This window comes from Triturus cristatus, chromosome 7 (assembly GCF_964204655.1).
Source record: "Triturus cristatus chromosome 7, aTriCri1.1, whole genome shotgun sequence".
Classification (NCBI taxonomy): Eukaryota; Metazoa; Chordata; class Amphibia; order Caudata; family Salamandridae; genus Triturus; species Triturus cristatus.
Window position 1 is genome coordinate 652,561,316 of NC_140590.1, and position 72,089 is coordinate 652,633,404.

The following is a 72,089-nucleotide window of genomic DNA, read 5'->3' on the forward strand; positions in this document are numbered from 1 at the left end:
AGCGCCTGGAAGTTTCCAGCTTTCCCCTTGACGTTGGTCCACCCCTGCTTTAGAGTCTGTTCGGTAAATGTGATAATCTTGTTCACACCTTGCCCGGCTTCTTTCGCTGTCACAGCAGAGCTGATTTCAGATAGAAGGGACGCGTCCCGAGCCGCAGATTAAAAGAAGCGATCCCCGAGCGCGCGGAATGTCACGGAAGGCGCCTTCCATGTTCCGCGTCGCATCTGATCTTTAACGCGGAGCTCTTTGAACCCGCGAGTCTAAAGACGGTTTTCAGCGCGCTGTACAGAAGCAGCCGAAAGACGACCATTCCGCGCTCATAAAATCGAAGGGTCACATGCCCATGCAGTCACAATGAGGGTTTATCTTTTAATGCTTTCATGCTATTCAAATGTTCAAATATATATGAAAAAGGTACCGGCGCATTAGAATACTGGAATATAAAGCCCCCACAGGCACAGATATCCAGGATATTGTCACCTCTTTTTTTGTACTAATCATGACAGGTTGTCTGAGGCTCCTTCAAACATCTGCCTTTATTCCTCTCTCGTGTCTCTGAAGTTGCTGATTGAAACATCTCTGCCTTTCTTATCGGAGTACATCCTTTTGCTTTTCTTCTTAGGGCAAACTCATGGACTGCTTTAACATTCATTGATATGAATGGAGTACGTCTTCCAGGCTGGGCTCCTTTCTTCCGGGGGCGTGGCTTGGCGCGAGGCAATTAGAGAGAAGCTGTGCCTGAGTGGAAAAGAGCCCTATTACCTTTCAGTGATACATATTCAAAGTAGGGCCCCGGGGACGCAAGTGGCCCTTCTGACCTCGAGATGCGGTCCCCTGGTCGACAGCAACACTCGGCTGCTGTTCACTCGAATCAGCTTTAACATTAAATAGAGGTTAAATGAACTGCAGGCGTTTATTTACAGTTTAACTGAAGTTAAAAAAGGAAGTATTAAAGGTGCCCTGCACCACTTAACTTAAGGAGCACCTTCAATTTTAAAGATCTCTTGCGACAAACGTGCACAAACATGATAAGGTCTCTACAAAATTCAAAAAGTGTATTTCATTAACATGCAGAGGCAGTTCACCGCAGTACCCCAGATTATACCAGTGCATTGAGAAGTATTTTTTTAGACTGATAGTTTGCAAACATGAATTTAGAAACATTCAAGCTTTCCTCTCCCCTGGCAACAATGCAAGTAGTGAACTGAGAGGCAAGTCAGTTGCTATGTTCACCCTCTGAGTGGCCTGGGTTGCTGTTATACTTGGGCAACATGATAGTTTATCAAATTAAACACAATAGAAGTTTATTTTCCCGCACATATCATGAAACCATGTATTTTGAAGTCTACTCATATGTGATAACAAATAAAAAGGAGGCAAAGTGATATAAAATAATTCCCTAGGATCACACAATTTGGTCAAGGGAGGAAGCCAGTATTAATCCCAGGTTTTCTGATTTGACAATGTGCAATTCATTCTTTATATGTACATGCTTCGCTTCCCCTATGCTCATCTAAGATTACCACTCCCACCCCCCACCTGCTACCCCGCTGGCATCAATGCTGCCTTCAGTCACAGAACAGGCCAAACTTTTTGGCCCCCTGGAAAATGTTTACCAATGTCCCACCTGATAGTCCTCACACTGAACACTTGTGTGCACAGAGCACCCACTGACCAGAGATAACCACACCTCTCACCGCAGACCATGAATCGATCTTCATTGAAAACTGTAACATCTAAAAGGAGACAAATAGGGCCTTATTGAGACCAGTTGGGCCTGCAAAGACCGTTGCCTACACCCCTTCGGAAGTCTACCTGCCATATTTACATCCCTCTGTCATTGACCACCGTATTTAGAGATCTCTGTCATTTCTGCAAAAATTCTCCTGCTGGTAAGGTTGAAGCACTTTTTTGTAGAAATTAAATACCGTCTGGCAGCGCATTATCCTTTGTTTCACAAAAATAAACAGCCAAGGCTTCTTTTTACAAAACGAAAAATCAATGGCTCTAATACATAGAGTTGTTTCCTCTCTGCACGAGTGGGCAATTGTTTTGTTGTGGACACAAAATAAGAGCTTCAGAAAACCTGTCCTACATATGGTGGGCCCTCCAATGCTCTGAAGCCTGCATCCCAAGGGTCAGCCATGCTTCCCGCAAAGGGCTCCGCACCTATATATGAGACGAGGAAGAACTGCTTCTTTCCCGCAAAGTCGAAAATGGCTGAGACCTTCTGTAGCATTAAACCACACCAGTTTTATAAATTGTATTAGAGTATTTTTTACAGACTGGACCTAGCAAAGAGGGTAGAGGAGAAGTTTACAGAGAGGAAGGATATGGCCTAATCTATACTGGTTAAAGATGTCCAGCCAAATGCAGCATGTAGATTTGTTTTAAGGATGCAGCCTTGCATGATATGAGGAGTACACACATTTGTAACTTAACTCGTGGGAAACAGGAGGCATTACTCATTGGAAGTTAACTTAGTACTTTTGAAGGAGAAGATGGTATGTTAGTGTTTCTATTTTATTCCATTTGAATTTATATTGTATTTATTCTACATCATACGTCTGAGTATGCCACTAACTCGTGTTTTATAATTCAACACAACTCTACGAACTTAACCATGTTTTTAAGCTTTACCTCACGTCAAGAACTGATCCAAGTATATAACCCCAGCTATGCTGCCAGCACCTTCTTGAACTAGAAAGTACTGCTACAAAAGACTATCTGTGGCAAAAGTATCAAAATACTACTTCATAGGAAACAAAACAGTTCCCTGCTTAATGTCAACATTGAGAACAGGATTGACCACTGAGAAAATAAGGTGGAAAATGGCTAACTACCTCCCTAGCAACTTTGGTTTGTGGCACTGCATTTTAAAATTCTCTTTATTCTGTCATTTTTTTTCATTTATGCATTTATTCAAAACAAAATACATTTTTATATTTTTCAGTAACATATGGCTCATGAACACAGAAAAATACAGATAGAAAGAACAGTGGGTTAAGCACCTGGTAAAAGAAGTGCACTTATTTTTTCTAAAGCCATGTAGGATCTGTCTCTACAAACAAAAATCACAAGCCTCAAACTCAACCTAGAAAATATTCCCAGGTTAAAAAAGAATCAATTAAACCCTTAACCCTTAACCAACCCACACATGCCTGTGTCAAGGATATGTGTACACAATTTAATTTATGTAACATTAATGGAAGCTGTCAACAAAATTACCTCATTGAGGCCAACCTCATGGCAGAATCATTGCCTGATCTGAAGATACCCTGACCATCTTACTCAACCATTCAACAACTACAAACAACCTTATAGACCACCAAAGAGAGTTTTAAGACCTTGGGCTAACGTCAATTACACTTTCTCATAGACTAGCATGCAACCCAATTAATTTCAACTTTCTTAAAGTCGTCTTTCACCTCTTCGCCAATAGCTCGGTTGCAAATTTCCAGCTAACCTTCTAGGGTCAACAAATTCCCAATTCCAGTCATCAAACATAAGCGAAATATCCACAGAGTGTAACTAATCAATTATACCTAGATACTAGGACCATCATTATATGCACTATTTGACCTAATAGCTTCTGTTGTCAACATCAACACCGAGGTGCTGATTCAAATCCTATCCATATAATTTAGGTGTATACCTAAACTGGTAGATCTCCTTTATAATGCCATTTGCAATGCCTTAAAATCTGTATTAACCCTATCCTTTTCAACCTGTGCAAGTGCCGTTTTTGGGGTAACCCACTTAGGGCGACTAAAGCCAAAAGAACAAATGATGGACGTAATGCTGAACAATACAAACATTCACTCCAGTCACAAAGATCTGGGGTTAATCCACTGGATACAAGCTAGCCTAGCTGATGAGGGGTGATACCCCGAAACCGGTCCCAGGATGCTTGTTCCCAGTCCAGGGAGGACCTGGCTTGGCAATACAGGCTGGACTGTTCCCATGAGGTGCAGGGTCAAAACTCATTTGCCTATGGCTGGGTTCAAACTGGTTGGAATGGTGAGCAAAAAAATGATGGATTAAACCCAGATCTTTGTGACTGGGGGTGAATGTTTGCATTGTTCAGCATTCTGTCCAGCATTTGTTCTTTTTGCTTTAGTCGCCCTAAGTGGGAGGTATGCTCAGATGTGGGTCCCGTGCTCACTGCACTACTGGATTCAAGTTAGCCTGGCTGAAGAGGGGTGATATCCCAAAATTGGTCTCAGAATTCTTGGTTCTGGTCTAGGGAGGACCTGTCTTGGCAGTTCGGTCTGGCCTACTCCCATAAGGAGCAGGGTCAAGACTGATTTGCAAAAGGCTGGGTCCAAACTGGGTAGGCGTGGTGAGCAAAAAATCAGTGTATTAAACCCAGATCTTTGTGACTGGGGGTGAATGTTTGCATTGTTCAGCATTCTGTCCATCATTCGTTCTTTTTGTTTTTGTCGCTCTAAGTGGGAAGGGTATGCCCAGATGTGGGTCCCGTGCTAATTGCAGCACTGGATTCTAGGTAGGCTGGCTGATGAGGGGTGATACCCCCAAACCGGTCCCAGGAGGCTTGTTTCCGGTCCAGGGAGGACCTGGCTTGGCAATTTGGGCTGCATGGTTCACATGAGGAGCAGGGTCAAGACTGGTTTGCAAATGGCTGGTTCCAAACTGGGGTTGCGTGGTGGGCAAAAAGTGATTGATTAAACCCAGATCTTTGTGACTGGTTGTGATTGTTTGCATTGTTCAGCATTCCGTCCATCATTTGTTCTCTGTGTTCTTTTTGCTTTCATATTCATAAAGCACAAATCTACCAGGAATTTATCTGTGCTTTTTACCTGAAACAACTGATAAGTTACAACATCTCTTTACAAAGAACCAATATAATGTAATAATATTCAAATAACAAAAAGCAATACATGTAATAAATATGAGGCATAGGAATGGTCAGTTCTTCGTATGCAAGATAAAAGAAAATAAGGTCAAATGAGGGAGAAAAAGGAAGATGATTTGAAGGAGAGACCAGACAGGGTAGAAAAGAGAGTGAGATAGAGAGAGAGAGTGAGAGAGAGACAATAGGCCATGCAGCAGAGAGGATGAATGTAGGAGAAAGTGGACAAGTTAGAACAGGAATTAAGGAAGTGGTGATACTAGGATGATTCTGCTTCACTTGAGATGAGTTAGATGTCTAGACCGAGAATTGATTTTTCAGTTTTTACAAAATAAAATATTTGCAGGATATTACATATCTTCCAAAATCATGGAAAACTATTTTTACCTTCCACTGGATATTCGCCATTGAGCACCCACCAGCACAGAAACATTGTGGGGAAATGCTTAAGGGAGATGACTACAAGAAAACATTGTCAAAAAAATGCAAAATATTGTGGATACAGATCCTAACCGAAGAAGAAAAATGGAATAACATCTGCACTTGATGGGGTATATGTCTGCTGCAAATAAAAACGCTTATGCTTGAGGAATGTTCTAGCCAAAAAGGACAACGTACACAAGGACTACAAACCAGAACTAAGACATCTGCACCTCTTGTGAATAATTGTGTAGTGCAAAAATTCCTACAATGAACAAGCATTTACAAAGTCAATTGGTGTCACTTTGTCAGTGCTTTTTTGTTTCCGCTATTAGCTTTGCAATTGCTGGAAGCATTTAAAATGCAACAGGCCACCTTTTAATTATATTTGTTTAATATCAAGATAGCTGTCACGTCGTGTGGAGCGATGTGGTGTGATGCAACGCCGTGGCAATCTTAAAAGAATAGAAAATAATGTCAATCTTTCAACATAGCCACCATGGTGGCATCATGTCCCGTTGCATCTCATAATATTGCATTATGTCATACTGCATCACATAGTGTAGTTTCCAGCTTGAAAGTACAATAAACACACTTTCAAGATAGCTAGTTTCTGCTGCTGGCTTTGGCCATGCCAGCCAATCTTAAAAGCACCAGGCATTGGCAAAACCAATGACGGCAGACAGAGTTGACTGGGAGATGGAAACCAGGAGAGAGTCAGGGGAGGGAGAGAAAGGCTGAGGAAGGGGAGAAAGAGGCAGAGGAGAGCAAAGAGGGAATGTGATTCAGAGTCACAGAGGTATTTTGAGAGAGCGTGGGAGACAAATGATGAGGTAGGGGAGGTTGGAGAAGTGAGATGAAGAGTGTGAGTGTTCTCTATGAACATTGATAACGAGAAAGAAGCAGAAAATGCAGTCTCATTGATTGATAAATGAGAAATACGCCAAAAAGAAAAGGAAAATAGTTCTGATACATCAGCACTGGAAGGATACAACTCTGTCAATCAAAAGTGAGAAGAAAGAAGAAATGCTCCAGGGATAGGACAAGAATTGTGAGGAAAGGCATCCATTAAAGCAGGGATATCAAAAAAGATATGAAATTCATGCAATCATGAGCAAGGGGTGACCCGAAGCCTACTCTATGAACTACTGTATGCAACACTGCCCACACCAGACGGCTGAATCTGTCAGGAGTGAGACCATAAAAAGTGGATATCCTGAGACAGTTCTGAGAAAGAAAATACTTCCTGTGAGGACTGATCTTTTTTAAATGTCATGATGAGCCACTACTGAAGGACTATGAGACTTCAGACCCAACAAATAGAAAATGCAGTGAAGAGGGAGTATGCCATGTATGGCAACACATTTGGAATGATACTTACATATACCGACAAGTCTACTGCACTGTTCTCATTTTAAGATGACCAAAAACTTTTTCACCATTAAGCTATTTATTTATTTATTTGAACTTATAACGCGCAACAGCTACCCACAATGGGTTTCCCGGCGCGAAGGGATAGACTCAAGAAGAAAAACAGACCTCTAGAAACAGCACCATGAGACAACTAGATCGACATACAAATCACTGGAAGAATAATGTTTTTAATTTTTTTCTGAAAGTGAGAAAATTCGTCTCCATTTTCAAGGTGGAGGGTAACGCATTCCAGTATTTAGGGGCTAGATGAGAAAAGGCCCGTCCTCCCATTCTTACAAGCTTAAATCGAGGAATAACAAAATCACAATTAGCAGAGGATCTAAGTGTGCGATTTGGCTTGTAAGGTTGGACAAGGTTTCGCAGGTACTTCGGGGCCGAGCCCTGCTTAATTTTAAAGAGATAGCATATGGCTTTAAAGTTGATACGACTGGAGATCCTGAGCCAATGTAGGTCACGTAAAGCCTGGAAGGCTGACTGTCTTCTAGGGATATTGTGAGCGTGCTGCGTTTAATCTTGTAATCTTACCGCCGCTTTCGCGCTAGTTGCGTGTTTTTAAACCTACCTGTTCTAATATTTAATTTCACTCCTGTTGTTTGCCCTGTTTTTATAGAAGCCCCTTACCTGCACATTAAATCGTTGAACTCACCGCACTTGGCGGGCCCTTGTCCTGACAATTCTGATTTTGGCGGCCATCTTGGGTGGGTGGGACGCCGGACGGCTTCACTGTTGCTTGATGGTCTAGACGTCATAAGGACGCTAGACCTCTACTTAAGGGGGACAAACTAGGCGCTCATTCACTTATGGACTACTCTATTACTTGCGTTGTGATGATCGCCAGTTTGTGAGCGTGCTGCGTTTAATCTTGTAATCTTACCGCCGCTTTCGCGCTAGTTGCGTGTTTTTAAACCTACCTGTTCTAATATTTAATTTCACTTCTGTTGTTTGCCCTGTTTTTATGGAAGCCCCTTACCTGCACATTAAATCGTTGAACTCACCGCACTTGGCGGGCCCTTGTCCTGACAATTCTGATTTTGGCGGCCATCTTGGGTGGGTGGGACGCCGGACGGCGCCACTGTTGCTTGATGGTCCAGACGTCATAAGGACGCTAGACCTCTACTTAAGAGGGCCTCGTTTTCGCGCAGCGGATACGCGCAGCGGATCGCCGAACTTCCGCCGGAGTTACGCCAGAGTTTAGCCCGTCTGTGCCCGTCCGTGCCTGACTGGGCCAGGGGCCATGCCTCCCTCTACGAGCTCCTGCGGTAGAGTCAATTATTCAGGTGAGGTCTTAAAATCCCTTTGTCCCACCCGTCACACAAACTGCACCGTATGCTCTCTCCCGATTTGTAAGTTTGTTTGTGCTGGCTGAGGCTATTCTCTTGGTAAAGTGTCCATGGGTAAAGTAACACATCAGTCCTATACTCGGGGTAGAAGGCGGAGATGGCACCCACATCTTATTAGCCCTACACTCCAGTTTTGGAGTATAAATTGTCGATCCCTCCCGAAACATAAGCATCATATCTACGACTTTATTGTCGAAGAGCAGCCTGATGCGTTGTTTCTTACCGAAACTTGGCTTCAGGATTGCTCAGGTCCTGATGTCGCCGTTGCTGTTCCCAACAACTATGTTACGGTAAGATTGGATAGAAAGTCCGGACAGGGGGGTGGGATAGCCATTATCTTTAAGGCAAAATATACATGCAAGCTTGAAGCCCTTCCCATATCTGGAAGTGAGACTGCATTTTTTAAATTAGTTATTAATCCTCAATTCACCTTATCCGGCCTTTTGATTTATCGCCCTCCTGGGAATGCCTCTTCTTGGATATCTTCACTAGTTGACATCATAGCTCCCCTACTTCTTAGGGCAGCCAATTTCACCATTCTTGGTGACCTCAATTTACATCTTGAAGATCCTCAGTGTGCAAATAGCAAACGCTTTCTGTCTGACTTGGAGGCTTTCAATTTGCCTCTGCTTAATATTGGCCCCACCCATTCTGCTGGACACCTATTGGATCCTATTCTTTCCAATGTCTCCTTTGATTGCTCTCAGACTGCCCGTCCTCTGGAGTGGTCAGATCACTTTGCTGTCCATTTTTCCCTATTGTATACTAAAAACCAGGAAACTAGAATTCTAGATAAGGGCGCCCCAACTTATTGTTGGGGGAAACTTGACATTAATAAGTTTAACCACCATCTCGCTAATACTTGTCCTGAGGAATGTAAGGCTTCAGCTGCGGAGATGAACACGGCTGTCTCCCATTGGCTTATAAACGCTGTTACTACTCTTCTTCCGCTCTCCTCTAAACACTTCAGGTCACATCGCTCCCCGGCGCCTTGGTTTTCCACTGACTTGAAAGCCCTGCGCACTAAATGTAAGGCTTTAGAACGGAAATGGAGGCACTCCTACTCAGTCTCGCAGAAGACTATTTATAAAGAGGCTTTAAAAGAATACCATCTAAAATGTAAAACCGCGAGAGCTGCTCACACTGTGGACACTGTTACACAAGCTCAGAATTGCCCTCGTACCCTTTTTTCTGTAGTTAAAAAACTGACAGGAGCTGACACTATTCCAACACCTCCAGCTCTAGATGAGGCCCAGTGTAATTCTATTGCGAAATTTTTCATCGCAAAGGTTGAACGTATATACGACTCCATGAGCCTTCCCTTGAATGCAGAGGAAGTGTGCTCTGGACAGACTGGAGGTACTGAACCGCTTTTTTCTATGGTAAAGACGACACATTGGCAACTGTTTGATGACATTTCGTTCTCCACCTGTCTAAGCAGTATAAGATCTGGTTCACCACGTGATCCTGTACCTGTAAAATTTCTCAAATTACTGGATCTTGCACCTCGGCGGGTTCTTATGAGACTTTTAAACGCCTCATTACTTGAATCCCAGGTGCTACAGTACTGGAAGCACGCAATAGTTGTCCCCCTTCTGAAAAAAGCTGGAGCTGACGTGTCCAATCTTGCCAATTTCAGACCGATATCCTTGCTACCCGTACTTTCTAAAGTGCTGGAAAGGCATGTCAACACCCAATTATACCATCTAGTGGAATCTTCGGGATTTTTGCATCCATCCCAGTCTGGCTTTCGTGCCCATTATTCCACTGAGACCGCCCTTCTCGGGGTAACAGAGAGTTTAAGACACGGTATCGACCGCGGCGAAACATCTGCGCTTATCCTTTTGGATCTAAGCACGGTGTTCGATACCGTGTCCCATTCCATTCTCTTGAACTCTCTCCGTTCCCTAGGATTGGACGGTCCGGCTTTGGCTTGGATTGCCTCCTTTTTAAGCGAGCGCACCTTCCAAGTCTTCTCCACGAAAGCCACTTCTTCCACTTGTACATCGGCATATGGTGTTCCTCAGGGGTCCCTACTCAGCCCTCTGTTGTTCAACATCTACGTGAGACCCCTGGCTTCTATTGCAGAAGATGCCGGGCTAACCATTTTTTCATATGCCGATGACACTCAAATTGTCTTTTCCCTTTCTAGCTGTGAAAGCAATGATATATCGGTTCTGAAAATCGGGTTGTCACGTATAGCTGAGTGGATGCAAAGGCATCTCCTCAAGCTAAACGGTGACAAAACCGAAATCCTTATTTTCGGGAAACAGAAAGATCTTTGGGGCACGCAACATTGGCCTAGCAAGATGGGACCTCTTCCCCAGCCATCTTCAGTGGCCCGCAACCTCGGTTTTCTCATCGACGACAAACTCTCCATGAGACAGCAGGCCACACAGGTGGCCGCCATCTGTTTTACTACTCTACGATGGCTCCAGAAAATTCTATGGATGCTGCCCCTATCCACCAGGAGAACCGTTGTCCAGGTGCTAGTAACCTCTCGCCTGGACTACGGAAATGTCCTGTACCTTGGTGCTGATGCGGCCACTGTAAATAAACTTCAGGTTGTTCAGAATTCAGCAGCCCGTCTTTTTTGCTAGACCCTGAATGAGTAACACAATAAATTCTCTTCTCCCCGCCTAGGCAGGATCTGCTCATGGACAAACCAGTCTTACGATTAACCTTAATCAAAACATACTTCCTTAAAAACCACTCTTTTAAAGAGTGCAGCTACCTGAGATTTGTCAGACCAACCAAGAAACAGATGCAACCAGAAGTGGCATGTGAAAACGTGAATTACAATCAGTAATAATATTTCTGATAAAAACTATATCCTCTTTCCACATAATCTCTACTTTATGAATGTCCTACAGGCACCAGATTGAATCCTCAAATGTTTTCTAATTAATAGCTCTCCAGCACCACTAAGTAATGCCAAGTGGCTCCAGCCCCCACTCCGTGAGGGCGCTATCACAGTATACATGCGTCAAGCAGAATGCTGGGTTAAGTCCTGTTTCTTCTTCCCCACCTCATTACAGTATTGGGAGAGTAACCAAGAGAGCATCAGTGACAGCAACAATACAGCATATAATACGTTTCCCATCTGGGGATCTTATTAATCATGGCCCTCACTCATCAGGGGAGAAAGTGTGGCAGTGATTAATATATATGAAGATATAGTATCCCCAAGAAATATAATTACCAAAGGAAAGCAACTTTTTCTTCTTCTTATGGCTGACACTAGGTCCTATAGACACCTCACAAAAACAATGCCATCCAGGAGACTGAATACTGTGGATTATTCAAGAATATCATGCAACATAGCCATGGCAAAATATTGGACACTGTATGCTTGAGCTGTGATGCAATGTTTGGCAAAAGTATGCAAAGATGACCATCATGTGGTCAGACAGCAGATATCACATGCTGGAATTCCTCTGGAGAGAGCTGGGGAAGAAGTCAAGGCCCTGGTGGAGTGTACGGGAATGCTAGTTTATCCAGGTAGAAAAATGTGAATCTCAGAATCAGATGTTGGACTGGGCAACTGTACATCCGCCTGAATAGGGACTCCATGAGTGATGTTGACTCAAGATTTAAATCTCACTGGGTGAGAAGAAACGGAGTGAGACATCATGCATTTATTGGTGACAACAAAGAAGGATGACCTGGGAGAGCGATATGGGTGGATACCTCAGCCAAATAACTCTTTGCAATTGCCACTAATAGGTTCTGTGTGGAAAGAGATAGAATGCAGCATAGGACATCCAAAAGATGTAACGGAAAGTCTTTCAGACTTTCCGACTCGCGCCTGTGAGCAAAGTTATGTCACTGACCCACATGAATGGCTTTTATGGTAGATTATCTGGCAGCCAAAAGGATGTCTTCAATCTCAAGTCAGAAGCAGACGGTCTCTAGTTGGCACCACTCAATCACCATGAGTGCAACCTCAGCATTTTGGAATTAGAAAAAAGAACCACGGGTAGTATCATCATCCTGTTCTCTGTGCTGCGCCCAGACAGAAGGGATCTATGTTTTCAGCACATACAGTAACTCAAACAATTTGTGAGTTTTTGCATTGCTGCAAGCAGCAGAGTTCGGAAAAACAGGGCAGTCTTTCTGCATTAAAACATTTTTTACTTAAGATTGCTCTAGGGTGTCATGTGAGCTGTCAGCACTTCTGTATTCTCTCACTAGCTGCATTAACTACATCTCTATGGCACACTCTACTATAATGATCTTGGGGCTATCTACCCCTAAAGTTATTGAGGCTATCTACCCCTATAGAAGGAGCTAAGGATGTGACACCCTAGTTGTTCCTGTCAGATATGAAAATTCTTGCAGACGTATTCATGTACACCGCGCCCTTATTCTGGAATGCAGAAGACATACACGCCCTGCAAAAACCATGCTGCATCTTTGGCAGGATACTTAAGGTCTACTGACCTACAGGGCAATCTGGCCATGCCAGAAAGGCTGGCCTGACAGGTCAGTGTGTGGGCCAATTATTGGTATGTGGGACCGTTTTTACTGTTGATTTCTCCGAAATTACCACAAACATTGGATGCACAAATGCATGCAGTCTCCCATACCTTGGGAAACACCTATACATCATCTGTTTACAAGTTCAAAACTGGCCAGATTTGCAAAATTGGGCCACTTTTTTGAGCAATCTGATTTGCGAATGGGTCCAATTAAATGTGGGCGCCTGGGCCTATTTTCTGTCGCTGTCCTACTCTGGGGATACTTGCTCAGGGCCGCTGATGAAGTGCATTTCCAAAAAGACAAATACTCTCTGCTGAAAACACATTTCCAACAAAACGTCTCTCATTCTTCACCAGAGTGTCACATTCCTGCATCAATGTTATCCCAGGAATTTCAGATATAATGAAATAGAAAGGACACAAAAGGGGCAGGGCACTCCCTTGCATTAGTTAAAGGGTTTCTGAGGAATGCAATATGTAGCTAGATAAAGGGGGCACTACCGGAGACTACCCCGGCGGGGGCCAGGGTGAACAGGGGGTATGAGTTGAATATTGAAGTACGTCACATATGGGAATGGACTGTCAGTCAGACACCTCACTACCTCTTAACTGCATGAAACACCGGGTTAGGCGTTTGTCATTTGAGAAGTTATTTCCAAAACTCGAGGCTTCATTTTACAATTACCGCCCTACTTTCAAAAAACTGTTCAGCCAAATGTTGGTGGGCAATAAAAAGCTAAAGTATCCCACTGGAAGAAGACAACTCACATGCTGTCATGAACGGGTGGAAATGTATTTTGAATGCTTCATAACAATCAACCGTTTTGCTATTGAGAAGCAAACAAATCCATTTTTATTTTTATTTTGCAGAGTTTTATATAGCGCGAACTTGACCCGAATCCAATCAGGTCTCAGAGCACTTTACATAGCACCAGTTACGTTACATTACATTAGAGTAATGTTGTTACAGTTGTTCATAGTACTGCACTTGCGCCTTCCCTCTTGCATTTCTGTCTTAGATTTCCATTCTCTCTCATTGCAGTTTTATGCTCGCTTATGATTCTTTCTTTTGCAGTTTTTGAAATTTTGTTTCCTTTTCGTGATCAATGTGTCACTGTTGTGCCTCAGTTTCCATTCGCAGTTTTGGCTGCTTGTAGTTTACCTTCTGCTTTCTGTCTCCTGAATGTGCTGTTATGGATTTGTCTGTAGCTGTGGCTATGTTCAGTTCTGTTAAATTTATTTTTGTTTCACTTTCTCATAGTTCCGCGTGATATTAGCACCAAACATGGAACTGTTCAGTTTTCCTCAGCATTTCAAGGGCTGCTTATACAATGGCGGCTCCTCTGCTAAGGCGGAGGAGCGTTGCCCCACTGCTTTTCAGCAGTGGAAGGAAAAATAAAATTATAATAACTGAACGTTATTATCATTTTATTTTTTCCTGTTGCAGGCGCTACAGCTTTGCCAGGTGGGGCGGGGCTTCTCTGCTGATAGAGCAGGGGAGGGGAGCAGAGGATTGGTTTGCATTCCCTAAAGTGCGCATGAACGTTTAGCCGGCCCGAGAGGGCTGGCCAAACATTCATGCGCACTTAGCCTGTTCTCCATCCAGGCTGCATTACAGCCTGGTTGGAGAACATGTCCAGGTTCCCTATCCCCATCTGAGCACCGTGGTTTTGCACTCAGACCAATCACAAAGCTGCAATGCAGCGTTGTGATTGGTTCAGGGGAGCTTCAGCCTGGGTGCTTCCGGTGCCCTGTTCCAAGCAGCAGAGGGAGGATGCGGCAAGAAGGTAAGTTGAATTACATTTTCTTTTTTTTTTTTAATTGACACCCCATCCTCATCCGTCCCCCCATCATCAACCCACTCGGCCTGCCTCCATGTCCTGCAACTGCCAGCTGCCACTGCTGCATTTGTCTATTTCTGATTAAGGTTTTCTGATGCAGCCTGGATGCATCTATTTGCACTTTATTAAGTGAATTTCATACAAGTTACCATGGCCAAAGGTCTCATGAAGATGTGGAAAGAAATGGAAAGTCTGCCAGAAATTGGTGGGATGTTTCCTGTCTACCTACTTCTCAGTTCCTATGTCTCAGTTGAAGGTTGTGCCACATGGTTTTCACAACAGCGAAGTTGCTATGACCCTAAGCAGGTGGAAAAAGGTGGTCCTTCAAAGACCATGTTAACCAGTGTCTGGTCCGTTGTGTTTTCTCCAGAAAGATAGAGGTGGCCACTGGGAAGAAAATGAGCCCCACAAAGTTTAACAACTAGCTAATACATACAAAGGTAGTGCCAGCAAAGCGTGAAGAAGAGCATAATTTGGGTGTGAAGTGCATCCCAATACCTCCATAGTTTGGGGAGGTGAAAAATAAGATATTTTTCTATATGAAAAATATAACTGTAAATCATGAGATTTCTATGGGAGGACAATATGTTGGTTTAGATGTGTAGTAAACCTTTATTTTTAAAACATTTTCTCGTGAAGCATTGGATTTTTGGAAATTTACCAATCAGAGTTAATTTAAGAATTTATCTTGGGCAACGTTATTGTTAGACCTGCCCCTTTTGAGAGGTTTATCCCCAAACTTTTTGCCATTTGCCTCCTATTTTTCTGACCCTGTTTTTGATGGCTAAAAACTACGTGAAAACAGTGATGCGTCACTTTTCACTGCGCCCTCCCTGCGACTCCAATGATGCGTCATATTTACAGTATGACGCATCATGTCGCAAGGAGTCACAGATACGTCAGTATTTCTGACGTATCTGTAGGCGCAAAAGTGACGCATTGCTGGAGTGTGTCACAAAAGTGACGCAACTCCAGCAATGTGTCCTTTCACATGGGGCAAGCCCCATGTGAAAGGGCCTGCGTCAGTCTTACGCCTGCTGTGTGGCAGGCGCAAGATATTGACGCATTTGCACCCTAGAAGTGGCGCAGTGAAATCTAGTAGATTTCCCTGCGCCACTTCTATGATGCTTACTCACATGGGAACGCCCACCCTGCATACATTATACCTGACGCAGGTATAATGTAGCGCAGGGGTTTACAAAGTGACGCATCTAGGTAGATGCGTCACTTTGTAAATATGGCGCATCATGGCGCATATTTTACGCCACTGGTGCGTCACAAAAAGTGACGCACCGGTGGCGCAAAAGTGACGCAGGGGCTCATAAATGAGCCCCTAGATTTTTTTTTTTTGTGAGACAGAAGCCCTCATTGGTCCAACTCAAGTTCTAGCCCTAGAAATGTATGGTAAGGTTTGGGCCGATGTACACTTTTTAAAATCTGTGTTTGCTAAACATCAGGGTGTCTAAAAGCACTGCCTGTACTTGCACTCTCCTGTGATTGATCTCGCACACTGTGCAATACTTTCGGGTGCTCAGCCATGCTTAGGCAAACAGGCAGAAGCAAAGTAGTTATTGACTGGATCTTAATCAATGCACCGTGTTATTTGTAGCTTCATTGGCAAAATGAAAAGCATTTGTTTCATAAGAATATTAAGACTATTGAATAAAACACTACCTTGACAGCCATCTTTGCTACAGTTAATGGCAACTACTTTATAGGGTGTTCTATCACTACATCACACTCAAAATATAGACCGTCAAAAATATTGACTAGCATAAAATCGCCAAGATAAGTGGAGGTAAAGTTAAGATTGGTAAATCTGAATTTACCTTGATGATATAGTGGTAGATGAAATAGTGAATGCTATATTTTTACAGGGCACTATGTCGATAGTAGTAGATAGTTGAAAAAAGTTGTTATATTCATTTTCAAATGTAGCTGAAAAGGGCATTTGTCAAACCTCTGTTTCAGCTCTTGTCCTCTTTTGGCCTTAACGGTAGTGATAACCGACCCAGCATGGAACAGTGTGAAACTGTGTACCCCACCCCTAGGACTCTCAGCCAAAAGGGCATGTCTCTGTGTATCATATGCGCACTTGAGTCTTGTCTCTGGATTCTTCAAGCAAGGTTCCATGTGATGGAGCATGATTTTTCTAAACAAAATCTACTAACTGAAATCCGCCCATAAGTAAGAATAACATAAAAACGAACGAGTTTGGGTGTCTATTAACATATAAGATCATAGTATGCAACGTGAAAATGTGTAAAGGAAACTCGACAAGTGTTTCCCTGAGTAATGATATTATCGTAAAGAAAACGATATAATGTTAGTTAAGAAATGTAGGTGATTAGTGCTTAATGAATACATTAAGATTATCCTGTCTGTCTAATTGAATATGATATATAAATATATATATATATAAATGCAGAGACGCGACATTCGTGAAAGTTTTCATAAATCCTTTAGAAATAATTCTCTCTTTTGTTAAAATAATGTAGAAATATGTTAGAGGGTGTGCTTTCGTGCTACTGTCATTCAAAAGTTTCAAATGTTTCCTTAGAATGCAGATATTAGACTATTTGTGAACTTTTCAGGTTTCTTCCTGTCTAGGCGACGGTTGAGGTAGTTAAAGTATAATTGCTTCAACATTTATATACTGTTGTGACAAGAACGACTTCCTTTTCCTTCTTTAGGCTTCCATAGAAGTTTGTAGACAAAAGATGTTTAGAAATATGTATGAAGTAGAACTCGGATGACTGTCACCTGATGCGACATACCTAAAGGCAGATGAGAGGAAGAAGAGAAAAAGAAACATTTATTGGAGATATGAATGTGAAGTACTATAAAAACTTTGGTGAGAAAGTGTTTGTCGGCTCGTTCACAAGATCGGTGACCTGTCCCTGCGTTCTTCGTGGTATGCTGAATGCCATGCTGATTCTGTTACTCTGGCTGGCGGGAGAAATCTGAAATCCTAAAGACTTTCCCGATTTGCCTATACATGATTGGCATATTTGATTTACTGGTAAGCCCCTAGTAAAGTGCATGGTGTGTGCCAGGGCCTTTAAAACAAAAGCTACTAGTGGGCTTGCAGCCCTGACTGTGCCACCCACAGGAGTAGCCCTGTAAATGTATCTCAGACCTACCACTGTACTGTCTGCGCACACAATTGCATACTGCCATGTTGTCCTGGCAAGCGCACCCACTTGCCAGGCCCAAACCTTCCCTTTCCTTACATGTAAGGTACCCCTGTGGTAGGCCCAATGCATCCCCATGGGCAGGGTGCAGTGTATATGAAAGGCTGGACATGTACTAGTGCATGTGACATGTCCTGATAATGAAATACTGCCAATTTAGTTTTCCGCTATTGAAAGGCTATCTGGCCCGTAGGAAAGCATGGGAGTTAATTTATGACATCTTATAAATATAACTTCCCATTGGGACCAGATGGGAAAATAAAGTTTAGTATGCCTGAACTCAGAATCTAAAGATGCTTCTTTTAGTAAAGATAATTTTTTACATTCTGTGTTTGAAAATACCACTTTTAGAAAGAAGGTATTTTCTTGCTTAGCCATATAGAGTGCCTCGGCTAGGATGTGTATTGACTGTCTGATTTTGGAGTGGCAAGGGCTGGGGATGTGCAGTGGCTCCAGAGAGTCTGATGAGTCAGGGCTCAGCTGAATAGACCGGGGCTGCATTTAAAGTAGGGGGAGGAGATTCCTTTGCACCTGAATGGGCCTGGTCTGCCAAAGACAATGCTGTCTCCACCTCCTGCCGGGCAGCTACACTGAGGGAACAGAACTGGTTCTGGCTGGGCACAGGGCTTCTCTGCCACCAGAGAACAAAGGATTTTGCTGTATAAAAAGTGGGGCCCAGACCCCTGAATTTTAGACTACTTCATGAATCAAGAGGAACATTTGCTAAGGAGAAGAGCAGGAGAAACTGGAGGAGGAGTACCGTCCCTTTTCTGTGTGCTGTCTGGGGTTGGCCTGCAGTAGCTGGCTCTGCCAAGGAAAGGACAAGGACCTTGTTGTGTGCTGTGCCCCCCCCTGCTTGAGAGGAGTCTCCAAGGGCCTGTGTGTGCAGGCCTCCTGTTGTGGAAGACTCAGGGACATCAAAGTCTTCAGGGCGCTACACATTACTTATTTGGAATATCCATGTGCTTTTACTTTTTGCAGAGCTGTGTGTGCTTTGCTCTGCCAGCGCTCTGTGTGCTTGACTTGAAAAGCGCTGTGGGCTTTGCTTCACTACAGCACTTTTACCTTTACCCCTTGATCTCCTACACAGGTGCCCGGGAGCGCTTCATCCCAAACCCAGCGCGGTGAGAGCCCTGGAGGAAGGGCCCTTTGTATGTGGAGAAGCAGGAGGGGAGAGCTTGTTGAGGAAGTGCTTTCTCCCACCACCCCTCCTGGCAGCTGGTGCGTGTGTTTTCCCTCAGCTCGCTTACTTCCAGTGGGGAGCTACCTGTGTTTTTGGTCGCGGAGCTCCCCTGTGCTTTAAATTCTGTAAAGAGACAACAGCCGCAAATTCCTCTGAAAAGCACCACCTGAATGTCTGGAGTCGCGAGCTGCCAGAGGTGAGGCCAACGCAGGTGCCTAAGCAGAACGGGAGGCAGGAGAAGTGGCTCTTTCACCGTTTCAATCTGAGTTCACTAACAACCCATACAGTGTTCCTCAGGGATCAGCCCAATATTATTTAACATATATTCGAGACCATTGCTGGCTGACATTAAAGCTCATAACGTTAGCCTTATTAATTGCGCAGATGACACGCAGCTCATCTTGTCATTGAAGGGGGACCATTTCACCTCACTGGAAGATTTCCACTCCTGCATGAAGGATGCCTCTGGCTGGCTGAGAGAAAACTCTCTTAAATTTAATGCAGACAAAAACAGAGATCTTGTGCTGTGCAGCAGGTAAAGTTCCTTGTCTACTACCAGAAGATTTCTGGCCTATACCGACCGATACTCCTTTAAGATCTTCAGAGACGGTGCATAATTTAGGAGTAATATTCAATGACAAACTGATCCTTGAAACCCAGATCAACAAAACTGTTGATTGCTGTTTTGCTCTCATCAGGGTGCTCCGAAAGATCCTACCGATGCTACCCTCACAGGCCAGAGAAGTGGTAGTTAGAAGCGTTATCTTGAGTAGACTAGACTACTGTAACGCACTGCTGCTAGAGTCTCCAAAGTACTTAATTGAGAGACTGCAGAGGGTTCAGATGATGGCGGCCAAAATGGCTTTAGCAAGACCAAGATATTCATCCGCATCACAAGCGCTGGCAGTGCTACATTGGCTCCCAGTGTCAGAAAGGATAAAGTTTAAATCCCTCTGCCTTGTGTTCAAAGCTCTGCATGGTATGTCCCCACCCAGAGTCTACGCTCATCTTCGGCCAGTTTGGCTAAGGTGCCCAAATTCAGAAAGATAACATCAGGTGGGAGAGCTTTCAGCATTGCGGCAGCAAAGCTTTGGAAAACACTCCTCACCAATATCAGTCAGAGGATTTGATGCCATTTAGGAAAAGAGTGGCTCTTTCCCAGAGAAGGAATTTTCTCATAATTGGCTCGCTTCGATCAGTCTGCTCATGGCCATCTGTCCATCCACGGCTGACTTGAGCACATGTTCAACAGTGCCAGGATACCCTTTGGGCGACAGTGCGCTTTACAAGTGCTTAATACAATACAATACAAGTGCCTCTGCTCCTCCGCACACCTAACAGTGAGACCTGGGCCCTGCAAGGACTCGTGGTAGGCTAAAGTCATCACCACCGGGGCAGCGAGCCGAGGAGGAACACTGGCGCAGTTTCACCCTCTACAGCCCCAGCCGCAACCAGATCCGCTTAGCCCCCCAGTGACTGGTGAGTGGGGGCTGAGGTTCCCCGCGTGGCAGTGGAATTGCACGTTTGCGGGCTGCTGCCCTGCAGAGTAGGGGTGGGGCATGCCTGATCAGATTTGGCATTTGGCCGCACAGTGACATTACGGGCAGCGGGCCCGGCTACCGTTTTGATATTTAGCATATCACCGGAGCGGCGCCAGCCACCCCAACATACGCCGGGGTGGCGCCCTCCTTACTTTGGGAGTACTTGTCTTCCTGAGGGGCATTGCAGGGTGAGACCTTGACGGGGGCCCCTGTTGGGAGACATACCTGATGATTCATGTGTTTCCCTCCTTATGTAACCGCTACATGTCAGGTCATGATGTTTGGAGGATAGGAGATGCACAACAATGGCGTTCTAAGTGAAAATGTTCTCATGACATGGGCACCCTGCAATGTTTTACTTTAGTGCACGGTGATGTTGTGCCAGTGGCAAAGGGATTTATAGTCTAAGTGCTATCATGACCAAGTAACCAAAGTCACCTCTGCCTAAGGCTGTTCTGATGTGTGTTTATAAAGTTATGCCTACCGCTTCCATAATATGTACAACCCACCAGTCATTATTCGATGAAACTACCCAACTGATGTTAAACTTATTGCCTAATGTTAAAGTGATTTTATAATCTGGCTGATGCCTTGACCAGTGCCTAGTGGCACAGTGTTTTACGTAACTATGGTCCTATGTGACTTATATGCACCTTTATGACAAGTGCCCAGTGGTGCAGTGATTTATGTTATGTGGTCTAAATGTACTTTTCATGCTACAAAGTGAGTTATGGTCTAATGTGTGTTATGTGTAAATAATACAAAGGATACTTTTTTCATATAACCTTGTGTGGAGTTTCTTTTGTGGTGTGCCTAGTGTGTCGCTGCTGTGTGAGTGTGTTGCTCAAATGCTTTACACATTAACTCTGGGATAAGCCTGACTGCTGTGCCAAGCTACCAAGGGGGTGAGCAGGGGTTATCTTCAGCGTGTAACTCTCTTGCCCTGACTAAAGTGGTTGTTTCTGCCTGGCTTAGGCGCATGCCCTAGCCAACCAGAAATCCCATTTCCAACAGTTATGAAATGTACAAGTTTTTTTCAGTTTTGTTCATAGGATTTTTTGACAGTAACCCTACACAACTGTGTCTGTCTAAAATGAGGATGAATTGTTCACCATTACCAAGCTGACTCAGAATCTATGTTCAGAAATGTACACATCAGGCAAGTATTGTGCAAACTAGTCCCTTAGTACTCGAAGACGCCATGGGATATCACCCTGTGGCACAAATAAAAGCAACTGGCAATATTTAGGCAACGTGTAATCCCTTTATATTGGTAGATCTAGGAAGTATGTCCTGCTGCCTGTAACAAAATCTGAAATCGAATGGAGATAGAAGATGTAATGATTGATGTAATATGTGGGGTAATTAGCAATTCATGGCAGGGGCACAAGTTATAGTTACCTCAGGGCAGGGACATATCCTCCGCTGTGGTGGAGCGTCGCTCCACTCGCAGTGTTAGTAGCAGAAACATAAAATGGAAAACTTTTAGTTATACTATTTTATGTTTGCGTTGCGGACGGGCATGCGGGTGGGCCGGGGTACTGCAGTACCTCCTGAGTGCGCATAGACTGTTTGGTCAGCTGTCTCAGGCTGCCCAAACCAGTCATGCACACTTTGCCCTTCTCCATGCAGGTTGCAGGCTAGCCTGCATGGAGAATAGGCCCACCTCAATAGCCCCTGGCTGGTGCACCGCCCCGACCAATCACAATGCTGCATGCAGCGTTGTGATTAACTTAGGGAAGGGAGCCTGGCTACCTGCTTCCTGTTCCTCCTGTCAGAGGCAGGAGAGCAGGAGCCAAGAAGCAGTGGGACCCGGCCTCAAGATATGTTAAAACATTTTTTTTTAAATTAAACCCCCCCGCGCCCGCCCCCACCCGTGAGCCATGCCATCCACGACTGCCTTAGGGTAGGAGTTATTGCTATTTGAGATAAATATAACTGTTGAATTTCTGTGTTTTTTTTTGTTTTAAAAGTTACATTGTTACTGAACATTTCACCTAACCTGAACATTACTTTAACCTTCATTTTTTTCAGTGAATTTCTAGTTTTTTTTAACGTAAAGTAATAATTTGTTATCATATGTAAAGCCAAGCCCCCCATGCACGGCCTACATCTATGTGCAGCGGGGGTTGGCTGCAGGACCTGGCCTGTGGCCAGGCCCTGCTTCAAACCCTCTATAGGCGGCCAACCCCATGCTATGCACAGCCTTTGGCCGTGCCCAGCAGGGGTTGGCCACCCCGGATACAGCCAACTCCATGGTGTGTATGACCTTTCGTCGTGCACGGTCGGGGGTTGACTGCAGGCACTGCATCTGACTCCCCACAGGCAGGAACCTAGAGGCAGCAAACCTCACTCTACACACAGCCTTTGGTCGTGCATGGGGTTTGGCCACAGGGCCTAGCTTGCAGCCTGGCCATGCATCCAACTCCCTGCAGGCAGTCGACCCAACTCTGCACATGGCCTTTGGCTGTCTGAAGCGGAGGGTTAGCCATAGGCTCTGGGCCAACCCCTCAGCAGGCTGCTCACTCCACTCCACACACACAGCCTTTGGAGTGCACGGCGTAGGGTTAGGCTGCGGGCTCCGGTGACGCTATCTCCAGGGTCCAAAACATATATATTAAGGGAAGGAGGCATACAGCTCCCTCCCAGAGCCTATTGGGCCCCCCTCACCTGGGGCCAAATACAATGAGGCAGGGGAGGGAGCGGGCAGCCCTCCTCCCTGAGCTTTCTTAGGCCTCTGGGTACCTATCCCCCTGAACCAAATTCTAAGGGAAGGGGAGCATGCCAGAACCTCCCTGAGCCTTAATACACTATGGGGACCCCATCACCTTTTGCCAAATACAATTTAAAATGGGAAGGGTGCTGCTTGTCTCCTTTCCCTGAACCTTATTAGGCCCCAAGGACCCATACCCCAGACCACATATTATTATGAATTAGAGGGGGCCGTGTGGCCACCCTGCAGAGTCTATTTTGGCCCAAGGAACCCCATTACCGGATCTTCTATTATTTATAGGTGGGTGCCCCGGTGCCCATCATGTGCACTCACCAACCATAACATTGGAGGTCATGGGGGTAGCCCCAGGGTCCCTGTGGTTCCAGCTGGCTCCACGCATGGGGCGGGAGCCAGGATTGCTCTCACTCAGAGAGCAGCTGCTATTTGCATGCTCCCTCTGGGTGGGAGAAATATGTGTTTTGTTTCCCTGCCCACATCAATGCAGGTAGAAAAACAGAATACAATTCTGCTCCCAGCTGGTGGGAACATTTTTAAAGCTCCTGCCGGCTAGGAGCAAAGTTATTTGTTTTTTCCCATTTGGCGGGAGATAAAAAAATGCTAGCACCAGACGGGAGCAAACATGTTTCACTGACCACGGTAGTGTGTTCAGGGAAACTACTGTGTCCCCGAGGTGGTCTCCCTGGGGCATATTCACTGAGCCGCCCCCAAGGGATGGGGTCCCCAGGGCCATATAAGGTTTGGGGGCCTGTGTGGCCCCCTCTCCATTTTTTAAGTAATTGACCCCCGGGGATGGGGTTTCCAAGGCCTTTGAAAGCTTGAGAGATGGGCTCTTCTGGGTCTATAAAAGCTCAGGGAGGGGGGATGTGCACCCCCTCCCCTTAATAAAAAGAATGTGGCCCCGGGGGATGGGGTCTCAAGGGCCCAAAATAGGCTCTGGGAGGGGGTCTTGCTGGCACCTCCCTATATTTTTTTTATAAAGGAGGCTTTCCATTTTGTTTGTTTTCTCTTGCTATGATCCCACAGGAGTCCCTCAAGATCGCTGCAAAAATAGCAGATTACTTTTTTCAATTTTGGCTCCAGTGGGGGTCGCTCTGGTTCACCCCCACAGGGTCTAGGGGGGCAGAGTATCCCTAGCCTGCCCCATTATATTTAAACAAAAAAAACTTCAGGGCAGAGGACTTAGTTCCCGAGTCCTTTAATGGCTGCCAGTAACATTTTTCTCATGTTTCTGGCAGCCAATCTGAGTGCTCGCTCCCGAGGGACTCTGACCCCCATGGGTGCGAATTGATGCAAGAGGAAAAAAGCTGCCTGAGCCATTCGAATTCTCTATTTTTATTAATTGGTTTCAAGAGTCTCTCACTAGAGACCCTCGGACTGAACCATCCAGATATACAATTATTTTTTAATCTTAATTTCTCAAAAATACTGAATGGATTTACACCAAATCTCTAAAAACACAATATGCGGATCAAGATCTAGTATCTTGCCAAATTTGGTGTAGTTCCGTTCAGCAGTTTTTGCATAAATGCTTTTGACAAAAGTCGATGAAAAATGCATTGGGATTTTGCATTTTGGGTCCCTCTTTTTTCTCGGGCCTCACTTGACGGATCATCACGAACCTTCCATGCACAAACTAGGCAAAAAGGAGCCCTTTTTTGGATGGTTTTGTGAAGCTTTGTCAAACTGTGCAAATTATAAGCAAAACAAAATAGATATTTCCTGTAGAAAAGCTGACCTAATTGTATCTACCCACCGGTGACCACCACTGGGTAATATATATATTAAAAAATATGGTCCTGGGGATGGGATCCCTAGGGCTTAATAAGGCTCAAAGAGGGGGGCCACATTCCCACCTTCAAAAGACATAAGGCCCTGTTCGATGGGGTCCCCAGGGCCTAATTAGGCTTGAGGAAGGGGGCCACATGCCCCTGCTAATTTTTATTGGTATCGCCCAGGGAATGGAATCACAAGGGGTCAAATAGAAATCAGGGAGGGGGTTCATGCAGCCCCTCTCCCCTTGTAATATATATATATATATATGAATGCTCTGTAGTCCTTGCACAATACACTTAAGAAGAAGCACTCGCGGGGCTGAGTTCTCTGTTTTTTATTGATCTCTGCAGTAAGCAAACGTGTTTCGGCAGACGCCTTTGTCAGCTGACACTGATGAAGACGTTTATTTACTACAGAGCTCAATAAAAAACAGAGAACTCACGCCCGCAAGTGCTTCTTCTTGTGCGTATTGGGCACGGACTACAGAGCATTCATTTTACACACGGGTACACCCCCAAGAAGGAAGCACCCACCCGTGAGTGCACGGGCAAAGGTGGAACAAGGAGTGTGAATATATGTATATTCACAGAAAAAACCCAGGTTACAGGGACGCTATAGTTAGGAATCTGCATTTACAAAATCTTAGATATTCACAGAAAAAACCCTAGGTTACAGGAGTGTTATAGTTAGGCTGACATTTTGCTTGTACAAAACCTGTGAAATTCGCCCGTCATAGTTAGCTGAGCTAACTATAACTCACGCCCCTGCAATGCACTGCTGATAATGTCACATATTACATCACTCATGACATAGTCAGTGACATCACTCATGACATCATCCAGTCACTATGAGTGTTTCTAAAATTTTTAAGGTTTTATATATATATATATATATATATATATATATATATATATATATATATATATATATATATATATATATATATATATATTATCCGTCAGCTCACAGATCTCCCCTGTACTGTAAGTACGAGCCACACGAGTCCAGCTGATTTTAATCTTCTTTTTAATATTGCGGGCAAACAAAAATGACGCGTTTCGAGCAGACGTGCTCTTGGTCACATGACCATATGTCCAGAGTTCACTGTATTTAAAGTCATACAGAAACATAGACAACAGACTTCCCAATTAGTACATCGTAGAAATAACAATATAATACAACGATAATTTTACACATGATTAGGCTGCTGCGCAATGGTTATTTCTTACGTGTGAAAACCAGTGTACTTTTACACCATGATTTAAATAAAATATAATAAGGTAACACCATTCATTTTCTAGTGTGTCTCCTGTGATGTAATCGCATATATATCTAGTGGACAAGCAGAAATAAATTATGCTACACATAGAACTTATAGTAAGTCGAATTAAACGTGTATACTGTCCCTGCTGGCATAAGCTAGTAAAGTAAAAAATAATTCAATAAACTACATTTTCGCCTGAAATCAAGGTATAGTACCCTATCAGGCTTTACATTATATACTATAGTAGAAAACAGTGACCCCTAAGGAGATGGTGCTAAACATTTTAGTCACCAATAGCTCCGTGCTCGTATCAAATAACAGTAACGGTGTTGTCTGTCAATTTCCGGGTCCCATCTAAATGCAAAAACAAGAATAAAATTTGTTGTTAGAGCATATATTACAGTTTCAATGGAAACACATTATTTACAATGTAGTCTATCTAGTTTTTCCTACCGAAAGAAACAGGATTTACAATAAACAAGCATATCTATAGCATGGGTCATACACTCAGGCAAATAACATTCTGCAGTCAAAAAATGGAGGCCTGTTACTTGATGTATATGAATTTTCTTTGTACAAAAAGTTTCACAAAAAATACCATGTATTGCAGCCAAAAACGATTATTTACAGTGAACTATATATATATCTCAAAGCTCCGTGGTTACCCATCATTAGGAAGCACTCGGACCAATGTTGAGCTGCAAGCTTTTGATTAGTATAGGCAGTGTCTGTATTTCAAATGAAGCAGCTTCGCCATCTTCCTGACGCGTTTTGGTATAAGATTCCTTTCTCAAAGGCGTGGAGGGTCAAAGTGTGCAGGTGCGGCTGCTCCCAGAATATCAATGCGTCATGGCATGCTCTGCTTGGGCAGTCCTGATGGAACCAATGCCATTCATGCTGGGACTCGTAGTTCCTTGACATCCTGAATGGCTGCACACCAAATTCCTGCAATGATAAAACTCAACATGAACCTCAACACAGGGACCTGTCCTCAATCCACAACAGTGGTCCCACAAGGTCGGCGTGATGAATATCGCACCATTCGTGGCCCCCTGTGATTCAGGGGTGGTGCACTTTTCGCGACTGGGCGGCTGCGTTTTAAATCAAAGCTCCGTGGTTACCCATTATTAGGAAGCACTCGGACCAATGTTGAGCTGCAAGCTTTTTATTAGTATAGGCAGTGTCAGCGTGTCAAATGAAGCAGCTTCGCCATCTGCCTGACGCGTTTCGGAATAAGATTCCTTTCCCAAAGGCGTGGTGGGTCAAAGTGTATATATATATATATATATATATATATATATATATATATATATATATATATATATATATATATATATATATATATATATCAAGCTCCTGGTTGACACACACAGATTGAGGACAGTAACGCTTGTGGGGGCTCATCCAGAGCTTACAAGAAATGTGCTTCCATCTGAGGATTAATTTCGGACACTTCATTTCCCAGAAATAACCACAGTTCCATTCGGACAGCCCATCTGGGCGTGGCAGATGTTAAATAGACATTAAAAGCGATGGGGGAGTGTTCATCATGGTACTGCCTTTGAAGAAGTGAATAAACGAAACGCGACAGGCAAAAAAGTGATTTGCATTTATTTCTGCTTGCAGGCGGATGCTGCCCGTACCAGTGATTCAAGGAACAGGTTGAGCCTTACGCAGCTGCTCGAGTGCCTTCCAAACTGCGTGTGTCAACCAGGAGCTTGATGTTTTGGCGGCTACACGGCCGTCAGAAGGGCACCACCCCGCGAACATTGGGGGCCATGTGGCTTGGTATTTACCTACCTGATCATGGGGCAACTGCGCTGGATTGAGGACAGTAACGCTTGTGGGGGCTCATCCAGAGCTTACAAGAAATGTGCTTCCATCTGAGGATTAATTTCGGACACTTCATTTCCCAGAAATCACCACAGTTCCATTCGGACAGCCCATCTGGGCGTGGCAGATGTTAAATAGACATTAAAAGCGATGGGGGAGTGTTCATCATGGTACTGCCTTTGAAGAAGTGAATAAACGAAACGCGTCAGGCAAAAAAATGATTTGCATTTATTTCTGCTTGCAGGCGGATACTGCCCGTACCAGTGATTCAAGGAACAGGTTGAGCCTTACGCAGCTGCTCGAGTGCCTTCCAAACTGCGTGTGTCAACCAGGAGCTTGATATATATATATATATATATATATATATATTTTACCTACTGGCGGTCGCCAGTAGGTAGTTATAGTTAGGACCAAGTCTCCACAGGAAGAGCATTTTTTGTTTTGCTTATAGCTTTGGCCTCGTTTGATGAATCTTCATGAAAGTTTCCAAACTAATTCTTTGTTCATATCAGTTCCTATGTTGAAAGTTTGGGGATGATTCATCAAGGGGAGCCAAGAAAAAAGGGGGGTCCCAAAACGTGTTTTCTCCATTCAATTTCCATAGGAAACTATAGACAAGGCTACAGGTCGAACGGGTGAACGGAATTACCCCAAATTTGGCAGGGAGAAGGGGCTTGGTCTAGAAAGCACGCTTTTGTTTATTTGGTGTAAATCCGTTCAGTAGTTTTTGAGAAATATCGATATTTACAGATATTGATATTTGGGAATTCTGCCATCTGATTGGCTGAGGCGTTACGAGCACGAGCTTGCTGGTTATTGGCTGCGAGCGGTGTGAGCGGTAGCAACTAGGAAGTGTTGGCAGCCATTTTGTGATTCCGTTGAAGTGAGTAAGGGGAAAAAAGGGCAAAAAGAGTAGGAAAGAGGAGGGTAGGAGCGCTGTGAGGTCTGTGGGGTGGTTAGGGTGTGCTACACAGGGAGTGTGAAGCGATGTTTTCACCCCTACTGATATGAAAGTGCTGTTTTGCCCAGAGTGAGATGGTGCTGAGGTGAGGTGCCAGTACACTCGGGATGAAACCGTGAGCTGATTGCTGTAAACTGATGTGCTCTGGGTGCTGTAGCATACTGGCTGCTGTAGCATAGCTGTGCAAGTGGTGTTAGTATGGGTTTAGACTATAGCGCTGTGAGCTCTGTGGGGTGGTTAGGGTGTGCTATACAGGGAGTGTGAAGCGAAGTATTCACCCCTAGCGGTGTGAAAGTGCTGTTTTGCCCAGAGTGGGGTGTTGCTGAGGTGGGGTGCCGGTACACTCGGGGATGAAACCGTGAGCTGATTGCTGTAAACTGATGTGCCTTGGGCGCTGTAGCATACTGGCCCCTGTAGCATAGCTGTGCAAGTGGTGTTAGTATGGGTTTAGACTATAGCGGGAGTGGGAAGCAAACTACTCACCCCTACCAGTCTGAAGACTCGAATGGAGTGTTTTAGCAAGCAGGAATAAAGAAATAATCATGAAGAATATAATGCAGAATGTTGCAATGCCACAGAAGACAAATGGTGAAATCAGGTGTGTGGAAGAAAGTGGCTGTGTGGGATAAAGCGATGGAGTCTGCAAGTTATATAAAAAGTGTCTTTATTTAAGTGCCATAAATGAACCCACTACATAGATGGACCCACTGGTGCAAGAGCTAAGGCATCCAGCTGAGGCAAACTCCAACCGCTTCTGCTATTTTCAAAACTAAGCTCCTGCATCAGTCAATTCCACATTACATGTTACAGTTCCATGTGACATAAATAATACCTATTAGACATGAATGACTGTAAATTGTAGAATGAAAATAAAGGTAGGATATGATTACCACACTGTGCCAACCAGTTCCTAAACAATGCCGTGTTTTTTAATCTTGATCGCCAGCTCGTGAGCAGAGGCTGAAGATGAGCTAATTTGTGTGAAACATCTTTGTGGATAACAGGCAGGCAGAGAGACGTCTGTACAAAGAATAGACGTGGTTTCAAAATGGATGTCGGGTTTATGCTAATTTAGCAAGTAAATAGCGCATTTGCATAGGCCATACATCATCCATCCCTGGTTAATCTGGAGACGTAAGAGCCAATAATGAAAACAGAGTTCAAACGCCTAAGCATACTTAGAAAGTTATTATATGAAAATAGTTCAATTGAAGTGTATTAAAAAATGTTATAGGAAAAAGTCAAAAAAGTTGGAAAAAATCAATCCAAGAATAAAGTGAATTTCTTACAAGTCTTGGAGTTTGCAGTCCGGAATTTCTTCAGCGGCTTGAGATGCGTAATGTTCCAAGAGGCGATTGTTGCCATCGTGTGAGAAAAGCGAAGCGATCCAATTCATATCCTCAAAGGGACAGTAATGTTCTTCGAATGTTGGAGCGGCAATTTGAATTGGCAGGCAATCTGCAATGTTGTCAAAGGTCGCACGTTGCAGGAGGTGGTTGCGCAGGAATCCCATTCCGCCAGGATACCTTTTTGCGTTGCATTCGCCATTGCTTCACTGCCCGAACAATCAAGTTCATGGTTTTCAAGATACTCCATTACCTGCTGGATATCGGGAGCGTTTGCTAGGATGTTGGCAAGGCATAGATCCATTCACCAGTCGATTGGGCAAGTTTCGCAATAAAAGATGGTTGCATGCAGATTGTATATGTGTAAATAAATGTCATGTTGTAGCTGGCTCCGATAATAGATAGAGGCAGGCAGCCGAAAAGTTGTTCCATTTTTTCACGGTATGGATGTAGCTTCGTGTAGAGGCATATTCATGCTTGCTACCACATGGAGCACAGCCATTTTTAACAAGCTAAAATAGTAGTAGGATGGCCGCAAACAGAGCAGGAATTATGGGCACTGTTCCTGTTATTCCAGAGATGATCGAATAAATGAAGTCTGGTATTAGACTAAAAACAGTTTGAAAGCCTGGGACAAGGCCGGAGGAGACAGTGTTAAAAAAGTGTGCCAGACCTTAAATGTCAGATGTGTTGAAAATTGTGTAACAATTCACAAAGTGCAATGGGAGGTTCGTATTTAAAAGGAAGTGTATTTTACTCGAAGTTTGTGCTATCTGCAGTCGATAAATTACTTTTGGAGAAGTGAGGGACACTTCTGTTTGAAAAAAAAGCGCTTTCAGTTTGCTCCGTTTAATAAAATCTGTTTTCAAAGTAGGTATTCAAGGCCAAGTTGAACTTTGGGAGTTACTTTGTGTGGGTGGGAATAGAGATTGCCAGAGGAAGTTATCCGGTTTGAAACAGTAAGGACATACGGTATACCAGCTCACATTGCGTAGCAGTCCATGTTATTAAGAAGCAGATAACTGCCATTAGAAAGCTGTGTGAATGTTGGTCTGATTGTGGGAGTTGGCGTGCTTTTAAGAAAGCACGCAAGATTGGGGGCTGTAAGCTTAGAAGCGTCGTGCAGTTGGACATTCTTGCATAGTAATGAATGACTGCCATTGTGGTCCCACTTTTCACTTGTGAGAAAAACTTCTGTATCCTCTTTAAGACAGCGATATATAAATGGGAGAAACCTCTGCTTGTAAATAAACGCGCTACCTTATATAATCACATTCAACATGACAAACAACATGTACACCTAGCAGACACAACGACACTACGTACTGTGGGAACCGTTGCTAGCCATGTACACAAACCAAAGATAGCACCTCTGCCATACAATGCAGAATGCGGGGAGAGATGGGAGCAAAGTATGTGCGAAGGTGGCAAGTGATTCTCGATTATAAAAGTATATAATGCAAAGTGTTGAGGGGATGTGCCGGACAGACTTGAGTATGCAGAGTACAGACATGTACATGTCAACATACACTGATGGTCTATTGAGTGAAGTGGACAGTGGACGCAACCATGATAGTACAGTCAGTAGGGAAGATTACGAAAAGATAGCGTGTACATGCCGCCTCCCCCCCCCAAATCTTTTGCATAGTGGGCTGGCTCGGCATACGCAAGGCTAGCGTAGGGGTATGAATAAAAGGCACGTTTCTCTGGGTGTGGTTCTCTTCCGGAATGGCGAACATGTCTGTCAGTTCTGAGCAGCTTACATCGCCACGAGGCTGACGCCGTGAGTGGAGGTGGCTGCGGGAATAATACTCTCAGCCTGCTGGTACCCAGAAGCCGTCATTCCGCTGCGATGCACACATGCCCCACAGTTCACCTTTCGACACCGCCGTATTTGAAAGGCGGAAGGCCTCATGCCGGCGGAAGCTTTTTGACCAAGTTCTGCGAGCTGGAAAGGCTCCTAAAATCAACACTGGCTACCGCGACACAGCGCCCAGCCTGAGGCCCAGCACAGTGGAGTGCTCTGTATACTACTAACACAGTAGTCCAACAGGTACCAACAGTGGAACGGTGTCTTGATCCCACAATGGACAATGTTAGAACTGCATCTGAGAGTGCAGATGAAGGTACTCCCTTCGACCAGGTATAACCAACTCTAGGTCCCAACAGTGGAACGGTGTCTTGATCCCACAATGGACGATGTTAGAACTTCATCTGAGAGTGGAGATGAAGGTACTCCCTTCGACCAGGTGCAAGCAACTCTAGTTTCCAATAGTGGAACTGTGTCTTGATCCCAGAATGGACGATGTCCGATATTACCTGCTGCTGGTTGTTTTTTACAGAACTCCCTCCATTGAGGTGCATCAGACTCTGTGCTTCAGTAGCTAATTGCTGCACATAATCATTGGGCTTCGCTAACTGCAGTCGCTGGAGTACACCGCGGTACAGCAGGTCCGAACAGTGAAACAGGGTCTTGATCCCACAATGTACGCTGTTAGAACTGCATCTGAGAGTCGCGATGAAGGTTCTCCCTTCGAACAGGAGCAGCCAACTCTACATCCCAACAGTGGAATGGTGTCTTGATCCCAACATGGACGATGTACGATATTACCTGCTCCTTGGTTTTCACAGAACTCCCTCCGTTGAGGTGCATCAGACTCTGTGCTTCCGTAGAAAACTGCTGCACATGATTATTGGGCTTGGCTGACTGTAGTCGGTGGAGTACACCGTGGTACAGCAGGTCTGAACAGTGAAACGGGGTCTTGATCCCACAATGGACAATGTTAGAACTGTATCTGAGAGTGGAGATGAAGGTACTCCCTTCGACCAGGTGCAACCAACTCTAGGTCCCAACAGTGGAATAGTGTCTTGATCCCAAAATGGAAGATGTCCGATATTACCTGCTGCTTGTTTTCACAGAACTCCCTCAGTTGAGGTGCATCAGACTCTGTGCTTCTGTAGCTAACTGCTGCACAGGATTATTGGGCTTGGCTGACTGCAGCCGGTGGAGTACACTGCGGTACAGCAGGTCGGAACAGTGAAACGGGGTCTTGATTCTGTGATTGAAGATGTCAGAAGAAGTCTGTGATGATTTATGTGTACCCCGTCCGATCAGGTGCAACCAACTCCATGCTTTCGAATCCAACGGCACGTACCTGTGAGGCATTAATGACCACAGCCTCTGGCCTACACTGCTGGCAGCAGGGTGCACAATTCAGATTGAGTGGTGTTTGTTTAATTACAGAATCCAGTTGGCAACTAACTACAACGTCTATTGAAATATACACAATAGCCTTTTAGTATACTTGCTTGAAGAACTTTTTTAAGATGACTTATAGGTCTAGTACAATGACCAAATTCTTCTTGGTAGTGATAAAGAACACTGAATAACAGTCTACACAGTGGACAGCAGAGATCGCAATTCGAATTGTTTTGATTTATTTATTGCAGAGTTTTGTGTAATTTATGTTGTTGTATTTTGTGATGAGGAAGTGAGAAAAAGTATTCATGGAAGACTGTGCTCACTACTGCCTTCAATGTACACTGCAGACAGCATTGTTCACAATTCAGATCGAGTCGCTATTGCAGATGAGGCAGTCCTGTAGGCAACAGACATTGTTCCTAGTAGGCCCGCCCGCAGCACGCATCATCGCTGGCTGTGCACATGCTGTAGCACCAATGAGGGAATGGCGTACCCGGCGCGACACCATACGTCTATGACGTAACACAGGGCCTGGCAGCGTGCACTCGTCACATACGCAACATGCAGCTGGCGTGACCCCATACGTACATGACGTAAGTCGCGGCATGGTACTGCGTACCGTCGCATATCAAAGTAGCAGCTGGCGCGACCACATATATATATATATATGATGTTATGCGGGACGCGGTGCCACAAACCCGTTGGATATGAAATGCGTATCCTTTACAGGTTTAGCAATATGGCAGATAGGATTTGCGTGCTGATGGATCTTGGTACACTACCGGTATGGGACTTCAGTTTTCTAAAAAAAAAAAAAAAAAAGATATAGATACTTGCTTTTTGAAGATATAAAACATTACATAGTTTTTAAAATTAATTTAAGAAAAGGATAATAGAGTTCCAAAATATTACAACAAAAATTGAAAAAATATAGGTTTTATAAATATTAAAATATGAAATTAACATTTAAAAAACTTTAGAAATTCACTGAAAAAACCATAGGTTTTACAGACGGTATAGTTAGGAATTAGCATTTAAAAAACCTTTGAAATTCACTGAAAAAAACCATGGGTTTCAGGGACGTTATAGTTAGTTGGACATGATTTGACTCATATAAAACCAGAGAAATTCGCCCGTTATAGTTCGTTGAGCTAACTATAATTTGCGCGCCCGCAATGCACTGGTGATGATGTCACATATTACAAAACTCATGAATTGGTCAGTGACATCACTGATGACATCTCAAATGACATCACTGATGACATCATCCACGTGATAATCTGATGCACATACTGATGGCCTAATATAAACTTTCCCTAAAGGAAACGGACAAAGTCCTACAGCGCAATATAACTCTAGTTGGTCAGTGCTGCTTCTGATAAAAACAGAAGTGATGCATCAGACCAGCAACCAATAGGGAGGCCGGAAATCACAGTGAAGCCAATTGCAAGTAGCAGGCGGGATTACCCTCGCTATACAGATAACTAAATGTCTCGGAGAGACAGCGCAGGCACGCTGCCTAGGCAAGACCTAAAAATGGTGCCAAGCAAGCTGCAATGACATGGCATCCCGCTCAGCACTGTATTTTTACCAAAGTGCTTCCTCTAAGATGACAGGATGTCCCACCAACAAAAGGATAGTCACCTGATTGATGATTTGGTGAGTGGGGGAGGGTCACCAGGGGCTAGGTGGGGCTTTCGTTACCGTAGCGGTTTAAAAGCCCATTCGCCAAACTGTAAATGCCCCCCAAAGGTCCTGATTTAGAGTTAAGGGGTCACAAAAAATTCTCTGAATTATTGAGGAAACTCTAAATTCCCTACAAATGGAGGTTGACGGGCAATGTATCTTCCATTTCTTGTGGTTGGCCCGCATCATTTAACCTCTAAATGAACCCAGATGTCTCTATATGTTTGGTGAAGAAGGTGTAATCTGCACATCTTGGGCTTTTAGTAATATGCACTTAGCTGTGTGTTAACGAAGAGATGCAATTGTTTGTATCTGTCCACCACAACATTTTTTTTTGTAATTGTGTATAATCTACACATAGCCCAAGGACATACAGCATTTTGCAATTATAAGACAAGGTTTCAGGTTTGCAGAAAAAAATGCATACATACCTAAACATGGGAACATTACAAATACAATGTCATACTTAAAGAATCACAATTACAGACCAGATGATGACATTGCAAAATGGAGAATATTTAAGTGAGAGAAGAATAAAGGAGCCGTAACTGGAAAAATTAAGGTACAGGTAAATTAAAAAGTAATGTGGGTGAAAATCAGCAGTAAATAATTATGAGATAATAGCAGATGACAAGCATATCATCCAGAGAAAGAAGGGCTAGATCCCAGGAGACTAAGCAAGTCAGTAAAGTAGGTAGAAATATATGAGTAGGTAAGAAAGAAACAACCTTTTAACAATTAAAAAGGGGTGAAGTATGGAGTCAAATGGCTCCAACACAAGTGGAGGTCAAACAGAAGTAAGTGCAAGAGTAGATTAGTAAATAAGCAAAAAAGAAGTACAGCTCAAGTGTTACGAGAAAATGGCAGAGATCAGACAGGCAACTCGATAGATTCAGACTGGAAGTGGATGAAATTACACCATTTTAGACCCTTCTTAATCAAGAGAAAAAATAAAGTGTAGCCCAGGAGGGAGTGCCATACTCTGGTTGCACAGCCGGAATGCTTTTGAGCAAAAGTGCATTGTTTTTTTAATTCGACAGGCTTCTCTGCATATTTTCATTTTTTTAGTCAGGTGAAAAGGAGTGTCTGTGTATAAAACATAAAAAATTACACAAACCATCTTTCAGATCAAACTAGCTTTAATGTTAAGCCATAGAGGTGTTTGTAGTAATTGGGGGGATGTGATCTAATTTTTTGCTATCAGTGATAAATTAAGGCACTATATGAAGAACTACCTTCAGTGGTTCGAGGTGTACTTTTGATAAACCAGTTATGAGTGAATTGCAATAGCAAAGTCTTGAAAGAACATGGGATTGTACCATAGTCTTGAAGTTCCATTCGGGAACGAGCGGTCCAATCCTCCACAGTAATTTTAATTAGAAGAATGAACTCCTAGTCGTATCATTAATGTGGTATTTAAGGTTAAGGCTTTTGTCGAATGTATGGCTAGGTACTGTGAAGTCTCATGAATCACTAAATTGTAGACAAGGAATGAATGAATGAATACATTTTATTGTGTCAATTAACAAAAATTGCTACAAACGAGGTCAAGAAAAGTTACTCCGGCACTTGGTTGCTTCAATTGTAGTAGGTACGTATTTAACAGATCTAATACACATGTCTAAAACATAGATAAAATAGATCTAAAAACAAAGCATTTAAAAGTACAAATCAAATAAAATCAGTGTCACAAACGAGTGTCAAACAAACCCTTAGATTAGTTTCAGTCCTTGATTAAGTCTTTGACTGGAGGTTCTTCTACTTAGTGTGCAAATTGTCGCACATCTATCCAGTTCCAAAAACGTCTGTGCGGTACCTGTTCGATGTTTTAATCACAGAGGTTTCAATAAAGTGCGACGTGCAGGACATTGCCTAAAAGTTCTTTTACCTTATGTGCAAATTTCGCAAATCTGGCCAGTTCCATTGGGATGTCCAAGTTAAAAAAAAGTTTCATGGCATCTGTGCAAGTGTGCATTCTGTATTTTAAAAACAAAGGTTTCAGTAAAGTGCGACGTGCCTGAGTCAGACAGTAGCATGTGCAAACCAGATGAGCCATGGATTCCTCATAGTGGTGACAGAGTCGATAAGTACTGAGCGCCTCTAAAGCTTTCCAGCGTGAGTTGATGTATTTTATCGGCAACACCAAGAGTCTCACTGCTAAAATTCACTTTAAAATGTACTTGTTTGGGGCGGCATCAAGATATGGCTGCCTTAGTCTGTCTTCGTAGGAGCTTGCAAGTATCCTGATGTTACTGCTGGAGAGCTTCAGTTCCTTCAGGTCCTCTACCTTGGATAGAAGTCTGACTTGTTTTTTTAATATAGATTTTAGAGTACCAGGCTCATGAATAAAGTCCTGCCAATTGGTCATGTCAAGGTGCAGTTCAGTGCAGACAGTGTGCAAGGCTTTGGTCCGCGGGTTATTTCCTTTCACAAAGATTGTTTTTAGGATTGCTTTCATTGTGTACGGTGGGGCCGCACAAACCACTTGATAGAACTGCACAATCGAAGCCCAATGCTCGTGACTTTGTTTGTTTAGCCCGAATTCCAATCGTACCAGGGCATTCCAGGTGTGGGCTGGAATCTGGAAGATCTGCTTGAATGCTCGACAATTGACGTGTTCCATAATATTGCTAAAGGTTACGGGGAATGCTAGTTGGTCGTATGTGATTGAGGGGAGAAGCTTGGCACTTATGGCCTTTCTAATGGATTTGGTAGATGGGCAGCTTAGTTAGGAATTCAGTTTGCATAGGGCATAGGTCACTGCCTTAGCTTTTGTTTTGATGGAAGCTATGTGGGCAGTTGACTTCCCGTTGCTCATAAGCCAAACCCCCAGGTAGTTATATTTGGTCGTTGTTGCTATTTTCAAGTTGCCCAGTCTCCATTGTTGTCTGAGTTTCTTGGCATACTTCTCAAATATTACTACCTTCGTCTTTCCCGCGTTTGCTCTTAAATCGTTAGTGTTGTTATAGTTGCTTAGTGCTACCAGTGATCTTTGCATGCCTGTTTTGGTGTGGTCCAGTAGCACCATATAGTCTGCGTACTGCATTAACAGTAGTCTGGTCGGGCCAATTTTAGGGGGTAAAAGATTGGCATTGGATATTGTTTTGCCGAGATCCACAGTGTATAAGTTAAAAAGCAGAGGCGCCAGTACGCAGCCTTGTTTTAGCCCTCGGTTTGTTAAAATCTTTTTGGTGGTTTAATTCATCGTGAGTTTCACCCGTACCCAGGTTCCAGTATAGAGACTGATTATTGCTTACAACAGCGTCACCGGTATCCCCAGGTTTTGCAATTTCTGCCACAGCAGACTCCGGTTGACGCTGTCAAATGCCGCGGAGTAGTCCACAAAACATGCGAAGAGTGGTGGCTGCTTTTTCTGAGTAGACTGTTCTACCAGGTAAGCAAGGGCTAAGATGTTGTCCGTTTTTGACGCTCCTGCCCTGAAACCGGATTGGTAGGCTGGTAGGATTTCATTGTCATTAGCCCAGTCCTGCAGGTCTTGCAAGAGAAGGCTTGAATATCCTTTTGCCTCAATGTCCAATAGGGCAATCCGCCTGTAATTCCATGGGTCCCGGTGTCGCCCTTTTGTGAATGAGCCTTTCCAGGTCTCCGGGACTATTGAAGTGGCCAGGCAATACTGATAGAGTGGCATAATTGTAGGCAAGGATATTTCAAGCTTAACTCCAATGTTGGAGAGAGATTTTGGAATGTGTACAAGAAATTAAGATGGTCTCAGTTTTTAATGAGTTAAGTTTCAAATGATGGATTGTTCTCCAGTCTTGGACCATCTTGAAGGCAATGGTAAGCAAAGGAATCCCTGAGATAGCAAGAAGTTATTACCATCTACAGGATAAACTGATGATTCATCTTTTTGTCACATTAGTATTTGCTTGAGCAGACCCTCAGGGTTAATTTTTTATTTGGAAGTGATCATTATTTTTGACGCAAAATTATAAATTATGCTATTGAAAAAATCAGGCTATAACAAAAAAATAAGTGGAATCAGAGTCAGATTGGGTAAGGGAGCTGAGAGAATCAATGAAAACAATCAAGCTTGTCAGTTTGGCTACATTTTCTGGTCTTAAGATAGACTCTGATGGCACATAGGATTTTTTCTGATTGTTTCAAAAGTATATTTTGGGTGGCAGGGATAGAATAGGGGCTGCAGGAGTAGAGACCCAGATAGCGTAGGCCTGAATTTTGACTAGGGAATTACTAGCATGAAGGCATCACTGTCTCTCAAAGTTAATGTGCCATTTCTCACCAGTCATTAGGCGTACAGCAGCTAAGGGTATAAAGGAAAGGTGAAACTTATCCTAGTATGTTTAGCCACTGCACATATAACATTAAGATGGAGGTGCATTTTCATGGCCATCCTATCCCTTTCCAGGGAGCTGCTGTGCTTGTTTTTTTGTATGAGAGGAATTGGTGTTCAACCATTTCTTTTGCTGTTTCCTTTGTTTCTACAGCAGAGATTGCTGGCTGAAAATTCAGCATTATCAATGCAGAATGCTTGCTCTTAGCCAGTGCTTTATTTGTAACAAAAAAAAAAAGAAAGCACTAGAGTCCTGGTCAGAAGGCCATTACAGCTTGCATCACCCGTTACCCCTGCCAGCGCTGCCAATGACAGTACTAACATAACTGTTGACAATCCAGACTATTCCAGGACCCCAAAGCTATAACAATGGCTTGGGCGGCAGCTATTTGACATTTTTAATGTATATTGAATGAATAAATAGTTGCTGTCCTGATGTCAAAATTAGATAGACAGTACCACCATGTGGCAGGCTGTCATAAGTGCCGGTATTGACAATTAAGTGCAGGTGCTGAGCACCAGAGACCAACAGCTCAAAATAAGCACTCAAAATAAGCACACAAAATATTTACCACTGCTTTATTCTATGTTTTAAGTATTACTAATTAGCTTACATTGTTGTACACTAGCCATTTGGCACAACTCAAAATGGGCTCTTATTCTGTCCCTGACAGAATTCATGTTAGCTAATGTTTTGCCAAAATTTTATTACTTTCTTAAAGTGGCTCAATAGTTATAGGTGTCTTCCTCGTTAACCACCAATACAGGGCTCAGATGTAATTTTGGTATACTAATTAACTGCCGTAGTCTAGTCTTTGCAGCTAAAGGATTGTACTATTTTCAAAATGTCAACTCTCAGCTTCGCTAATGAATAGGATAAAAGCTTTTAATTTCACAACAATTTATTAACGGTATGACAAGACCTGCAGATTTCCTTAACTATTTTCAGTGAGGATGACTGTGGGCCGGCAATTAAGTTAGACTCTTATATATGATTGAACCACTTTTCTAAAAGCTATACTCTACATCTGTGCAATTTTATATATTATTTTCCCATTACCAACTCTTTCTTTGCTGTATCCATACTAATAACTTAATAACTTGTATTATTGTTACCATATAGGCATCTTTTATGACTTTGTGTTTTTATTAAGCCTGGGTGGAGTTTGCGGAACTCCGCGAAGCAACAAAAAAACTCCACCATGCTACACAGAGTTCCGCGAGCGGCACAGTGGGTTACTTCGCGCTGTTCGCACTGATTTATATTGCGGGGTGTTTTGTACTGTGCTGTAAAATCATGCAAACAGCATCTCGCACAGAGCAAGAGGGCGCTGCTTCTTTCTCCCACCCGAGTAGTAGTTCTACTCGAGCGGTAGCTTTCGCAACGTGAACAGAAGGTTTCTCAATGCGAGCGGTCGCGACCATTCGTGACCGCCTGCGTTGAGGCATCTCGCAGGGAAGTGGTCTAGCATTGGATTTTCCTTGCTTGCGCTCGTCTACTTACTGTTGGCGAGCGCAAGCAAGGAAAAAACTTCGCTCCACTTGGAACTCTGCGAACTGCTTGGAGTGTGAAAAACACCGCAAACTCTGCCTACGGAGCAGAGTTCACCGCCCAGGCTTAGTTTTTATTAGGGCTCCCGGTTTTATGGTATTTATTCTTTTGCCATTTCCGTCTGTATTTATCCATATTTATTTTTTGGGCATTTTTTCTGTATTTATCCACATTTATTTTTGCCGTAAGTAAAAAACGACGCTACAGCTAGTATTTTTCCACATTTATTTAAATTAACAATGCACACATGCGCTCACTTAAACTAGTGATTTGTTGTGGCTTTAGCAGTGCTATAAATGGTCCGGTACTGAGTAATTTCAAAAGGAGAGTACCTGTGCTTCTCAGTTTTGCTATAAAAACACTTTAGGATAGAGTACAAGCACTTATCAGGAGCAAACATGTGCCAGCTCTTCTGTATTTCCATCTAAAACTAGGTAGAAATCTGCCTTCAAGTGTCTACGGTTTTCACACAGAAAGTACGTAAGGTTACCTATATTGGTGGTGGTGTGTTTGTGTGTAGATAGACAGACAGATAGATAGATCCCAAGCTACACGCCACGTCATTGTCACATTAAATAGTCACTCCCACTTAAGGCATTAGTAAACATAAACAACCTACTACGTGTCTCACTTCAAACCCTCTACATTTCACAAGTGCTATGGTAATGGATTAAATGCTGCGCAATGCACATACAAACTATACATAGTCACATGAATAAATGTTGTGTGGGTGAAGAGTTTAAACATGAAAAAACCAAAACATCTATATGTTGCCAGCCTAATTGAGAAACCTCATAAATTACACATGAGACGCCAAACACTCTAAATATGCCGCCTGTATATTTAACATTTATAAAAATATAAAGTCTTTAACAAACTATTTGACATTTAAAACACGCTGCAGTTATATCGTCATAAAAGTGAAAAGCACCTCTGTCTCCCCTCAGACCTGGAATGCATTTCTGAAATGAAAAGCGCTCTGCCGATAATTGAATGCTGACTCATACTGCAGCTATAATGACTTACAAAGCCAGATGAAAGTGCAGCAAACACTAATTCGAACCCCAATAAGCATTCTACTCGGGTGATTACTTTCATGGAAGCCAGTTACCTAACAAATGTATGTGTCCGTGTCAGAACTACCCCTCCTATAATGCATCTGGACAATCGCAAATATGCCTGCAAAAGACTTATATATATCATTTAAGGACGTGGCATGTCACTTGGGAGCTCTCTGCTGCCAAAACCTGTTTTCAAAACCCGGGAGGGGAGCGTCAGCTCCTTCTCTGCTAATAGCTGCCGAGGTTTCAGATTGTACCGCCGGCCTTCTTATCGCCTCACACCTAGCCGTGAAACCAAGCACCCTGCAGCTATGCCCCTTCTACCAAACTCCCGGCTATACAATGACAACCATGGTGATCTGGACAATCATTAAAGTGGCACCTTTCTTCTGTCTCCTCCTCCTATCTTTAGACGCCTGGTTCTGAGCGTGAATTGCATGCACAGCTATGTCGGTCCGAAGCACTCACGCTGCCGTGTGAAATCATGGGGTGAAAGAACAATAAAGCCTCGTTAACAAGCAAATGGTCTTTAAAAAGACCTGTGAAGTACTCGGGTGCGGCTGTGTGCGCGCCTGGGATGGAAATTCCAGCAGCAGGAAGGGGGCATGGCTGGATTCGAGCACAGCAGTGTGGCAACATTTTCTAGTATTTTGCCGTTTCTAAATATAAATACAGACAAAGGAAATATAGATTTCCGTCTGTATTTATATGTAGAAATCCGTAAATACGGAAAACCGGGAGCCCTAGTTTTTATGTACAGTTATTTTGGCATTACTGAACGTTATGTTCCTACACTCACGTATTTTCTCTTCACTTTGTTTTCCATTTTAGTGCTCACTTTGACTTGACTTTGATATTCTCTGTTTTACCATGCTGTTTATTTTGATTGGAGGTTTTTATCTTTTGCCCATAGTACTTATCTATGTAAAGGGCTCTGATGCTGTCGGATATTGTAGGACTACACAAAACTGCTCAATTAATAAGTAAGTTAACCACAGTAATTTGAGGGAATTAGAAGCCGCATGGGGATAATTTCTAAAATCTTTCTGAAAAGTATAAGTGAGAAGACATTCCTTAAATAGCACGACTCTTCAATGCCTAGTTCCCGTGGGCCTGTGGTAGAGAGGCTCTGGCTATAGATTTACAACAGCTGAGCCAGTTGGTAGTCCGGAAGTCTTTTTACTATTTAAATTAGGTTTAAATGAGTTAAACTATTTATAGATGCATGAACATTTAAACAGATTATTGTTTTATTAAAAATATTGCTTCATAGTTTTTTTCCGTCAATACATTTTTCTTGCTTTTAGTTAACATATGTTTGGACTTAAAAACAATGCTGTACTTTCTTTTATAATGTTATCGACATAGTGGCTTATTTATGGGGAATTGATATAGGGCAGCACCGCAAGCCTTCTTGCTGTGCTGCCCTATGTCAATGTGAAAGGACAGCACATCAGTGATGTAATTTGAGATGTCATTAGTGATATGACTGACCATGTCACGAGTTATGTAATATGTGAGGTCATAAGCAGTGTACTGCAGGGGTGTAAGTTATAGTTAGCTCAGGTTACTATAACTGCCGAATTCCAATGGTTTTGTACAAGTGAAATCTGATCCTAACTATAACGTCCCTGTAACCTTTGGTTTTTTCAGTGAATGTCTTTGTTTTTTTAACAAGTAATCGTGTTTGCAGAGTGGTAAAGAAAGGGGGCTGGACCTTCGAAGCAGCTCTAAAGAATCCCACTGTGTACGATTTACAGGAGGTACCAGAAGGGCTCCTCGGCCCACAAGGTCCCTCAGGAGTAAAGTGGACTTCATCCCCCAATCAGTAGTGCACCACGAGCCGCGTTTTCAGAAAAGCAGAAAAAAAGGCATGTCCTCCCAACACTTCTTTCCAATCCCGCTGTGTGGTGAGGGGTAGTTGGCCCCCAAGGACATGCTTGGGCCCCAACTACCACTCCTGTTATCTTCAGTAACTCCGACACAGCAGGATTGCTGAGACATCGTAGGAGGCCACGCCCCCTTTCTCCACCACTCTGCAAACCCTACTAGTAGGTGGATGAAGTCCCCTTAGCTATTGAGGGTCCTTGGGGGCCAACTACCCCTCCTGTTGCCTCCAGCAAGTCCCACACAGTGGGTTTGCTGAGAGGTTTTTGGTGGCCACACCCTCTTTCTCCACCATTCTGCAAATGTGCCTCCTGGCACACTATTGGTTGGGGGATGAAGTCCCTTTGGCTCTTGAGGGTCCTTGGGGGACAAATACTCCACCAGTTACCTCCGGCAAGCCCCACACAGTGGGTTTGCTCAGAGATTTTTGGGCGGCTATGCCCTCTTTCTCCTCCACTGTGCAAACGCGCCTCCTGGTATACTACTATTTGGGGGATGAAGTCCCCTTGGCTCTTGAGGGTCCTTGGGGCCAGCTAGCCCTCCTGTTATCTCCAGTAAGGCCCACACAGCTGGTGCTGAGAGGTGGTCAGAGGCCATGCCCCCCTTCTCCATGTGCGCTGCTGCTTGGGCGATGAAGCCCACTTTATTCCTGTGACCCTCAGGAGGCAAGGGGACCTCATCTCTCAACCAACAGTGCACCAAGAGGTGCGTTTGCAGAATGGTGGAGGAACGGGCATGGCCTCTGACCATCTCTCAGCAATCCCGCTGTGTTTGGCTTACTGGAGGTAACAGGAGATCTTCTTGGCCCCTAAGCACCCTCAGCAGCCAAGGGAACTTCATTCCTCAACCAGGAGCATGCCAGGAGGCACATTTGCAGAGTAGTGGAGAAAACTATTTAAAAATCTTTAAACTTAAATTTCCCACTCCAGTCAGTGTAACTGTAGGGAAAGTGTTGGATAGCGGAGGGGTAAAAATTATTATTCCCACGCCAATGAGTGCAACAGTAGGGAAAGTGTTGGATAGCGGAGGGGTAAAAATTACTATTCCCACTCTAGTGAGTGCAACAGTAGAGAAAGTGTTGGATAGCTGAGGGGTACAAATTACTATTCCCACTCCATTGAGTGCAACAGTAGGAAAAGTGTTGGATAGTGGAAGGGTAAAAATTACTATTCCCGCTCCAGTGAGTGCAACAGTAGGAAAAGTTTTGGATATCAGAGGCCTTAAAATTACTATTCCCACTCCAGTGAGTACAACAGTAGGGAAAGTGTTGGATAGCAGAGGGATAACATTTACTATTCCTGCTCCAGTCAGTGCAACTGTAGGGAAAGTGTTGGATAGTGGAGGAGTAACAAAAACTAATCCCACTCATTGAGTGCAACAGTAGGGAAAGTCTTGGATAGCGGAGGGATAAAAATTACTATTCCCATCCAGTGAGTGCAACAGTAGGGAAAGTGTTGAATAGCAGAGGGATGAAATGTACTATTCCCGCTCCAGTCAGTGCAACAGTAGGGAAAGTGTTGGATAGCGAGGGGGATAAGAATTATTATTCCCACTCCAGTGAGTGCAACAGTAGGGAAAGTGTTGGATAGCAGAGGGATAACATTTACTATTCCTGCTCTAGTCAGTGCAACAGTAGGGAAAGTGTTGGATAGTGGAGGAGTAACAATTACTAATCCCACTCATTGAGTGCAACAGTAGGGAAAGTGTTGGATAGCGAAGGGGTACAATTTATTATTCTCACTCCAGTCAGTTCAAAATTAAAAACAAACAAAATATCAACAACAGAATAAAAATATTTTTTAAAGTAAGTAAAACATATAAATATGTTAAAAATTAAACTAAAATGTATTTAATATTAAAAATAAAAAAATAACATATTATAATGTTAAATACATATCACAAATACCTACAAATATTACATTAAATGAAATAAAATAATTTTGAAACAAAGAAATATTTTTATTTGGAAATTATTTAACAAAAACATGAATTATTATATACATTTAGGTGCCGATTCCGATCCTGTAAAACCCGGGTACAAATGGTCGTACGGAGCGTTTTCTCCATACGACTCGTACCCGGGAATTCCACCGTACAAAACAGCAAGTACGATTCGAACAGAAATACCATTTCCGTGTGAATCGTAAAAAACACCGTACGGCTAAAAAATACATACAATTCCGATCCTGGACAGCGTGTACGCGACGTCCGCACGGAGACAGGCAGCGTTTTGCGGACCAGCAAGTACGATTCGTACCTACAGCACTCCGCACGGCTATATTTTTACGGGAGCCAAAAAGCGCCGGAAAAGCTAAGTACGCTGCGATGCACGAGGAAAACGGGGCACGCTACGCAACGTACACGCCATCACCCACCTCGTACGTGTCATCATGTACGGTGCATACCCCAACATTGCATATGTACGGCCCATATCCCCCACCCTTGTATGTACGGCCGTACCCCCCACCCCCGTATTTACGGCCCGTACACCCCACCCCCCGTATGTACGGCGCGTACCCCTCACCCCCCATATGTACGGCACGTACCCCCCACCCGCGTATGTTTGCACCGTACCCCAGACGTACCCCCCACCCGTGTATGTTCGCACCGTACCCCAGGCGTACCCTCCACCTGCTTATGTTTGCACCGTACCCCAGGTGTACCCCAATCATCATGTCTGTACGGTCCGTACATACACGAGGATTGGAGTACGCCTGGGGTACGGTGCGAACATACGCAGGTGGGGGGTACGCCTGGGGTACAGTGCGAACATACACGGGTGGGGGTACGGTGTGGACCTACGTGGGTGGGGGGTACGCACCATACATACGGAGGGGGTGGGGGGTACGCGCCGTACATACGGGGGTGGGGGGTACAGTGCAGACGTACGCGGGAGGGGTGGGAGGCTGAGGGGGCCGTACCCCAGGCACAAGTGTACTCGGGGTAGGGCTCGTACAAAGTTCGCTCCGTACAGAGCCTTTTCCATGCGCTTGTGTTTTCGGACGGGCGGTACGGATCGTACTTGCGCGCTAGGACTTCAGTTTTACGATTTGTATGTAAAACTGTCCGGGGACGTCTCGTAGACTTTTCCCGAGGCGATTCGTATGTATTTTTCACGTTCGAATCGTACTTCGCCGTTTGTACGGGACTTGTACGATTCGTACGTAAAAAAATACGGATACGAGTCATACGGGAAAAAAAAAACAGGATCGGAATTCACCCCCAAGTCTATTTACTTCCTAGCCTATAACACCACACAACTCACAACCCCCATCGAAAAAAAAAAAAATATTTGCATAATTAACATAATTAATTATCAATTAAACAAATATTATTAATTAAAAAGCAAATTAAAACACATAAAATGTAATTAACTTCCCACCATTTACACCTGGAATCTCCACAACACACACCTAAAATTAAACTGTAAAAAAAAGAAATTACACAATGATTTTTTTTTCAATTAAATAACTAATAGTTTTTAATAACTAATTATAAAGTAAGTAAAATTAATTTACTCCCCACCTTTCACACCAATAAACACAAAACACAAACACTAAAAAAAGGATTAAACATTTACCCTAAATAATTATCAATTAATTAATATTAATTATCAACTAATTATTAATTATAAAAAATGACTTCCCAACCTGTACCCCTAAAAACTCCACAACCAACAACTAAAAGTAATTACACAATGTCCATATTTAATTGTCAATTAATTCATTAATATTAATTACCAACTAAATTAATTAAAAATAAATTAATTCCCACCTTTAACCCTATAAACCCCACAACCCGCACCTAAAATTAATTACACAATTAACATAATCAATTGTCAAGTAAGAAATTATTATTAATTAACAGATAATTATTAATTAATTACAAATAAATGACTTCCCACCCTTTACCCCTATAAACCCCACAACCCATACCTAAAATTTACGGAAAAAAACTAAAAACAATATTACCATTATAAAAGCTCAATTAAATCAATATTATTAAATGAAAAATATTCATTAATTTAATATAATTAAATGACTTCCCACCCTATTCCCCTATAAACCCACACGTGCTACGAAACTAAAAACGCAAAATGTAATTAAAATAAAATTAATAAGTACTAAAAATGTAACACATATTAAAAAACGTAAACAATACTTATACAAAAAATACATCACATACATTTAAAATATATACTAAAATACGTAACACTAATTATAAAATTGATATTTTAACAACTATATATTTGCAAACGATATTAATGACTTCTTTATTTTTAAAATCGATATTGCTTACCTTAAAGCCAATATACTTGACTACAATATTCTTGCTGTGGATATTTCTGTGTCACGATATTTAAAACTCAATATTAGTGTAAGTCGAAATTTCCAACTTGATATTTTGACTGAATATCCACCATGGAGGATTCACACACAGATCTACACGCCAATGGCAATGACGTGATTGACTGGCCACAACCTGAGAAAAAATATGGGGCCACCATTTTGTGAATTGGGGGCAAAGTTCCCGGATAGGAAATAAACAAGAAATAGGATATAAGGGGAGAGATTACAGGTATGCTGGCCCCATGGGACTGATAGAGGGGTCTGTGAGGGACCGGTCATGGGGAAAAAAACTAGGGAAAATCTTTTCGATTTCTATATCGAGCGCTTGGCCCAGAGTTTAAGGCAGAATGAAAAGATCATCCCCTTTGCAATAAATGGGTATACGAGGAAACTAGCACTACATGCTGATGATTTAATCTTATTATCTTCAAATGTTAATATTACTCTACCGGAGCTTCTGATTGAAGTTCAGATGTTTGGGATATTTTCCGGCTATGAAGTCAATAGCGATAAAACTGAGATCATGGCCTGGAACATCACAGATCATGGGGTGAAGTTCGCTAAGGAGCTAAGATACCTCGGAGTAATAATAACCCAAGATCTCAGAGAAATCCCAAAAATTAATCTGGAGAGAGATTCTAAGGAGGCGTATGTTCTATTAAAAAAATGGTAGAATATTCTGCTATCCCACTATGGGCAGGTGAATTTGATTAAAATGTGTGTGCTCCCGAAGTATGCCTATCTGTTTAATAACATCCCCCTGGAGTTTGGCAAAGGTGATCTGCTTCAAATACAGGGCATGATTTCTTCCTTCATTTGGGCAGGTAAAGGGATCAGGCTGTCCTGGAAGAAATTAAGAGATAAACTCACACATGGGGGCATGGGCTTACCGGATCTCCAGTTGTACTTGTTGGGCCTACTAATTACAAAACTGTAGGATTCTACTTCTTAGACCAGACAGTTCACTGCTTGGCAGCATGTTTAAAGCCATGCTTTCCGACAGAGAGGCGGTAGGATTTATGTATAAATTTGGCACTCCTACTTTTTAAAAAACGTTTGGCTGAAGATGTTGTGTGCGGTGGCCAAGCATTGGTTGGACTGTCGGGTCTGTCTGGGAATGTCCTGCTATAGTGACTGGGCTCCAGTGTGGGACTCCCCTGGTACACCGGAATGTCTTTTGGACTCCTTAGTTCACCCATTAAAAGAGGTGGGAGTCACACACTGGAAGGACATTGTGGTGGGTAACAACTGTCTCCCCTGGGACTTTTGGAGGAATCTTACCAGCGGAGCTCTTTCCAGGTTTAAGTATTACCAAATTTCATCATGGTGCAAGAGCCAACATTGTCTATCCTTGGAGGACAATTTTATGGAAAATGAGTTACAAGACCTGACTTCTAAAAAGAAAGAAGTAGCTCAGTGGTATAATCATCTCCTTGCTGCAGTTGACAGGAAGCTGGAACATCCATACGTGGTCTGGGAGAAGTTCTTGCCGAGTGATAATCTGAAAGATCTTTGGCAAGTATCTGTAGACACACTATACCCAGTGATTAAATCTCCTTCACTCAGGAGAAACCACTTTTGTATGCTCCACAGACTATACTGTTCCCCACTTAAAATACCTAGAATAAAGGGCAGTGGAGAAGCACGATGTATGAGATGTGGTGCCCAAAAGGCGGACGATAACCATGTGTTTGCTTCCTGTCCCAGGATGCAAGAATTTTGGGGCATTGTGAGGAAGACTCTCTCCGAGTCCTTGGGTACCGAGGTTGAGGTAAGCCCTACTCCTATTTTGTTTGGCACTGTATTGACGCCTGAAGGGGTGTTAGGTTTAACAGGGTTACAGAATAAATTGGTGTTTTATCTGATCCTGTTGGCTAGGAGAGAGATCTGTAAGCACTGGCGTCAGGTGATACCCCCAACATGGAGAGCCTGGTGGAACTCAGTAGGATACTATAGAAATCTAGACCAGAAGGTTAATGCATATAGAGAAAGATTAGACCCTGGGTTATTCTGGAATTTGCTAGATGATCTACTCCCTGATTAGATTACATGAAAAAGTCCAATGATTATACCTCTTGATCAGCTCATGATGTGCGCTGCGGGTGGTTCCCGTAAGAACATTAGCTGAGATTGGAACCCCCAAGTTATAAGCATCAGGGGTGGATCAGGCCGAGAGGTTGAAATAGCTATGGAGGTCATATGAGGTCATATGGGGGTGCACAAGCATCTGCGAACCTCCCACTGCGCACAGCGCAGCCCCCTGTGTAAATCTGCTGTGGATCCAGATCCCAATTAAAAAACACATACGTCTACTCACAGACCCACTCACACACTCTCACACTCTTAACACAAAACATTCATACACCCATTCACATATCCATACACCCACTCACATGCCAATACAGTCACTAACACACCAATACAGTCAGTGATATATATCCACTCTGAGAACCACTCACACACCCACACAGGCACTCACAGAGCCAAGTACACACCCATACAGCCACTTATACACCCACTCACAGACCCACCAGCCACTTAAACACTCACTTACACACCCATGCTGAAAAACCACTAACATATCCACCCACATACTAATACAGCCACTCACACACCACTCACAGACCCACACAGCCACTTACCCACTCATACACCCATCACACACTCACACACCCACTTACACACCCACACAACCACTCACACACCCATACAGCCACTCACACACCCACTCAGAGAACTACTCACACACTTGCAGACCCACACAGGCACTCACACACCCACATACACACCCATGCAAACAATCACGCACCCTCCATACTCATACAGCCATTCACACACCCACTCAGAGACACAGAGAACCATTCAAGCATCCACTCACAGACCCACAGAGGCACTCTCACACACACTCACATACCCATGTACACACCCATACAGCCACTCGCACACCCACTCACAGACCCACACAGCCACTCACACATCCACTCATGGACCCAAATAGCCAGTCACACATGCACTGACACACCCACTCATACACCCAGGACCCAAATAGCCAGTCACACATGCACTGACGTACCCACTCATACACCCAGGTTCCTGAGGCATTATAGTTAGAAAATAGCATTAAAAACTGTAGAAATTCACTGAAACAAATAAGATTAGAGGGGCGTTATAGTTAGGCAATAGCATTAAAAACCATGGAAATTCACTGAAACGAACAGAGGTTACAAGGACGTTATAGTTAGGTTCAAATTTTGCACGCACAAAACCATAGAAATTCAGCAGTTATGGTAAGTTATCTCAAGTAACTATAACTTGCGCCCTAAGGTAACTATAACTTGCACCCTCACCATGCACAGCAAATTACCCCACATATTACATCCTTCATAACATTCTATAACATCATTGATAATACCACTGCAACATTTGCAGTGAAATTATTGATGAGAATTGTGCATGGCGGTGGAGCGAGTTATAGTTACCTTAGGGCACATGTTATAGTTACTTGAGATAACTATAACTGCTGAATTTCTATGATTTTGTGTGTGTAAAATCTGAAACTAACTATAACATCTCTTTATACTTTGGTTTTCTATATCCATTACACCAATTAACTTCCTCTTTTTCATGCAAGTAACCAAAGTCGGTAGCAAGAGTTAAAAAATAATAATAATAGCAGAAATCCCCAAAGAAACCATAGAGCTTCTTTCTTCTTGTTTCCCTTAGGCCGAACTGAAACATCATCCAGGGCCTGCAGATTTCCAACTTCCAAAGGGGTTGCTTTCAGTTCTTTCGAATGCTGCCAGGATAACCAAATTCAGAATAAAAAAATACAAATAGTTTTTCAGGGGATCCCACTTAGGGTGGGTTTAAATATAAGTGGCGAGATAATATTCACCTCTGTACCTTTGATAAAATCCAAACTTTCCTTCACCAAATTGCTAGGAGAATCTGAAATGTTATTACAAGACCAGAGGCTCTGTAATGTATGTTTATAGTATATTCACTGCTGACAATACTGCATGCTTCCTTGGTTTACAATATGATGTTTTAACTCTGGATCAGTCAGCAGACCTGTGAATGGTCTCTAATATACCACTAGCCCAAATGGCTTTTGAAGCTGTAGCGCCCCTTGCAGAATGGGTCTAAATTACTTCCATGTAGAACCTCACTAAGGACATTACCACCTTTTACAACAACTAAGGGGTATATTCACAAGAACGTGTGATAACTACTGCAAGAGTAGCTTAACGCATCTCTCAACATCGCAGCCTATCGTGGGAAAATAACCTTGTGTCAACGTGGAATTCACAACAAGGCAGCCCCATGCAATAGTATGCCTAAACCGCAGCCAATGCCCGCGATGCAACCACCTCGACGGAGATAAAAAACACAAACCCCAACGCCAAAAAACCTGAGATGGGCCAAAGCGTGATGAGAAAACAGTGACAGCCAGCGCGAGGGCAGCAATACTCACGCGTAGTGCGGGAAAAAGCACAAGATCTGCATATGGAAAGTGCCAAATAAAAAAATACATCAACAGCGGAGTACCACGGATGTACCCTGACCGACTGCAGAGGACAACATGTACACCACAACATCCAAGCACCGTGGAAGAACAGAACCAACAGGCATACCGCATGAAAGAGACCAGTGGCAGACAAATCAGAGCCGCAGGAGCGACTCGCCCACCATACAGCATACGCACATAAGCAGAAGTGCACCTCAACATTAACAACATCCCGGTACAAACAGCAACGCCACCACACAGGACACAACTGGTTCCACAAATGTGCACATCATGGCAAATGACATCTGAAACCACATGAAAATGTAACATGACAATGTACAAGTACAACCTGTAGCCTGTAAATATGTTTTAATCACACATGCAGTGCAATTGGACATCTTCAATTGTCCCATGAGTGTCATGAACGGCCACAATGTGACGTGCTCATGAGAAATAAGTGTCAATGACGAAGTTCCTACGGGCCCTTCCTGCTGCAGCTGCAGTGGGATGTGGGCCACCTGCCCCATTGTCACCATCATCATCCGGTACTTCTGGAACTGGGATCCATGGGGCATTGGTTCCAACACAGATGTTGTGCAACACACAACATGCAACGATCATCTTGCACACGATGTCCGGGCTGTACGGGAGCTTACCACCTGTGCCATCCAGGCACCTGAAATGTGACTTCAACACGCCAAATGTGCGTTCAACGATGCCCCTCCTGTGTATGTGGGTATCTATAAAGACCACCTCAAGCTTGAGTCTGGATTGGTATTGTGGTGCCTTCAGCCTTGATTAGGAAGAATGGTGATAGATGTATGTATGACATAATAGTATATACTTGAAGAAAGGCGGTCTTTATAGATACCCAAGAGAATATCTTTTTCATACTTACTTGAGGTACCCTGTCTCTTGGGCAGTGGGGTCGCTCCCTAGTTTTTATACACCAAGTCCGTACCTGTCTGTTGCTGATGACAACCCCCAGGCCACAGGCTCAGACACCAACGATGTTCCGCCGGAGGATGATGGTCACTCATGGCACACAGGGTTAGTGGCACTACGTGTCGCTGGCCTGCGATATGGAATTATGCCTCACTGATTGGAGGGAGTCTTGTGCTGTGGCCGCTGCCACGGATTTGGGGTCACTGCCATTCTAGACTCAGGACACTGTTCCACATGTGGGACCTACTGGGCCAAAGAGGATGCCGGTGGGCCATGTAAATTAGTAAGGAGTGATGTGGACCAGCGTCGGGGGGGGCCAGCGATGGTCTGCGGAGGCTGCAGAGGTCGCAGGACTGGGGCTTGGTGCTTGCACTGGCACGTGTTGGGCCCTCGTTGACACACAACGGTGTTGGCAGGTGAACAATGTGGCACGGTGTGCTGGGGCGGGCAGGCCTGGTTGGTGCATCAGCGTCCTGGGGTGGAGCAGGTGCACAGGGTCACAGGCCCGCTGCTCACGGCGTCAGCCTTGTGGCAGGCCCCGCTGCTCACGGCGTCGGCCTCGTGGCAGGCCACGCGGCACCACACTTCTGCGCAGACCTGGCGTACTCAGGCCCAAACCCACTACGCTCACGCACACAGGGGAGGATGCAACATGCGACACTTCCGCTATCTGACCCATGGCCTGGGGTGACATGGTTGTATCCACTGTTCATCAAATTTGATCAAAGCTCTTCATAGAAGGTTTAATTCTGGATCTGACATAATTTCTGCGCATATGGAGACAGAAACCACGCAGAAGAATTTGGTGCCGAAACAACTCAAACATGGGGACATCACCCTCCTGAAACTAAAACCACTGTATTCCCCTTCTCTTGCAGTTTCATTTTTATGAGGAATCACTCCCATCACCATCTTAATCATCATAATATACATTATCGACACATAAATCATCCACATATATCATCAAAAGGCCTTTCAGCCACATCAATAAGCACCTCAAAATTGGGGTGAGTATTTGTGACCAGAGGTCATCATTGGTATGCAGATTTGAACCGCCACACACAAAAATGCCCTAATTGCCAGAATCATTTAAGAGAACCAGGTACTTAGCTTTATCACTTCCACTGTCATATTAGTTCCGTACTCCCACATCAACATGTAAACTCAAAGAAGATATCAGTCCAGAATGCTGAAGATACCATTTACCATCACCAACAGGCTGAGACCATAGTACTTAAAATGACCTTGCAACGGAAGTTCCAAAGTCAGAGGCAACATTCTTAAATAGGCCTGTGTGGAATTTTGAAATCGGACGGTAGAATTGGAGGAATTTGGTAATTCCGTATTACTCTTGGAATTGTTTCCAAACAGGACTCTTACAGGGAGCAGTGTTTTTTAAACATAGAGGGACTGCTCCCTCTTGCAGCCCTGTTCAAAAATCACTGCACAGCAGTGCATGCTCCTCGGTGCCCTTAAAAACCCTGCAGTGATTACTGCAGAGTATATAAGGGTACTGAGGGGTATGCACAGCAGTGATTTTTAAACAGGGCTGAAAGAAGGAGCAGTCCTCTATGTTGAAGCACTACAGATTAAACTTCAGTCTGCAGTGTTTTTTAAACATAGAGGCACTGCTCCCTCTTCTGGCCCTATTTAAAAATCACTGCACAGCAGTGCATACTCGTCTGTGCTCTAAAATACTCTGCAGTGATTACCCCAGAGTATGTAAGGGTGCTGAGGGGGATGCACTGTACAGTGATGAAGGGGTTTCTAAAGTTTAGAAGCCACTCCATAGCACTCAGTGGTGGCACCCTTAAATGCTCTGCAGTTAGTACTGCAGAGTATGTAAGGACTCTGAGTGGTATTTGGCGGCACTATTTTGTTAGTGCAATATGCATCCATTTTTAGACACAAAAGTGCATTTTACACAATAAAAATAGCACCAAATGCCCACTCCGCACCGTCGCAGAATCTCGCAGAATTTTAATGTAATTCAGCAGAATCAAACCCCACTAGTTCCGCCCACCCCTATGCTAAAATGAGGACACAGCTTTATGTATGTAAATAAACACTGAAGTGTTGTGAGGTTAATAGGCCCTGTGCACAAATAGTTCCATTTCACATGTCCACATTTAAGTTAACACCTTTTTAAACAATGACTTTTAGCATACTTTTGCTTGCGCACCCATATGAGATAGTGTACTCAGAAAAGGTTTGCTTATAAATGAATTTCTTCATAGGCACATTATTATACTGTACAACATTCTGTCCAAGAACTGGGTACATTGCACAAACTGTCTTTGTTTGTTGTTATCTGTTTGCCGACAGCTCTGGGTGGGCAGACCACCCCCTCTGAGAGGAATTCAAGCACAGGGGCTGGAAATAGGGCACTCTGGCCTTCTGTCCACTCCTCCTCTCCTTCTATTCTTAGAAGGGACATGGGACCCTATCCCCTCCTACCACACTGGGACCTGTCTGTGTCACTGTGACCCTCCCGTTCACTCTGATGGGGAAACCCTAAGCCACCCTCCTTGGAATCACTCCCTTTTCCATCCCAGACACTCACCTAGAGGTCTGCCTCCTTTGCAAGTTCCCGGGTGTCAGAGAACTTACAATCTCCCAGGTGTTGGCGTATCGCTGGAAAACAGTGACTGAACAGGTGCTCTCTAGCAATCAAATTGTACAGCTCCTCAAATGTGTTCACCATACTACCCTTCACCCAACCATGCAGTGCCCTGCAAAAGTGACCCACTATATCCCCCAGGGCTGGTGCAACCGTTTCCTACTGCCCCTGAATCTCAGCCTGCAATCTTCTGGGATAAAGTCATATTTCTTGATAAGGGTCTCCTTCAAGGTAGGATACCTCAGCATGTCTCTCCAATCTAGGGCCAGTAGGGCGTTCCTCCTATCACCAGGACAGCCCCTAATCCTTCACAGGGATCCTGTGCTCTACTACAGTGGCCTCATTTACCTCAAACCACCTGCCTATTTCATACCCCTCCCTGAAGTCAGGCACGAAATCTCTGGGTGTGTCGACCTTTCCTTCAGCACGGGATATGGTACTTTTCCTGTCACTCTCCTGCCAGACTTCTTCAGCCACTTTGCCTTCAGGTCCAGCTCCTTGAGACTAAGCTCATGAACCATTCTCCTTTCCTCCGTGACCAGTCTCTCCTGAACTAGGGCTCTCTCAGCCCTCTTTTCCTCTAACTGGGTTTTGTCAGCCTCAGCTCTCCTCTCCTCTGCAGCCAGTTGCAGCCGCAAATCTCTCTCAGCCTGTATGTCCTTGAACTCCTCAGGCAACACAGTGTGTGAAGAGACACTGCTCCCAGCAGTTGTTCCAGCAGGGAACTCTCTCTCTGTGGGCTCTCCTCTCTCCTCTGGAGCCTCTGCAAACTAATTTTCCTTCTCCTCTGCCTCCTTCTTGGGGCCACTACCCTCTTGGGTCTCTGGTCTGCGATCATCCAGTAGGTTCCAGGGCTTTGGGTTCATTAGAATTCCAAAGGGGTCTTCCTCCTCAGGCTCCTCCCTAGAGTCATATGTTGGTGCCTCTAGCCAGCGTGCTTCCCCATAAGCATATAGGGCTGTCTGTAGATCCTGACTTGTGGACCTCTTCTTCACAGCTAACCCCCTCTTCTTTATGAAACCCTTCCGCTTCTCCAGATTGTAAGATGGTATGTGGGTTATGGTCATGGTCATTTCCCTTCTGTCAAGGTATCACTGGTGCCACAAGAAGAAAGCCCCAAGTGTGAAGATGAAGCAGGAGTACAATTTAGAAAAATAACCAATTGAGGGAGAAAAGGAGAAACTCATAATTGTCTAGATGTGGATGGTAGTGTATACCAAACTATTATAAGTCCATGCGCAAACACAAGTCCCAGCTCTCCGCTGCCGTCAATGTTAGAAACTAAGGTTTGTGGTTGTCAGAGTATACACCCCGCCCAATCAGGAACCACAATCCTAGTCAGGGAAAGTCAGATACACAATCGAAATTAGCCTGTGTTCACCCTCTGGTAGCTTGGCACAGAGCAGTCAGGCTTAACTTAAGATGCAATTTCTAAAGTATTTGTGCACACTTTAATTACAGTAACATGGTGAAACACCACAAAAAGACTCTACACCAGTTTAGAACAATAAAGAATATTTATTTGAGTAAAACAAGACCAAAATAACAAAAATTCAATAAATAGAAGTCGAGGTATGAATTTTTAAAGATTACATCCAAAAACAGTTATTATAAGTCAATACTTCTAAAAGGTTACTTGATTTCGCGCTAGACCAGGGTAAATCCAAAGTTCCAGGCTGACTACGAAGGCGGGTTGTCCGGCTACAGTAGACACACAGGGCCCGCTGAATAAGTACCTTGGATGGAGCAAGCATCGGTGTCGAAGACCCGATGCACCTGTTACGATTCATGCAGTCGGGATAATGCATCGAAGTCCAAACTCGCAGCCGGCGTCGAAGGATCAGTGCTGTGTCAGTGTCTAGCCTCGCAGTTGGTGTCAAAGGATCAGTGCTGCATTGAAGTTGAGCCTCGCAGCTTTGCATCGGTGCCACGTTGCCATCAAACTTCGCAATTCTGATCGGCGCTAAGGCATTACTACGTCAATTATTTCAGAAAGCAGCTACTGAACCCACTTCTGAGGCCCAGGACTGGAGGGGGCATCTCTGGCAAGGGTAGGACTCAGAGTACTGCAGCAACAGCAGAGTTGTGAGGAGTCTTTTATGACCCTGAGACTTCAGAGAGCAGGAGGCAAGTCAGCAAGCCCTTGGGCTCAAGGATCTAGAGAGCAGTTCCAGTCCCTCTCGCTCCCAGGCAAGAAGCATTAGGCAGCAAGCCAACACAGTAGAGCAGGTAGCAAAGTGGCAGTCTCTCCTACAGCACAGCAATCAGCAGGCAGGAGGCTAACACAGAAAAGCAGTTAGCAAAGCGGTAGTCCCGTCTGCAGTAAAGCAGCTCTTCTTTCCGGCAGAATACCCTTGGTTCGAGCAAATCTCTGATTTGGTAGTGTCATGGGTTCAGTACCTATACTCAAATGTGCCTTTTTGAAGTGAGGGAGACTGCAAAGATGCCGTTGAAGATCACAAGTAACCCCAGACATAGTGGTTGTAGCGGTGCTACGTGGAAGGCCACGGAGTTAAGAACAAACTCCGTGGAACTCTTCACCGATCTGCTCTGCTCCGCCACCTGCCTCCCACCCCCCCATTAGCAATTAATTAAAACCTAAAGAAAAGTAAAGAAAAAACACTTGCCTTGGCTGCAGCGTACCCGGGCTGCCCTCCTCCTCTTCATCACCGTCTCTGGGAAAACTGCACAGGCGTGCGGGCCCGCGCAGGCACATTTCTCACGAGCAAAAAAAAGAAGCTAGCTCTAAAGGTTTCAAAGTCATCACCAAAATATCTTTTACATAGACTACTGAAGCCTGAAACACAATGATGGCTACTGACTGTCTCTTTAATTGGCTTTATGCTAGCCTGTGGGAAGGCTTCATGATCGCTTGGTTCTTGGGCCAATCCCTGCGAGACAACTGCGCTTTTAAAAATAACTTTTGCGGATTCACGAACTCTTAGTCTTAGGTAGTCAGAAGGCAGGTTGTGCTGCAAACTACAGGTCCTGCGGTGCCAAACAAAGCTAGCACAATAGTCCTTTGAGGTCTGATTGGCGTTATGGTGGTGAGCGATAAAGCGTTTGCAGACGCATATTGAACTGTGATGAGGCTGTGGTACAGAGGTGTTGGGGGTGTGAGGGAATAAGGTGCGGTATGTAGGTGCTGGGAGAAAGGGGTGTGCTGGAATTTGTTTTGGTGTGCTGCGTGTGTCTATCTGTAAGAGTGGGTTCAGACAGGGTGTGTAGGGGTGATGGAGGCTGTGATAAGCTCTACTGAGGGTGCGATATTAGGTGCTAGGAGTTTGTAGGGCATGTCCAAAGGTCAGTCATGTGGGTGCCTGCTGTGACGTAGCCATGCTGCTGGGGATGCTGAGGTGGGTCCTGTGCTGGTGTGCTACAAGGCAGGGTACATGTGTAGGCAGCGAGATGTGGGTCCAGGGGTGGTTTGGAGTGTGGCTAGTCTGGAGAGTGCGACCTGGGTGTGCACAGTGATTGTGCTAGACGGGAGCTGAGGGAGGTGTACAGGTGTGGGTATGATGGTAGAAGCTAGCAGGTGGTATCAGGATGAGGCCTGGGGTAGGCGGGACCCGGGTGCTGGGACGGAACACTGTCCAAGGCGCAGGCAGGAAATGCTTGTGCTGCATCTACTGTTTTTATAGAAATGCTGAGGCAGCGGGGGGGTGGCATGGGGAAGTTGGCTCCTCAGCAGCTGCAACCTCATTGCGAGCCCTCTGACAGGGACTGGCTAACGTGGGCGCTCTCAGCCGCAAAGCCCTCGCACACCTCCTGCCACAGGAATGTGGCTCCTAACACTCACAGCAAAGTCCCTGCCTCCTGCCCAGAATACATCAAACATCCCCATAAAATTATTTCCCAGCATGCAATTCTATTGGCATTCCCACCACCAACTGTCAGTGGCATCTTCAAAGTGATTTTTAGGGGGACGGAGGCACACATGAGGCCAAAGATACAATGGGTGAGACCACCTGCAAAAGTCATAAAGAGTGTGCACACATATGTAGAATGTTTAAATCTGAATTCGAATGGGTGTGTATATATCTTTATGTATATGTGCATATATAGACGCACATGTATACTATGTATGTATTTAGAATGTCGGATATAAAAAATTTCAGCAAACATGTAGGCTCTGTGTAGCCTCAAACAAGTCCTGTTTTGCAGTGAAAGGTAGATGGTGCAAGGTGCAGTGTCTGCTTTTCTGTGTTACTATTGGCACAAACAGCAGCTGTAGTAGTGGGGCTCAAGGGCACTGGCCCGATCGGGCCCCCCTCTAGCGACGCCTCTGCAGCAGGCTTTGGACCCGTACATACCCCCCCAGGCCAGGAGCGCAGGGGCATTTTCGAGAAATGCGCATGCACGGGCGCGCGCGCTTGTGCAGTTTTCCCAGGGACGGCGATGAAGAGAAGGAGGGCATCCCAGGAACACCGCAGCCAAGGTAAGTGGTTGTTCTTCATTTTTTCTTTAAGTTTTAATCAATTGTTAATGGGGGGGTGGAGGCAGGGGCTGGCCAAATCGGCTCCACCGCGGAGTGTGCATAGATTTGCCTACTCTGCGTTCTCCTCGGATGCGGAGTAGGCAAATCTATGCACACTCCGCGGATGCAGCAGAGGTCTGCGCCCGGGGTTAAGCACAAGATCCCTGGCTTCCCTGCCCTGGCTCCAGACTCACTGCAGGGGGGTATGCAACTCTTTGTGTGGGGTGCAGCACAGCCCTATTCAGGTGCAACTTTCAACTCTTCCCTCCCAATCTACCTCAGGAAGGCACATGAGCCTGTGATGGGCCATCAGCATTTAAATGTCACACCCCAGCTCCCTTTGTGTGTGACTGTCTAGAAGGAATGCCCAAAGCCCGGTCGACACCCAACCCAGATGTGTATTCAGAGACAGGCAGAGGTACAGAATGGTTAAAGGAAGAAAATGACAACTTTATAACTACCAGTACAAGTAAAACTCAAAAGTGCATGTCCTACCTTTTCAATGCACTGCACCCTGCCCATAGGGCTGCCAAGGACCTTCTTTAGGTGTGACTTATGTAATAAAAGGGAAGGTTTGGGCCTGGCAAGTAGGCTAACTTGCCAGGTCGAAATGGCAGTTTAAAACTGCACACACAGGCTCTGCAGTGGCACACCTGAGACTTGTTTAAAGTGCTACTGAAGTGGGTGTCACAATCAATGCTGCAGGCCCACCAGTAGCATTTGATTTACAGGCCCTGGGCACATATATTGCACTTTAATAGGGACGAATAATTAAATTAAATATAGCAACTGTGGATAAGCCAACGCTATCATGTTTTAGGGAGAGAGAATATGCACTTTAGCACTGGTTAGCAGTGGTAGAGTGCCCAGAGTTCTAGCACCACTAAAATAAAGTCAGAAAAAAGGAGGTGGAAGGCAAAACATTTTGGGGATGACCCTGCAGGAGGGCCAGGCCGAACACCAGTGAAGTTATGGCTCTAGATCAGTACTACTTCATATTCAACACTGATGGTTCTGCACAGCCAGCAGTTGGAATAAAACACTGATATTCTGCTGCTTGCAATGAGGTAAAGAGTAGAATGAGGGATGGACTCTTCCAGCCTCTCAAAACATTTACAATCGGGCCAGGGCTCAGTGTTTGCCTCTAAGGCTTACTGGGAGCCCATGGGCACCTTGGGTGTGGCTGTGCACTATTCCTCCACCTACCATCCTGGGGAAATTCGATAGTGGAGAGGAAAAACCATGACTTAAAGCAGTCTTTAACAGCTAGATTTTAAGGTTCAAGTCGCAGTTGGATCTATAACCTGTATGGGGTTCAGAGCACTTTAATCAATTTGCCTAGAAATTCCTTGGGTGATCAGACTCCCTATAAAGTCCTGTGATGCTTGCAGATGTGGGTTCCGGACCGCACAAATCCTAGCACAGTGGTGGCAGAGACCCCTTTTGATATCAATGAACCTGTGGCTGTCTTCCAGGAACTAAAGGACATCCAGGAAAAGCAATCGAGCTCGTTCGAGAAACTTTCTGCAGAAAGGGCCAGGACCAACACCAGTGAAGTTATGGCTCTAAATCAGTACTGCTTCATATTCGACACTGATAGTTCTGCACAGCCAGCAGTTGGACTAAAACACTGATATTCTGCTGCTTGCACACAGGTAAAGGGTAGAATGAGGGATGAACTCTTCCAGCCTCTCAAAACATTTACACAGTCACTAGGAAAATTGTACTGCACAGCTGACTGAACTGAAAGCTCTAATTCTTGCATTAGAAAATACAGATCCAGAATTCCCCACACTTAAAGTGTGTGATTAGTATGTTTGTGTCCAGTCTTACAATGAGTATTTACACTATTGGAGCCATAATCGATTCAGAGACTCTAAAGGATATACTATCAGGCACAAGTTGTTTTGGGGAAGGTGGCAAATCTTAAGGCAAGGTTGCCACAGGGTCATGTTATCCACACACTGCGCCACAACGTGTAGGAATACATGTTGCAGAGAATTCACTGGCGGACAAAACCTCAAAGGCAGCAGTGCAATCAACTGGTAGATCTGCAATAACTCATTCCCATATGAGTATAGATGAACACATCATGGTGGCTGTCAAAGCTTCACTCTGTGGCACTCCATTACCAATGTCATAGCCAGCAAAATACTCCTACCTATTAGGTGCACAAAACATTCAGTTTGCTCGTATTCCCAGAGTGGGGAATAGAGTAATTCCAAATTCAGTTCTCAGACCAGAATTAATCATGACTTCACATGAGGGGTTAGCATCTGCCTACACTGGTGTGGCAGCTACAGTTTCACTACTACAGCAACGCTACTGGTGGCCAGATCCATACAGACTAACAACTTTGTCCTTAAATGTGACATTTGTCAACAAATAAAAGTTTCTATCATGGCCCACCCACAACAGACACCCCTCTTGATATCTAACATGCCTTTGCACCGTGCATATCTGGACCATTGCGGACCATTAAACAGTGAGGGTCCTTTAACTGCATACTGTTTGCAATGGATTCATATTCTTAATTCCTATGGGTATGGCCACAGCATCGGCAGACGCTTGAACTGTTATAAAAGATTTGAAAGTCTTTATTGGCACATGCAGTAACAGCATTCCAATCAGGCCAGGGCTCAGTGTTTGCCTTTAAGGCTTACTAGGAGGCCATGGGCACCTTGGGTGTGGCTGTGCACAATTCCTCCCCCTACCATCCTGGGGGAAATTCAATAGTGGAGAGGAAAAACCATGACTTAAAGCAGTCTTTAACAGCTAGATTATAAGGTTCAAGTCACAGTTGGACCTATCACCTGTATGGGGTTCAGAGCGCTTTAATCAATTTGCCTAGAAATTCCTTGGGCGATCAGAATCCCTTTAAAGTTCTGTGATGCTTGCAGATATGGGTTCCGGACCACACAAATCCTAGCACAGTGGTGGCAGAGACGCCTTCTGATATCAATGAACCTTTGGCTGTCTTCCAGGAACTAAAGGACATCCAGGAAAAGCAATCAAACTTGTTCGAGAAACTTTCTGCCATTTGAGAACTAAAGGTGAAATCAGCAGCTACTGGATGGATTCCAAAGATTGGGGATCCGGTCTGAGAGAAGATTGTGGACAAGAAGGAGTTTGGCCCCTCTTACGGAGCACTGGTGCTTTTTATGTTATGTTACATAATTTCATATAGCGCATAGCTGCCCCAGCAAAGGGGCGTCCCAGCGCTGACCAGCAAAAGAAAAGATGGGAGGCTGCAGAAGAGGCAGATCATAGGTCAGAGGGAAAAGGTGAGTTTTAATGGCCTTACTGAAGGCCAAGTAGCTGTCCATAAGGCGAATGTGCAGCGGGAGCGAATTCCAGAGTTTGTCTGCCAAGATGCAGAAATAACGTCCTCCTGCCTGCACCTTCCTCACCCGGGGGACAGCCGCCAGATGCTGGCCTGAGGATCGAAGGTGGCGAGTGGGTGAGTAAGGTAAGAGCAGGTTTGCAAGAATGCTAGGTGAAGACAGATTCATGATTTTAAAGGCGATGAAAAGGGACTTGAACTTGACACGCCTAGCCACCGGTAACCAGTGGAGTCTGCGGATGGCATTGGTCATTGGGCATGTTCTAGGGAGGCCCAAGAGAGTTCTGGCAGCCGCATTCTGGACCCTCTGCAGACGTCAAATTCCCGACTTGTTGACCGTTGTCCTAGCAGCTGAAGGTACCTCAACTACATTTATTGCCCCTTGATGGTTGTAAAAACAAACAATTTGTGTCAATTGACCTGATCAAACCACACCATGTGGCCAGACCTGCAAAGTAGGCCACAATGACTCCTTGGAAGTTCCCTGCCTCCTCTCACGTATATACAGGAAAAACCTCTACAAGCATTACCTAACACAGAGATTTCTGTTGTCCAGTGGGGGATATCTTTCATTGAAGTTTTGCTACTTCCAGTTACATCTATCAACACCTTACAAACACTGTATTTAATTTCACAGTCTTTAACAACACATGCCAGCAACGTAGTTGTTTATTGTGATCCACCGCTGGAGTTAACTGCCAGTTCTGCACCACTACACAAGGTCTCTGTTTTTGCTCAGACTGCCTATGAATATTGATGACTTTTCCTCTGATTTGTTAGACCCACCATTGCATGGAGCTTGTGCACCACAACTTGGCTCAGAAAAACATACTTTGTTCCACCTTGGATTTACGTTTGGATTTCCATTTAATTGGTTTTCATTTTCATCTGGAATGGTTTTGTGACAGTATTTTTTTTAATTCTAAATGGACACTATCTCCTAGAAGGCTCTACTGTTAAACTGGTAGCCGAAGTATTGAAGGCTCATTCTTCATCACAAAAAGTGCAACAAGACCTGTCCCTGGTGAACATTTTAGTGTTTCCAGTAAATGATTGAATTGTTTGGGAGAAGGTACCCTTTAAAATTTTTGGTCCTACAGAGACTTTGCAAATACTATATGTATTCAAAATAGCAAATGCTGATGTTATCACTCCTGGCAGCATTTCCTGTGATTGGGAATTTTTGTTTTTGTTTCATATAAAAGGAAGTAAGGGACTAAGGGAGTACCTTGGGGCTCCTGTCTCAGTCCCACTTTATTCAACATTTACGTTACCCCCTTAGCGGATGTACTCAGAGCATTAGGCTTCATACCAATCTCATATGCTGACGACACCCAGCTTTCAATCTCATTTAACAAATATACCCTCAAAGACCAGTCTTCCTTCTTGGAAGGTATGATATCCATAGCAAACTGGGCAAGAAACAATTTCCTCCAGCTAAATGCAGGGAAGACCAAGATTATGTTGTTGGAGATGCCCTACTGCGGTGGTCTCCAGATTGGTGGCCGACGGAGCTAGGTGACCCTCCAGAGCCCAAAACTGTAGTCAAGAACCTCGGCATACGCCTAGACCAGGGTTTGACCATGAAAGAGCACATTGCAACCACCGCTGGCTCCTGCTTTCTTGTACTTGGCTTACTACGGCAAGTCTTCCCTTTCCTCCTGTTGCCCACAAAACTCTCATCCAGGCATTAGTACTAAGCCTCCTGGACTATTGCAATGCTCTTCTGGTCTCAGCTAACAAGGCCTCGCTGAGCAGATTACAGGTGGTCCAAGACACTGTGACATGCCTCGTTACGAACGCCGCCTCTAGAACTGCCTCCCTTCCCCTCCTTCAACAACTTCATTGGCTACCAGTACGCAAACTAATCAAATTTAAAATCTGTTGTATTGTACACAAGGCCTTGAATGCCAAAGGGCCCAGCTATCTTGCAATAAAATGTAACCTTTACATACCTTCCAGGCCGTTCTGCTCAGGAACCAAGTCTTTGCTTCTCGTACCACAGTTCAAGAAAGGGTGACTGGGTGGGAAAGCTTTCTTTCACCTAGCTCCTCTTTTCTGGAACCAACTTCCTATCCATCTGCGGTAATGCTCTGATCACCTCCAATTCAGAAGGCTCCTTAAAACTGGGTTATTTTAACATGTCCCTCCTCACGGCCTACTGCAGCTCCTTCACAGCGCGGAGATACTCTTTTGGGGGTGATTCAGGTGCTTTATAAATAAATAAATAAAATATAAGCCTGGGCGGAGTTTAGCGCAGTTCTGCTACGCTGAACTCTGCAAACTAAGACAAAAAAAACTCTGCCAAGCTACATGGAGTTACACGAGCGGTGATGTTGGTTATCTCGCACCGTTCGCACTGATTTTTAGTGCCGGGTGTTTGTCCCATGCTGTAAAGTTAGTGCGAATGGCATCTCGCACACTGCAAGAGGGGCTGCTTCTTTCTGTTGCTCGACTAGAAGTTATACTCGAGCACTAGCTTCCCTAACATGAATGGAAGGTTTCTCACAAAAGCAGTAGCGACCATCCGCCCCCACCCGCATTGAGAATCTAACAGCGAAACGGTCTATCATTGGATTTTCCTTGCTTTCATGCCAACTTTCTGCTGGCAAGCAAGGGAAAAACTATGCTCCACATCGCTATGCGGAGAGGAGTTTTTCAGAACTCCGCAAGCTCCATGGAGCGCTGAGTGCGAAAAACTCTACAAACTATGTGAGGAGAGATTTGTACATAAGACATGGATCCGACCTTTTGAGTAGATGTGAAAAAATGGTGAAATCAAGGTCTTTCTTAGTGCTATAGATTGCAAGAAGACTTTCGGCCATTCTTTGGTTTACAGGGAGGTCACACTTCATGGAATCTGCAATGTCTCAAAAGCAAACTTAGCTTGTTATCTGAAGGGTTCCCTAGCTGCTGTGATTTATCAGGTGGTTAGATTACTTTCCAATGGAAGTTTTTTGATGTTGAATGACCAAGTTTGCTGTGGGATGAGACCGGGAGTTCCCTATGTGGTGACGGTTTCCAGTGTCATAACCTGTTGTACAAATGTGCTTTTTCCACAGGCCCATACAGTTAGAGGAGTGACAATCTGTCCTTTAATTTCTATTTTTAATCTGAACTTTGATAGTCTGAGCAGACTGAAAGCCTTATTGTTTCAGAAAACTTTTCTTTAACATCTGCAAGGGAAAAGTTTGATCTGTGACTTGCAAGGCCTTCTTCTAAAATACAATCGCTAATACGCACTAACCTCCCACAACTTTTCATCCAACTTGGGCACCACATTTTTAATCCATCTGATACTGCGGGAGCAGTACATTTTTTCGAAGCGATTGGATCTGGATTAGTGCTTAATTGGTTAAAAACGTAACTGCCAGAGCCCTCCTCAGGAGTCCACTGCAGCTTGCACCTTGAGTTGCCCCTGCCGCGCTGCCAATGACAGTACCAACATGTCACTCTTACAAGTGTAACAATTCCGAATATTCCAGGCCACCAAAAGTATAGAATAGTGTGGTTGGCAGGTATTATTCATTTTTAATGTTTATTGAATGATTAAACAACTGTTCTTTTGTTTATCTCAAAATTAGACAAACAGCTCCACCATGTGGCAGATTGTCATAAAGGTGATGTAGATAATTAAGTGCTGGTGCTGACACCAGAAACCTCCGGCTCAAATTAAGCACTGGTCTGGGTTAGTTAGCACTTTCCAGACTGTGTTTAGAGTGATTTCCTCTCTCATACACTCCCTGGTTTCCAGCTTCCTTGGAGGCTTATTGCTTATTCTATTTTTGATTGTCAGGTTCCTGCTTATATTTTTGCTGCTTAGTAATGGATGTTCCACCATGTAGCCAAATATGAATGGCAGTACCACATGTGCTCATGAATCATGAACTCACGATGCAATATTTTGGCACGCAATTACTTCAGAAACTAAATGACAACTGATCGTTGTCTTTTCAACCTGTATAGTTACATTGCATACAACCTGTGTTCCACTGTTTGCTGTGCACTTTCAAGTGTGCCTTAGATGTATTCCTTGGAATGCAATTGGTTCAATCTAAGGATGTGGAATTGCTGATGGGTCTGGTAAGAATTAATTTGCAAAGATGTCCTAAGCGATTGCTGTTGCTGCAAAATGCAAATATGAGCCTTTCTCTCGATGCCTCGGCTCCTGTATTTTCGAATCCTGGCTTGCCCTCTGTAGATTCACTAGTTGCAGTCACACCTTCAGCGGCTGCTTATTGGGTTGGATACAATCAATTTTTGTTCTTTGGAATTTGTGATTGGGGTCCCAATGGAAACATCATCTGGGAAGCTGGAAACAACATTGTTTCTACTGACTCAAACATTCCTGCAGTTTTGAGAACTTCTTTTAACTCTGCAGCTTTTTAATTTCAAAAATGTTTTTTTAAATGCAGATATTAATTGCATATGCTTTAAATTGGTTGTGATGCAGTTTGTCATTCTTTATTCTTTGTTATTAAAGTGAAAATATTTTTTAGACTTTTAAGTTTCATGAGCAATTTAAACCTTGATTTTAGAATATTTTTGGGTTTAATACAAAGCTTTTGTCACCTTACAGACAAGAAGTGGGTGTTGTGAGATTAATAGGCCCTGTGCATAAACACTTCCAATGTACATGTTCACATTTAAAATTGACATATTTTTTAAACGATGACTTTTAGCACACATTTGTTTGTGCACCTATATGAGATTGTGTACTCAGAAAAGGTTTGCCTATAAATAAATCTCTTCATAGGCTAATCATCATACCTTAGAATATTCTGCCCAAGGATTGGGAACACTGTGCAAACTGTCCTTGTTTGTTGTTGTCTGTTCAGAGACAGCTCCAGGTGGGTAAAATCAACAATGACAGCCGGACCAGAGCTCAGGCACAGAATCAATGGGTCTATTTGTATTATACAGACTGCACTAAGCATTTGTTTGGCAAATGAGCATTCCTATTGATTGTCGTGGTTGCACGTGCCTGAATTCTAGCACAGCCAAATCTCATCACTATCCTGAGAGAGACGGCGGCCTGTTCTACATCAGACTGCATTCCAGATGACACACGCATGCAGATTAATGGGGAGTTAGACCACTCTAAGGTATCAGGCAGAACTGTATAAACCTATGCTCTCTAGGATAGGTAGTGCTAGATAGGAGTACAATTATATGTATTCATATAATTAATGCATTTATTATGATTGTTAAATTATGAAGCTTCTTCATCATTCTTGTAATGCTGGGTTCCTTCTTTGTTTGCTTTGTTTGCTTCTATTAATCATTGCTGGACACATATTCTACACAAGAGTCCAATTGCATCGAAAAAATACTTTGAATTGCTTATTTGCATATTTCTTGTGTCTCCCTTTGGGCATGCCTGAGTTAACAGTTAAAGGGTAGATCGGTTTCAATGATTTCTTTAGGGGAATCAGGGTTCTCATGTTCTGAGGTTGCAGATTAAGGGTGGGCGGAATTTGCGAAATTGACTTTCGCTAATTATTGCGAAATTGCGCAAAATCTCCACATGCATGCAAAACTTTCGCGAAGATGCGGAGATTGCTTTTCCCGTCCGTTCGCGATGTGTTTTTGCGTGCTCACGGGGAAATATATCGCCAACTTGCCCATGCGGTCACTAATGTGCGCGGCCATCTTGCTCGCGATGCTTATTTTCTGTTCGCGATCGCAATGACGTGTTCGCGATCGCAAACTCTCACGAGATAGCGCGACCGGCTACCAACAATCCAACATCATATGTGGCACGCGCGAGCGGATAGGAAAACTCGTCGGCGAACGCAGGGACCCGGTAAGTCGCGACCGCGCACGCGAGAATGCATTTTTTAAGCGCGACCAAGAAAAATACTCCCGTTTCGCGGCAGGTCGCGAAAGTGTTGACATTTTCACGCTCTCCGCGGAATGCGAAAATTTCAAAATATCGCAAATTCCGCGAGCGGAACTAAATTTACCGCCCAGGCCTATTGCAGATACCATCAGAGACCCTGTAAGGGTTCAGGGGTCCAGATGTTGCACAAGCCAGGAACAAGGTCAACATATTCTGATGGTATGAGCGGACACAGTCCGTGGTTCTTTTTATGCTTATGTTGCCCAAATGCACAGTCTTACTGAATTAGTAGGAACTGTATGCCAGAGGCATCCAAAAATCACAGAGGTTTCTTTTAAAAACCTCGTCATACTCAAGTCCTTGCCCATCTTGCCCGCTTCTATATTAAAATTATTTTAAATATTGCCACTGCAATTAAACATAGGGATTTGAACTATCACTATGCATTCAGTTTAAACAATTAACACAGGAATAAGCAGACCTATAGATTTAGTAAAAGGAAAACAGCAATGCTTTAAGGCAGTGCTTCCCAAATGTTTTAGAACCGTTGCCCATTTTTTAGAGCGACAAACTTTTGCGACCCACCTAGCTTCAATGGATATGAGGCTGGTGATTTTTTAATGTAACTAAAGCATCCTGTGGTAGCACACTTTCTTTCACAGACAGCACAATATTCATTGAAATGGCTACTAAATTTGCATAGACATACTGTTTTATTGATAAATCTATATTGAGCACAAACAATGATGTGTGGAAATCAGATTTTAGGGAGTGTTTCTGATTTTCGCATCACCAAGTAAAGTGTCTTGATTTGTTTTGATCCAAATAAAATATTTGTTTCCATCACACTTCAGAATTACAAAAAGAAATACTTCATTATGGATTTTCTTTTTTTTTGTGTTCAAAATGTTTTATTAAATGAAGTTTTTCGTAGATATTAAACACAATAGAACGAATAATACCAAACATTAAGGTATAGGAATATATTGCAATACAAGGAATATAAACATAAGCATTCAAATAAATACTTTATATTGAAGAACATGCAATGATATAGAAATCAAGACTGGACCACATGTTAGACCTGGAAGGAGATGAATCATTAGGAGAATGTAGAAAATAACATTGCCCACGTCTAAGAAAAATAATCCATTCCCAACGTGCATTAACTGAAAGTAATGTAGCATTTCTCCAATTACAGGTAATGAATTTGATTACTGTAAAAATAAGGAAATCAAACAATTTACAATCCATAGGGGATAATGTAGATTTAAAGAGAGAGGATTTAAGGATTAGAATATGAAAAGATAGAGTTGTTTGGCTCTTAAGGATCTGGGTTATAATATTCCATATGTCTGATAAAAACTGATGAATAATAGAACAATTGAAAAATAAATGTTGTAAATCACCAGTTGTAGAATGACAATTCCGACAATTTGGAGTATCTAGAAGTTTAGCTTTAAATAATTTGTCTGGAGACCAATAGCATTGGTAAAATAAAAAAATATTTGTTTGTATAAGAGTAGCCGGGAGATAATTAGCCGTGTTGGACTTCCAAATATCCGTCCAGGATACGGTATGGGATTGAAGATTTATGTGTGGTGACCATTTTTAATTAAGATGTGCGAAGGAGGAATTAGGAGTAGCACATTTTTTATATACTTTAGAGGGTATATGTCCTGAGTGACTGAACACAGAAATACAAAACTCCGTACCAGACGACTGAGACATAGAAAGTAGTTGTGGATATGCATTAAGAACAGTATTACACAGTAATGTATATTTGGACAACTCAGGGAAAGGTAGATTGTATTTAGCTTGAATAACATCAAGGTGCCGATTCCGATCAGGCAAAATTATTTCCCGTACGACTCGCATCCGTATTTTTTTACGTACGAGTCGTACAAGTCCCGTACAAATGGCGAAGTAAGATTCGTACCGTAAAAATACATACGAATTGCTTCGGGAAAAGTCTACGAGACGTCCCCGGACAGTTTTACGTACGAGTCGTAAAACTGAAGTCCGAGCGCACAAGTCCGATCCGTACCGGCGTCCCGAATACACAAGCGTATGGAAAATGTCCCGTAC